Raw genomic sequence first — 72089 nt, 5'->3', positions numbered from 1 at the left:
GAAATTGATGTCATAGATTCGGTATGGACCAGGACATCCATACACCATGTTTACAACATGCCCTCCATGATTGGGCAGCGGATTTGCTTGCACATTTGGATTCAAATTTCTGAAAGAGAGGAGATTTGATCTAACCAACCTCTGAACTTCATGTTTCAAAGTTATGCAATGCTCAAGATCATGGCCAGGTGCTCCTTGATGATAAGGGCATGAGACCTCAGCTTTGGACCACCATGGGAGTTTCTCAGGTACTGGTGGTGGTGTTTTAGTTTGAAAAAGACCTCTTTCAATCAAGGCAGGGTACAACTCTGTGTAGGTCATTGGAATCGGATCAAACTGTGGAGCTCTTTGCACACGATTCTGATTGTTGTTAAACTGTTGAGCCTGTTGTCGAGGCTGTTGTTGTTGAAACTGCGGGGTAAATCCTGGATTCGGTGTTGTATTAACGGCTGGCGCGATAGCAGCTACCTGTTGTTGACGATTGACATTTCCTCTTGGCCTCCCTTGGGATACCATGTCAACACTTTGTTCTTTCTTCTTTGGGAAACCACTTTCGAACTTTTTGGTTCCGCTTGAAGATCCACCTTCTTTAATTAGACGTCCGGTTCGGACTCCTTCTTCTAGACGCATCCCCATGTTTACCATTTTGGTGAAATCACTTGGAGCACTAGCAATCATGCGTTCATAATAAAACGGGCCAAGAGTATTCAAGAAGATCTTTGTCATCTCTTTCTCTTTTAACAGTGGATTAATCTGAGCAGCAGCTTCATGGTCTTTTTGAGCCATGGACCGGAGCTGGTCTCTGTCTGGAGCCATATCCGAGTTGTATTTGTATTGTCGGACAAAGGCCTCACCTAGGTCGTTGAAATTTCGAATGTTAGTGCTATCCAATCCTGTGTACCACTTCAGTGCAGCACCAGTCAAACTGTCTTGAAAGTAGTGGATGAGCAACTGATGATTATCTGCATAAGTAGACATCTTCCTAGCATACATCACGAGATGGCTTTGTGGACAAGAACTACCTTTGTACTTTTCAAAGTCAGGGACCTTGAATGTAGCTGGTATTTGTACACTGGGAACTAAACATAGCTCCTGGGCATTCTTCCCAAACAAATCTTTCCCACGAATAGCTTTGACTTCCAGTTGAATCTTGTTGAACTGTTCTTGGAGATCTTCCACGCGGTTACGCTGATTTGTGCTATCACCTTGATCATGATAAATCTCGTTGTCTCCGTAAGGAACAGTGTGAACCATAGGAGTAGCAACCGTCATAGTGGGTTGAGAGAGTGCCATAGTGATTTGAGAGAAGGTTACCCCCTGATTTGGAGTGAACACTGAACTTTGTGCAGCAGGCGCTTCAGTTGTGGATGTTGGAATCCCAGAGAAATTATGGCGGAAACCTGTACCGAAGCTGAAAGGAGTGCCCCAACCTTATGGCATGGAGAAAGATGGAATGCTGAATGCAACTGTAGAGACTGGAGTAGTGATCTCAGATATCACTGTTGCTTGACTGTTGGGTGGTGGCTGCTGATTCTGCGCGGCCATTAAGGAGTCAACCAGAGTAGTGAGACTTTCCAACTTTTCTTGAAGGGTGGTCACTGTACCACGGAGCTCAATATTCTCTTGTTCAGAGCTTTCCATCACTCTTCTTTTGCTTGAACGAGTATTGTATCTGTGATCTGATTGCGAGCGCGGTCGAGAAACTTTGAGACGCGACAGCTTGACGATCTAATGGAGAAAGATCCAAAAAATGAGACTCTATACAACAGACTCGATATGTAGAATGATGTATGCAAAAAGAAGTTTATGATTTTTCCAAACATTTTAAAGATTATTTCCTTGCAAACATTTGAACACAAACTATTATTTTATTGAAATAATGGGAAAATGTTACAACATTGGAGCATAGCTCCTACAGAAGCAAATGATAAATAAAAGCTAAAAAATCCTAAGCATCCTCATCGGATAAAGAACCAAATGCGTTATGCAGCTTGAGCTTCATGATTTCTTTCCCATAGTAAGCTTTCATCTCGGCCTTCTCGGTCCTCAGCTTGTCAATAACATTCTTCCAATCGTCAGGAGTTGGAGCGTTGCTTATTGAACCTTCAAGCTTTTTCTTGCTTTCTTTGATGTACCTCCTGATTGCAGCGTCTTTACGGCGGATCTTCTCATCTTTACTCATGAGCCATCCATCTTGACAATAGAGGGTTTCTTCGTTATCTTTCACTCGCCTCTTCAACCTTCTGTTTTCCACATCAGTCTTACGAAACTTGTCTTCCCAAGTGTCTTTTTCTAACCTCATCTTGGCTAGAGTCTCCTGGTATTCTTCCGTAGTGTCAATGGGAATGTTGGGTAGTTGAGATACGACAGGGAATATGGTTTTTTCATAATCATAAGGCATTTGAAACTCCCTTGCTCTTTTCTTTACCCAAATAGGTGTAGGCGTCCATGGAAATGCAATTCCTTACCCCACCTTTTTCTTTTCTTCGGATGTCGTACCAAGCTCTCACCATTCTTGTCTTCAACCCTTGAGGATCCTCCCCTTCTTGGTAAAAGTAGCATTCCGCTACGAGACCAACAGGTTTAGTTGAATTTGCATATTCGAGTTGTCGTCGGGCTAGGACCGGATTGTAGTTAATTCCTCCTTGTGTACCAATGAGGGGTACGTTGGCGAATTCTCCACAACTGTTAATGGTTTCTGTACCACAGCGAGCCAAGGTATACCAATGAATATCATTATAAGTCTTCGAGGCCAACGTAAACCTTCTCGGTTTTCCGTGAAAATAGGAGACTTAGGTAAGTGTGAAACAATCCATTTGAACAACAGAGGTGCACAACATACAATGATTCCACCGCCTTGGCGATTCCTATGATGGATAGAGAAATACATGTCACCAAGCAAAGTCGGAACAGGATTTCCAATCAGAAATATTTTTATGGCGTTGATATCAACAAAGTCGTTGACGTTGGGAAATAGAACCAACCCATAGATGAGCAAGGCTAGTATAGCTTCGAAAGCTATCATGCTACCAGTTTCGATGAAATCAAAGGCTTTCTTTATTAGAAACTGCGAAGTCAAACCCGGAAGGTTTCCTTTGGTAGTCCAATTACTCTCTACTTCAGATTTCTTCAAGTGGATACTTGCTGCAATGACTTGTGACTTAGGAATGGCTTCCAAACCATTGAAAGGTATTTTGTCACACATAGGAATACCCAAAAGATTGGCATATTCTTCCAAGGTTGGTACCAACTGATAGTCTGGAAAGGTGAAACATCGGTAGACGGGATCATAGAAATGAACCAGAGTTTTGAGAAGTCCTTCATCAACATAAGTGTTCAAACATTGACAAAATGCTTTTGGAAAAGGTGAAAGGTAACTATAAATTGGTAGTGACTGACCATAACTTCATAATTGATGCGCTTTCACATGAAAAAGTTAATAACCTTCAAGAAACTGCAAAATTAATGGTTGATGCTGGATTTGAGAAAGAGTGCTATGAGGTTTACAAAAGTTTTCGAAAGGAATGGTTGGAAGACTTATTAAAGAATAAGTTATTAAGATTGGGAAAGATGGGATTTCAAGATTACTTAATTGGAAGATGGATTAAAACTTCAAAGGTTGCTCTTACAGTATTGTTTCCCGGTGAGCGCCGACTCTATAGCTGTGTCTTCTCGGATTCAACATTTGCATCCTCTGATCTCTATTTTCAGAGTTATGTCGCGGTGTAACCATTGAGCTTCTGAATTTTGCAGATTCGTTTGCAAATCAAAGCCCTTCAGCGTGGCGTTTGTTTAAAATCCCCGACTTGTTAGAGACTCTGTGTGGTCTAATTCCTGAATTTGAATCATTATTTCATGATTCGTTAGTGAATGAAGCAATAAAAATCAAGAATAGATTGGTTGAAATATGTGGAATCATTTTCATGAAATTTGGGGATATGATATTCCTTACTTTGGATGCGGAGTTTGATTGTTGGGTTGATGGTTGTGTTCATCCAATGACCTGCGCGGCCACTGGCTACATTGTTATGGCTTTTTGGTCAAGAAAGAAGCTGGAGCAAATTTTAAGAGTACACTCCATGGTTGTTACTGATGGAGCGGGAACATCTTTATTCTATTCGCATATGGAGTTGATAATGGAGAAATTTGAGAGAAAACTGGAAACTAAGTCACAGGCTTATGAAGACCCTGCTTTGCGCTATTTTTTCATGATAAATAATCTATGTCATGTTAAGTGCAAATTGGAAACCTTTTGTGATGATAGGTTTTGTATAAACACGGGGAAATAATTTGAACTCTATTGTAGAAGCTCTTAGATAAGGTGGTCTATTTTTTGAATATTGATATAAAAGAATCATTGGAGCCTAATTCTGAAATAAATTCAATGAAAGACAAACTCAATTTGTTCAATCAGAAGTTTAAGGAGATGTGTGGAACTCAATCTACATGGCGTGTTTTTGATGAGCAACTAAGAAAGCAAGTAATAATTTTATAGACAGCATTTTGTTGCCAGCATATGAGAACTTCATTGGTATCTTTCAGAATGTTGTTGGTAAAAATGCGGACGAATATGGAATATCTCACATTCAAGATCAACTCAATCAGTTGTTTTTACTACATGATTTTGATTTTTGTCCAAGGATCGTATGAAAATCAGTTAGTTAGTTGGTAAAGATTTGTTAGTGTTCGTGATAGTTAGTGCTTCATAAATAATGTCGGGCTTGTTGTATTGTAATTAAAATAACAGTGTGTGCTATTTATATTCTATTATCAATTATGGGTAGTTTGGTTAGTTATTTGTTTGTAACTGATGTGTGTAGTTACTAGTTAGTAACACAAGCATTGCAGTAGTTGTGAATAAAATTTATGATCATTTTTTTTCAACACCTAATTTCTAATGTATTAACAATGTTTGTTTTATTAGTGAAATAAGATGAGTGACCTTTTTGTTTTTGATAAGCAATGGAATTTTATTAAACATAAACAAAGTACAAGGGGTACTCGCCCGATTACAGCAGTATCATCCTAACAATGATTCTAAAGGATTTTGGCACCAGAAATAAAAATTAGTTGGGCCCTTCATTTTTGCACCTATAATCTGCCAATGCCACGAAGAAATCTGTATCTGCTCAAAAACCTCTATGGCCATTGCCTCCTCGTTTTTGAAGATTACTGCATTACGCCTAAACCAAATCACCCAAATGGCTGCCAACCACAACTATAGCTTCTTCTTCACCGGAACTTTTCTTTCGACCGAAGCAGAGAAAAAATTCAAATGATCAATAAGCGAGGCTGCTTGAACTGTTTCAATGCCCATCCATGAACACACATGCTGCCATACGGTATTTGCAAAAGGACATAACACAAACAGATGTAGAACCGATTCACTATCACCATTACACAGAGCACACGAGTTTGACATATTATTAGACAGGATTCCCCTTTTATCCAATTGGTCCCTTGTAGCAATTATGTCCTGAATGCATTTCCAACCAAACACTTGCACTTTCGAAGGAACCTGCGTTCTCCATATCTGGTTGGCCGCTTCCAACGCCGCTGCATTTAAAGTTGGTTGGCTAACCACCCGTCTGAGCACTCCATATCCACCACCAGCCGTATACTAGATTTTCCCTTAAGGAAGCCAAATGAATCCATTTTTCCTTTCAGAATTTGGGGCAATAAATCGCAGTATGTTGTTTAGCTTAACCAAATGCTCCTCAGCCTGAACCTCAAGAAAATCCACCTGGACCCCTATGTTCCACACCCACTCTGAATTCACTTCACTCCCCATCTCGTATACCATAGCATCCTGATTCGTCGCTACCTCGAACAGCTTTGAAAAAAGACTGCAAAAAGACTCTCCCCCAATCCATCTTGTCTTCCAGAACAATGCTTTCATCCCATTTCCGAACCTGCAAGAAATAGATTCCGAAAACCAATTTGAATCGGCAGCCACAACAGAACCCACAGTCATTACATCCCTCCACCACAGTGAAGAGTTTCTAATATTTGTTTGATTCAACCCCCCGAATACGCATTTCTTCAACGTCCCGTATCTATGCACTAGTAACCTCCGCCATATAACATCCTCCTCAAAGAGAAACCTCCACTTCCATTTGCATAACAACGATTCGTTGGCTGATAGCAATCACCTTATCCCTAACCCTCCCTCCATCTTACTCTTACATATTTCGTCCCATCCGACCCATACAATCTCGGATCTCTCCTCCCCATTACCCCAAAGGAAGTCCCTCTGTATACGAATAAGATCCTTTAACACACCCTTTGGGATTTTGAAGAATGAAAGATAGAAAATTGGAATGGAATTCAGCATTGAATTTATCAGTGTTACCCTCCCCCCATAGATAAGAACCTAATCTTCCATAGACACAGCCTTGTTTTCATCTTCTTGATCACTAGCGCCTGTCGCGTGAAAATCGGGATGAGACACCGGATGCCTTCTCTGGGCTCGAGTGCTCAAGAAAATGATTTTGTTATTTTGTCACTGTAGCGGGGAAAATCTTATATCAAAGCCATAGGATGACTCAAATCAATATTTCAGTGAAAGTCGCCACCGCGCTTTTATTATTTCCAAAGGAAAAGGGAAAAGAACGAAAAAAACCAAAGTTTGTTTTTTAAAACAAAAGAAGAGATTTTAGGTACGGGTGTTACTTATACAAGGGGAAGGTTTTAAGCACCCCTCATATCTGTGGTACTCCACAGGAACCTTTTTGAAAATCTGTGTCGTGTGTGTGCTAAAAAAGCGTTTGTTTTATTTTTAAAATAAGCTCGGCAAAGCGTTAAGCTTTGGGCCTACATACCTCCTTGGTGCAATGGAGAAGTCAGAGCTAATGTAGTTCCGCTTAAAGGGAAAAAAAGTTTAAAAACGAATAAACACTTTATTGTCGTTAGAGAGAAATACTCAGCCATTGATCTTGAGCATGAGAACAAACGAGTTCTTTGCATCGCTAATGAAAGAAGGGCTCCAACTCGGATAAAATCAACGAGTATGCCACTAGCTCTCTCACGCGGAAAAGATCTCATTTTATCAATCAATTTCAAAATCGTGGGGTATAACCACTCGTTTCGACAATTAACGGTGTCTAAACTTTTGAAGAAAAGCCACTAAGGGCAAAAGATATTTTAAAGAAAAAAAAGTTTTGAAAAGATTGCAAACATAAGAATGTTTTGGAAAAAGGGAGAAGATTTTGAAAATTAAAGAAGGGGAGGAGATGAAGAGGCTATCCTATTGCGTAAAATAAAAGCTAAGGAAAGAAACGGTCTAACCGAAATAAGAAGTCAATACTTGACATTGTGAGTCAAGGTAGATTTCCTTTCCTTTGGAATATCAATACTAAACCAACACATTATCACTTGGGGATCCAGATGAATTTATTATCTTAGCACCATTTTGCATTAAGCACATTGAAAATTCTGACAAAAATCGGGCAGAGTAACGGCTGTTTTCGGGTAAAATCCTTATCTCAATGCCTTGGAATTAACCATCAAGGGCTTTCAAGGAAATACCTGCACATACAAACAGACAACAATCCAATGCCAGACAGACAGAATAACAGCAGAGTAATAACATCATAAGGGTCCAGAGGCACTAGGTCCATAAGTCCGAATCTCCAAAATGCTAGGGATAGTAACCAATAGTCCAAAGAGAGCCTTATGCGTTTTTTAGGTTTTTGTTGTTTATTAGTGTTTTAGCATAAAAGTAAAGTATGGTCCAAGTGGACAAAAAGAAAATAGCGGAAACATAAACATATGTCCAAATGGACAAAGAGAAAATAGCGGAATATAAACGTCCAAATGGACAAAGAGAAAATGGCGGAATGTAAATATGATGAAATGATAAAATAAAGCGATAAAGCGAGAAATATAAAGAGCGGTATAATAAATGGCAGAAATTAAAGTTAGTTGTTAGATGTTAAAGATAACCATCTTGAAACTTGTCAAGTATGTTATCAAAGTTAGTAATGAAGATCGATGGTGAGTGAAGGATGTACTCGGATTTAAGGTCAACGGAAACTTATCAGAAGCTTGATAAAATCATAGCGACTACACGATAAATTTCCATAAGTCATAAATCAACTGCATACAATTCTCTTCCATATTTGATCTTTTATCGAGTCGGGACAAATGTAGGAGAACTCTCCATGTATCAAGATCACCAATCAAAAGAAATAAGAAGGAGAAGAAGAAATGATCTAGTCTTTATCAAGAATCCATAGAATTCTCAAGATATTAAGACTTTCATCGATCAAGAGAAAATAAGATGAAAAAAGATAAGAATGAAAACAAATTGATCTAGTCTTTATCAAGAATCCATAGAATTCTCAAGATATTAAGACTTTCATCGATCAAAAGGAAATAAGATGAAAAGATAAGAATAAAAACAAATTGATCTAGTCTTCATCAAGAATCCATAGAATCCTCAAGATGTCAAGACTTTCATCGATCAAAAGAAAAATAAGATGAAAATAAGAATGAAAACACAAAAGATAATCAACTCACACTATCATTAATATCATTCATCCATTTTGGTGGATTAGGCCATTTCAAACCCATCAACACCCTAGATCCAATGATATTAATGAAGTGTAGGAAGAAGGAAGCCAAAACAAGCACAAAAAAGGCAAAAAAACCACATTCTGCCTGCTGGAAATCGATTTCATGCAGGGGGAAATCGATTTCCATAGTGCAGTTTTCAAAAAAAACAAGTTACGTTCAGCAGGAAATCGATTTCAGCCTTAAGGAAATCGATTTCCTCAGTGTAAATTTCAGCAAAAACAACATTTAAAGGCATGAAACTTGATTTGAACAAATATACAAACACCTTATGATCACACATCAACTAGAGCACGAATTTTCCATCAAATCACTATCAATTAGCACCAATATAGCATCAAAGATGCATCACACACAAGCACAAAAGAATCACATTATGATAGATGAAAAAGGATGATGAAAATTACCAAATCTTGAACAAAACTTAGATCTACTTCAAGAATCACCAACACAAATCTTGATCTCTCAACAATTGAAGAAAAAAGAGTGAAATAGATGGTGGTTTAGCTCAAAGTTTGTGAGGTTCAAGATGTGACTCACAAACTTTATGAAAGAACAAAGAGCTTTGGTGAATTTGGTAGGGATGAGGAGAGAAATTGCAAGGGGTTTTTTGGCTCTCAAAGCTTGAGAAATGAGAGAGTAGTGGGCTCTATTTATAGGATGAGAGCAAGAGTAGTGGTAGTTTGGTCTTTTTGCATTTGGTAATTAGCTTGTGTTTAATTGGTGATTAAAGTGGCATTTAAATGGTAAGAAATGGTAAAATGAGGTTTAAGGGGGTTTAATGAAGGGGTTAATTTTGATGAGGTGGAAAATTGGTAAAATGATCAAAAATAATCAAAGAAAAAGGTGCCAAAATGATGTCAAGCTTCCCTCCTTATATTTTTTTGAATTTCGCCTTAAGGAAATCGATTTCCCCAGGAGGGAAATCGATTTCATGCTGTCCAGAATGTGATTTTGGTGAAGATTGCTGCAGGGAAATCGATTTACCCAGTAGGGAAATCGATTTCATCAGTCAAAAATGTGAAAAATGCCTTGTTTATTGCATGTCTTGGCTTGGTACCTACAAAACAAAAGCCTACAAAGAAATAAAGCAATGTTTTTGGTATTTGGGTTAGTATAACAAATAAAAAGCTAAAAGTGCTTGATGATTCCCCTCAAAGGAAAAATGATACCTCAAGATTGTGATCTTGATTGATGATTGAAATGCAAATGATGTATGATCTTAGGGTCAAAAATTGGGGTATGACAGATGCCCCTATTTAAGTTTCTTCTATCTGGAGATGTGAGGGTTAAAATCCTCAGCTCGACGTAATTGAAGAGACTTAAATATAAAACACACAATTTTTGAACCTTCGGTATAATGCGATGCTAGTGGATGCATCAAGTATGATTATGGAATAGACGGGAATATAATGCCACTGGGGGGAACAAAAGGAATGAGCGATAGACTCGAATGAATGGAGCGGCTACGGAAACAAGATACTACTGGTTATCCGTCAGGGTGACAAGAAATATCCAGCAATACTTGGAAAGGGAGAGATAAAACCCAAGTTAGAAGTGTAGTAAGAACGTCTAAGAGTGGCATTAGACGACGAAAATCAACAGAGATATTCAAAAGTGGCATTGAATGAACTCTGGAACACAAACATATTGGGTAGAAACGTCTAAGAGTGGCATTAGACGACACCAACCATCAGAGACATTCAAGAGTGGCATTGAATGAATCTGAAAAAAAAAAGGGTCCAAACTCTGAGGAAACATCGGAGACATCCAATAGTTGTTTTGGATGGAAGGAGACCAACAAGATTCAACAGTGGCTTTGAATGCAAAAGGAGACCTACAAACCCGAAGATACGGCAGAGACGTTCAACAGTAGCTTTGAACAAAAGGAATCCAATCTCTGGAAAACATCGGGAACAATCCAATAGTAGCTTTAGACAAAAATGGAAACCAAAGAGATTCAATAGTGGCTTTGAATGCAAAATGGAAACCTGAACCCGGAAATACATCAGAGACGTTCAATAGTAGCTTTGAACAAAAGGGAAACCAATTTGGAAATTTGAGCAACCATTCAGGAGTGGCAATGGATGGAAAACAAACTCAATAAACATCCAATAGTGGCATTGGACAAAAAGAATGTTATTCCAGCTCAAAGACATGAACGTCTTTCAATAGTAGCTTTGAAGGAGGTGAGAAACATGTTAATGGGGATTGTGACATCCAATAGTGGCTTTGGATAAAAAGTGAGAAACGACATGTCCAAGAGTAGCATTGGACAGAAAGAAAAGTTTACACATCCAAGAGTAGCATTGGACGGAAATAGAAACAGGCAGACGAACATCTACTTTGGTATGTGCCAAGTAAGTTGGACTTAGATCTCAAGGTAAAATGTTGATAACAACAGGACCTCGGAGAATGTAAATGAGCATGAATTTTGTTTCATTGCATGATGTTGAATTTTTCTATGCATGATATATGATCAATGTAATGCAATTGTTGTTACAACTGAGGGAGACTCTTTTGTGAGGCAAGATTAAAACTCTGATTCCTCAACACGAGAACTCTGCCAACTCTGCTTGGGAAGAAGATTCTTAAACACACTTCTATTACACCGGTAACTGTATCAAAACGATGATCCTTTGAGAAAGGCTGATAAAACTGCTTGGGGATTGCTGAAGAATATTGCCCCTGATTGACTAATTGTTGCAAGTTAACTGATCATGGCTTCAGTTGAAATGTACTGGGGATGAACTGATCATGGCTTCAATTCTTGAAATGCATGTTGGGATGGCTTGCCCCAGTATAAGTCTTGCAAGGATATTCTGATCAACAAATCTTGACTGAACATCTGAACAACAGGATCTTGAAATAACATGCCCCTGATAGGATCACTGATCAAGTTTCTCGACTGTTTGAACTTCCTGAAAGATGAGTGCTTACTTGCAAATAAAATGTTCATTCAAGAATGGTAATTTTAATGTAATGCTCAAAGCATATTTTTGAAATCAAAATCATTTTTGGAAAGATGTTATATATGTAAAGCAAATGGAATCACAGGTCAAAACATAAAGGTTAAGACATTAAAAAGCAAAGATATGGTATCAAAACAAAAGATTGGAAAATCTCATGGGAGTCAGCTTACGCAACCTTGTTGTAGTATGCTTTCAAACAAACCTTGCTTCAATTAGGTCTTTCATAGGTTGTAACGTGGCCAGGTTCACGGTTTCAGAAACAAAGGATATAAGGCTCAAAATTTGATTGTACCCACCCCATCTTCGTGATTATCTCCAGTCCTAAAACTCAGTTAATTCAACTTATGCATTCAGGTTCCAAGAGACTTCTGGAATTGCACCTTTGATAATGATGATAGTTCACAAGCAAAGAGAACTTTTGAGATGGCAGTCACTTCTTCCTTTTGGTAGTCACAACATTGTGTTGTTCAGGAATTTATTGACTTCTCTTTTTTCATCTTTTCTTTTTATATATCCCTAACTTTTGCCTGAACTGTTTATTTTTGTACTTACAGTCAGCGGGATGCCTTAATTTTTGCCTAAGTCGTTTTTGGTTTTGACTTAGCAGGCTTTTCTTTGTATACATTTTTTGATACATTTTTTTTTGAAAGATAGTGACTGCCTTGCTTAATGATTAAGATGAACCATCTTTGGCTTTTGATTGACATCTCCAACATTTCTTCGATGTATGCGGAGGAGCGCTTGTGATTGAAACCTTTGTGGAAAGGTGTACTGAATGATTCTCTTAAAATAGAATGCACAGCCAAATTAACTGAGAACTATCCTGCCCCAGGTTTAAAATGCGGGTTTTTTCGTACAGAAAGAAACTCCTACTTCGAAGGCTCAGAGGGGTTGACAAGGGATTAACTTCCTTATTTCTCCAGTGTTTGGAAATTGAAACAATGCCTGTACATCATCAGCAAAGTTTTATTCGAAAGCATACAGTTCAACAACTTGGGCATTTCGTTGTCATCATTCTCCCTCCAATCTTTGCATAAAACACAAATTTGAAAGAAAAAGCAAATGGAAGAAAAAGTTTTGTAAAAGAAAGCATGAACATAAACAGTGTAGATGAAAATGAATTCAAAATATGCAATGCTCATTTCATTAAAATCACCATTCAGAAACAAACAAAGTCTAAAAGTAAACAGTACAATAAAGGAAAAACAAACAGTACAGAAACAAGGCCTAGTGACTAATCAGCAACAAGGATGAGCTATCCTGTCTGAAACACTTGGCTTTAGGAGACCATCTGGCTTTCACTTGTCTTCAGCCACCTTGATCTGGCAAAGGATTAGTGACAACATTAGGACCCATATCCCTGAAAGATAGCATCTTTGATCTAACCAACTCTTGCACTAAGGCCTTCAAAGCATAGCAGCCTTCTAAATCATGGCCAGCACCACCCTGATGAAATTCACAATGAAGATCAGGCCGAAATCCTCTTGAGGGGGGGTTTCGAGGAGGAGGCATGGCTCTTGTTGTAATCAACCCTTTCTGGACCAAAGCAGGATACAGTTCCGTATAAGTCATGGGAATAGGATCATAAGTTGTCCTACCACGATTCTGATTCTGATTAGCAACCTGAGATTGAGGAACTTGAACTTGCACATGAGCGACAGCGGCTACATAAGGTTGATCACCATTTTGAGGTCTACGACGAGATCCCTTTCTATCATCCGACACAGCATTAGTCTCATTCTCTTTCTTCTTGTGGAAGTTTCCATAAGGTTTCTTTGATCCACCAGAGGATTCAGCAACATTAGCAACTTTCCCATTCTTGATTCCTTCTTCGAGTCTCTGGCCAATAGTAACCAAGTCTGTGAAGTTTGAGGACACACTTCCAATCATTTTCTCCCAGTAGAAAGGGGAGAGAGTATCCATGAACATTCCGGTCAATTCTTTCTCAGCCAGAGGTGGTTCAACTTGAGAAGCTAGCTCTCTCCAGCGTTGAGCGTATTCCTTGAAAGATTCTTTTTCCTTCTGAGCCATGTTTTGCAATTGTCGGCGATCAGGTGCCATGTCCAGATTTTACTTATACTGCTTCATGAAAGCATCAGTCAGATCTTGGAAACAATGAATGTGATTACTCTCAAGTCCCATATACCATTTCAGTGAAGCTCCACTCAAACTATCCTGAAAGCAATGGATAAGCAATTTATCATTCTGGGTATAAGCAGCCATTTTGCGATAGTACATGGTCAAATGGCTTCTTGGGCAAGTGTTCCCCTTATACTTCTCAAACTCAGGAGTCTTGAATTTTGCAGGCATGACAAAGTTGGAAACCAAACACATATTCTCAGCAGCAATTCCAAAGTAATCATTGCCTTCCATGGCTCTTAGGCGCTTTTCTAAAGTATGATACTGCTCTTTGACATCTTCAATGTCTCCAGCATCTCCTTGACTTCCATTCTGGGAACGGGCAGCTTGATATTCAAACAGAGGATTCACATAAGTAGGCTGAGCAACAGTGTGCACAATAGGCTGAGATTCAGTGAAGACAGGTGCATGAAACACTGGATTTGAAGCTTGATCAATCACAAGTTGTGAAGATTGACCAATACCAGGAGTCTTCTCATATGGAGGAGTGTAACCAGGTGGCAAACCAAACTCAGACCATGTAGAAGGTGGTTGTTGAGTAGGTTGAGGGTCAACATCAGCACTTGAGACTTCAACAATGATAGTCTTCTGAGGTGGTTCTCCTCTAGCAATCAAAACTTGCAGCATCTCAGTGAGCTTGGTCATGCCTGATTTCAACTCTTCAATTTCCATTCTGACCTCTACATTGTGTTGCTCTTGGTATTCCATTCTCAATCTGATGTTGGCTCTAGTTCCGTACTTGTGTGGAGGAATCAGCTTGACGGTAGACAGACAAACTCTGAAGATGGAGACAGACAAGGATAAGTTTTCTGGACAACCTGGATGTATGTATGCAAATGATGCGATTGCTGTTTTTGTTTTTTTTTTATTTGATTTTTGAGGAATTCAAGTTATTAATTTGTAAACATCAAAACAAAAAAGGAAATAAATCCTAAATCGGATCAAAGCTTTGATCAAGTTATCATCAAGATCAATCATCCATTTTGGTGGATTAAGGTTTTCACTCTATCGACACCCAAGATCCATTGAGTTTGATGAAACTTATGATGTTTACAAAGAAAGACCTATGAGTTCCTTGGAAATCAAATGAATGCATGGATGCATGGTTTATGCATCAATCACAATCAAGATCACACATGGTCGCATAAACAGAGTTCACAGGTTCGACGTCACGAGCATGGAGTCAAGGTTAAGAACCACCCACAAAGGTATGTACTAGGGAATTTTGTACCTGCCGAACGGGTTCTACAAAGGTTCCCAGAGTTTTCAATCTTCTATCGGATACTACCGGCACGCACAATTGCTCATGGGCGCCAATAATATGCCTAAAAAGACCTCGTCTGAGCGTAGTAACGCATGACAACAAGCTCAAATTGGTACTTGATCTTGTTTCTGCACTACATCCTAAAAAGGCTTAGATGGGTTTAAAGGGTTCTAGGTCATTCAGCTTCTACGGACACTCACTATTGAAAGTAATAGCGTTCTTACGATAGTTCGTAACAACATCTACTACCTTCCATGAGGCCTCCACTGATTGGGGTTCCACCATATGATGCTCATGTTAAGGATTGCTCCTGACATGCAACTATTGGTCTTACCACCTCCTATCTCAAGTTACTCACCAAAGTCCGGGTTAGAACTTTATCTCATCACAGAGGAACCATCGAGCACCAAAAAGAAAAAAAAAAAACAAACAAAGCACACAACAATATATACAGATAAAAACACACAGATAAACAAAAATAGGCTTAACACACTTAAAACTGGATCCCCAGTGAAGTCGCCATTTTTCTGTAGCGGGGAAAATCTGATATCAAAGCCATAGGATGACTCGAATCAATACTTCAGTGAAAGTCGCCACCGCGCTTTTATTATTTCCAAAGGAAAAGGGAAAAGAACGAAAAAAACCAAAGTTTGTTTTTTAAAACAAAAGAAGAGATTTTAGGTACGGGTGTTGCTTATACAAGGGGAAGGTTTTAAGCACCCCTCATATCTGTGGTACTCCACAGGAACCTTTTTGAAAATCTGTGTCGTGTGTGTGTTAAAAAAGGGTTTGTTTTATTTTTAAAATAAGCTCGGCAAAGCGTTAAGCTTTGGGCCTACATACCTCCTTGGTGCGATGGAGAAGTCAGAGCTAATGTAGTTCCGCTTAAAGGGAAAAAATGTTTAAAAACGAATAAACACTTTATTGTCGTTAGAGAGAAATACTCAGCCATTGATCTTGAGCATGAGAACAAACGAGTTCTTTACATCGCTAATGAAAGAAGGGCTCCAACTCGGATAAAATCAACGAGTATGCCACTAGCTCTCTCACGCGGAAAAGATCTCATTTTATCAATCAATTTCAAAATCGTGGGGTATAACCACTCGTTTCGACAATTAACGGTGTCTAAACTTTTGAAGAAAAGCCACTAAGGGCAAAAGATATTTTAAAGAAAAAAAAGTTTTGAAAAGATTGCAAACATAAGAATGTTTTGGAAAAAGGGAGAAGATTTTGAAAATTAAAGAAGGGGAGGAGATGAAGAGGCTATCCTATTGCGTAAAATAAAAGCTAAGGAAAGAAACGGTCTAACCGAAATAAGAAGCCAATACTTGACATTGTGAGTCAAGGTAGATTTCCTTTCCTTTGGAATATCAATACTAAACCAACACATTATCACTTGGGGATCCAGATGAATTTATTATCTTAGCACCATTTTGCATTAAGCACATTGAAAATTCTGACGAAAATCGGGCAGAGTAACGGCTGTTTTCGGGTAAAATCCTTATCTCAATGCCTTGGAATTAACCATCAAGGGCTTTCAAGGAAATACCTGCACATACAAACAGACAACAATCCAATGCCAGACAGACAGAATAACAGCAGAGTAATAACATCATAAGGGTCCAGAGGCACTAGGTCCATAAGTCCGAATCTCCAAAATGCTAGGGATAGTAACCAATAGTCCAAAGAGAGCCTTATGCGTTTTTTAGGTTTTTGTTGTTTATTAGTGTTTTAGCATAAAAGTAAAGTATGGTCCAAGTGGACAAAAAGAAAATAGCGGAAACATAAACATATGTCCAAATGGACAAAGAGAAAATAGCGGAATATAAACGTCCAAATGGACAAAGAGAAAATGGCGGAATGTAAATATGATGAAATGATAAAATAAAGCGATAAAGCGAGAAATATAAAGAGCGGTATAATAAATGGCGGAAATTAAAGTTAGTTGTTAGATGTTAAAGATAACCATCTTGAAACTTGTCAAGTATGTTATCAAAGTTAGTAATGAAGATCGATGGTGAGTGAAGGATGTACTCGGATTTAAGGTCAACGGAAACTTATCAGAAGCTTGATAAAATCATAGCGACTACACGATAAATTTCCATAAGTCATAAATCAACTGCATACAATTCTCTTCCATATTTGATCTTTTATCGAGTCGGGACAAATGTAGGAGAACTCTCCATGTATCAAGATCACCAATCAAAAGAAATAAGAAGGAGAAGAAGAAATGATCTAGTCTTTATCAAGAATCCATAGAATTCTCAAGATATTAAGACTTTCATCGATCAAGAGAAAATAAGATGAAAAAAGATAAGAATGAAAACAAATTGATCTAGTCTTTATCAAGAATCCATAGAATTCTCAAGATATTAAGACTTTCATCAATCAAAAGGAAATAAGATGAAAAGATAAGAATAAAAACAAATTGATCTAGTCTTCATCAAGAATCCATAGAATCCTCAAGATGTCAAGACTTTCATCGATCAAAAGAAAAATAAGATGAAAATAAGAATGAAAACACAAAAGATAATCAACTCACACTATCATTAATATCATTCATCCATTTTGGTGGATTAGGCCATTTCAAACCCATCAACACCCTAGATCCAATGATATTAATGAAGTGTAGGAAGAAGGAAGCCAAAACAAGCACAAAAAAGGCAAAAAACCACATTCTTCCTGCTGGAAATCGATTTCATGCAGGGGGAAATCGATTTCCATAGTGCAGTTTTCAAAAAAAACAAGTTACGTTCAGCAGGAAATCGATTTCAGCCTTAAGGAAATCGATTTCCTCAGTGTAAATTTCAGCAAAAACAGCATTTAAAGGCATGAAACTTGATTTGAACAAATATACAAACACCTTATGATCACACATCAACTAGAGCACGAATTTTCCATCAAATCACTATCAATTAGCACCAATATAGCATCAAAGATGCATCACACACAAGCACAAAAGAATCACATTATGATAGATGAAAAAGGATGATGAAAATTACCAAATCTTGAACAAAACTTAGATCTACTTCAAGAATCACCAACACAAATCTTGATCTCTCAACAATTGAAGAAAAAAGAGTGAAATAGATGGTGGTTTAGCTCAAAGTTTGTGAGGTTCAAGATGTGACTCACAAACTTTATGAAAGAACAAAGAGCTTTGGTGAATTTGGTAGGGATGAGGAGAGAAATTGCAAGGGGTTTTTTTGGCTCTCAAAGCTTGAGAAATGAGAGAGTAGTGGGCTCTATTTATAGGATGAGAGCAAGAGTAGTGGTAGTTTGGTCTTTTTGCATTTGGTAATTAGCTTGTGTTTAATTGGTGATTAAAGTGGCATTTAAATGGTAAGAAATGGTAAAATGAGGTTTAAGGGGGTTTAATGAAGGGGTTAATTTTGATGAGGTGGAAAATTGGTAAAATGATAAAAAATAATCAAAGAAAAAGGTGCCAAAATGATGTCAAGCTTCCCTCCTTATATTTTTTTGAATTTCGCCTTAAGGAAATCGATTTCCCCAGGAGGGAAATCGATTTCATGCTGTCCAGAATGTGATTTTGGTGAAGATTGCTGCAGGGAAATCGATTTACCCAGTAGGGAAATCGATTTCATCAGTCAAAAATGTGAAAAATGCCTTGTTTATTGCATGTCTTGGCTTGGTACCTACAAAACAAAAGCCTACAAAGAAATAAAGCAATATTTTTGGTATTTGGGTTAGTATAACAAATAAAAAGCTAAAAGTGCTTGATGATTCCCCTCAAAGGAAAAATGATACCTCAAGATTGTGATCTTGATTGATGATTGAAATGCAAATGATGTATGATCTTAGGGTCAAAAATTGGGGTATGACAGTCACGACCAAACTTTTTATTATTTCCAAAGTAGGAAAAGGAAAAAAGTTGCAATAACCTTAAAAGATATGCAAAGCAAATAACACAAAATTAAAAGCAATGCAAAAGTGAGGGAGAGATTTCGGGTAAGAGGGTTGGTTATACGAAGGGAAGATATCAGCACCCAACGTATCTATAGTACTCTATAGGTTTCTTTGTTATGTTTGTCTGTATATTTCATTCTATGCTATTGGGGAGGTTCTTTTGTGAGATAGGTGGGACCTAAGGTGTTTGTTTGATTATGCTCGCAAAGATCATCGCAATCTTCTGCATACATATCCTTTAGAGGGAATCAGAGCATCTGTAGCTCGGGGTCTACGGGTGCTAAGGTTTGAGTGGTTTGAGGGAGATAGAAGTTTTGCTCGCCAAGGATACGACCTTGTGCCTACGTATTCTCAAAGGGATGTTGAGAAAGTCAGAGCAATCGTAGTTCCCACTTTTGCTAGTGGAAGCAAAGGATAAGAGACAAATGTCATCTAAATGCTCGATGTATCTAATCTATATCATCACATACATCTGTTTGTTTTTTTTTTTGAAATCTTTTCATTATAAGCCCTGGGCTGTGCCACTTATGGTGCTTAGAATGATAAAGATGTTTTTGTTTAGCCAGCCTTGTGGCAAAAACAAGTTTGATTAGCCAGCCTTGTGGCAAAAACTTTTGATAAGTCAGCCTTGTGACAAAAAGTTTTGATTAATCAGCCAGCCTTGTTGCAAAAGTTTTGATAAGCCAGCCTTGTGGCAAAAACATTGATTAATCAGCCAGCCTTGTGGCAAAAGGTTTGATTGATTAGCCAGCCTTGTGGCAAAAAAAGAAATTTGATTAATTGATTGTGATGATATAGAAGAGATACTCCTATCATAGAGATGATAAATGTCTAATCTCCTAGGGTATTTGATTTGGATTATGGGGATGCTTATAAGAAGCCCGTGGGTCCTTGTACGAAGCCCAAGAGAAGGCTATCCGAGGGTCCTTGCATTGTAAGCCCAAGAGGAGGCTATGGGAGGGACAATCGAGGGTCCTTGCATTGTAAGCCCAAGAGGAGGCTATGGGAGGGACAAGTCATTTGTATGAAGCCCAAGAGGAGGCATGGTATAGTTGGTTTGAGCTCTTAGAGCGATTTCACCGAGAAACCATACTCTATGTCCTAACCTGAACTAGGGAGATTCTTTGCACGAAGCCCAATAGGAGGCTATGGGGAACCTAGTGTTATACTAAGTTGAACAAGGATATATAACATGATCACAAATATGAACAAGTACGAACAAATATGAACAAGTACATGAACAAATATGAACAAGTATGAACAGTTATATATGACAAGATGTGTGTGTACAATGGAGTTTATGAAGGAAATATACCTGTAAGGATGATCCGTTTATGTACACGGGGCTCGGGACTTATACTCGGGGAGAGGCCCATCATGGCTATGTAAATATATATTTACAAAAAGGCTTGGGACTTATACCTTAAAGGAGGCCCACGAAGATTTTGAAGAAAACCCTAATTTTTTATTTTGTTATTCGAGGGTTTAAATCAAATTGATCGCGGTATAAAAAGATAGGTGTATATACAATGAAAAACCTAATTTTATACAAAGGAATGGGACTTATACCATAAGGGATGCCCATGTTTTATTTTATAAAACATGGTTGATTAATTTGTTAAAAAATGCGAGGTTTCGTCGTTTGAAAAACTTTGATCGTTTTATTGAAAAACAGTTTGAATTTTGACAAAAATCAACTTAATTAAGATAAAACAAATTTTATGCTTAATTAAGACCTAAGAGATTAGGGTTTGATCGCAAAAATAATTACAACTGATTAAGTTTGAAAATCAAGTGAAAAACAATATTTAAAGTATTAAAAAACACTTAAAAATATGTCACTTTAAACCTAATAAAAATGTATTAAATAAATATTATTTTTGTGATTTTTTTGGATATTCATAAAATATGTATATTAAATAAAGAGTGTACAAAAAATGAAGTGAAAATGAAGTAATTTGATTGGTTAATTAAATGATTGAAGTTGTAAAGAAAAATGAAGAAAAATAGTGGTTAAAAAAAGGTTTTGGTCCCTAAGGGTGTTGAACCCACGACCTGGAAGTCACCACTCAAAACAAAAGCCAACTGAGCCACGCTTGTGGCTTGTAACATACACGCGTTGAATTAATTATATTTAAAATCAAGAATTTGAATTTTTCAAACCAAATCTGGCGCCAAGAACACAACCCTAACTGATTTTTGAAAATCTTTGAAACTGGATTATTTTGATCAAGTGAAGGGTCTATCTCACTCGTTTTTTCACAAGGATCATGATGGTACCATTTAATTTCATTTATTTTCACTCTAAGATCATCAATTTTCTGGAAATCGTGAAGAACCCTAATTCTATGATTCAATCTGAAATTGTGTATGATTGCTGAATTATGAAATTGATTGAGGGCTAATGATCAGTGATAGTGCATAAACAATATGGCAAAGCATTATTTCATTTATGATGCATGGTTCATGGAGTTTGAAGTTCAAGAGCACTTACCTTAAAAATGGCAAAACTGAGAATCAAATTCTGCAAATGAGAAGTTCCAGTTGTTGTTTCTTGATCTGGACAGCTTCAATGATGATTATGGAACATGTTTGAATGCTTTGAATGAACTGAATTCATCTGGATCACTCCATGGAACCCGATCTGCAGTAGGGCCAAGTATGAATCGAGCTTGATGATTCTGAGGTTACAGACCATATGTGATGGATTGGATAGTTCATATGTGATATATGGATGATGTTTGAAGTGTTAGTTTGGACATAAATGAGCTTGAATGAAATTTGGCATGATAAGGCTCAATTTTGGTTCATGTGGAAGTGAGGTAGTGATTTTGATATTTGGGTGTTTTTGGGGTGTATGAGTGGATCAAACACATCTCATATGATGTTTATGAGTTGTTGGAACCACCATCTTGGCCAGAACTTCAATGGTTTGGAGGTTGGGTTTTCTACCTCTTTGAAAACTATGAAACTTGCAATTCAAGAAAAGAAAGAGAAAACCTATTTTTTAGAGGTTTTGGTGTGATTTTGAATGGAGTTTGGACCTTTATTTATAGGCCAAAAGTTCTGAATGCAAGACTATACAAGTTGATCTTTCTTTGGTGACTTGGCTTAAGAGATAAAATGGAATCTTTCACATTAAATGCAAATGGTTAAAATGACTAACCATGGTTAAAATCTTCTATGCTTCTTATCTCTTTCCAATCTGATCATAAACCAGAAATATCTCCCAATTATTGCTTGTTTATGTCATTGCTTGCATCATAAGGTAAAATAGTTCATAACTTTGTGAAAAATGACTTGAAATTTTAAGTGAAATGATCACTAATGGCAAAATTCAAAACCATAGCTATGCTCCATATTTTTTCATGCTCTTGGACATTTTGGAAAGATCTTGTTATGTACTTCAAAACCCTAGTTGAAAGTTTCTTCAAGACCTTTAAGGAAATGGGTGGAAAAGATCCATGAACTTTGAAGAAAATGAGGTTTTAAGTGAATTTTTCAAAAGATACCAACTTTGAAGCTCCATATCTCTTAAATGGTTGATCTTATGGAAAAAAATTATATGTGACAAAGTTGTTCATTGGATCAAAATCTACAACTTTCATGTTGGAAGTTTTTTTCAGTTTGTAGGTGAAATTTTGAGATATTCCCTTCCAAAGTTTGGAAAAAACCATTGAAAACACTTAGAAATTTTTCTAAGTATGAAAAGTCAAACTTTTGACTTTTTGATTCTTGATTGTTTTTCTTGACTTTCCTTGATCAAATGACTTCAACATATCATATATTGATGATTTAAAACTTCAAAAGTCATGGTTGACCAAAATTTCCAAAAAGTCAATGGTGATCTTGGACAGTTGACTTTTTCGGACGAATCGCGTTTCTGGAGATTTCAAATGAACCAAGCTATCCTCACCAAATGAATGGTATGAATGGATCACATTGAGTTATTGGAGGACCTTGAGCCATGGTTTAAGTTGTGGCACCATGTCCTGATTAAAAAGTCAGTTGTTCAGATGAATTAGGTCAAAACCCTAATTATCGATCAGATGAAATTGATGACTGTGGATCTTGAATTGAGATACAATTTCCATTGGACATTGTCATAGGGATTATTTGAAGATGATTGAACACTTTGATTGATGCCCTGGAGCCTTTTAGGGTTTCCCAAATGTGATCCCTGATTTCAGTCCCTGATAGTTCAAAACCCTAGTCTGATGACTTGAAATTTCATTGTTGATCAATCCTTGTGTGAGAGATGTCTTGAGCCAATAGATTAGGTCAAGATGATGCACTTGGGGTCTTGAGGTCATGTCCCAAGACATTAGATCAAATCCTAAGCAAAAGTTAGGAGTATGTTGTCTTCAGTTAAAACCCTAATTTGGTTGATTCAAAGCCTTTGAGCTTGTTGAAATGAATCTTTGAGGACCAAATGTTGATTGTTGATGAAGATAGTTCATTTGAGATGAAGGGAGAATAAAACCCTAATTGGTTGTTGCATGTACTGATGAGTGATTTCTTGATTAAACCCTGCTGAGCACAAGTAACAAACACAAGCTATGCAATTTGTTAGAGATGCAAATGATGCATATGCAGATGATATGAGGTGGTATCTTAGGTCAAAAATTGGGGTATGACAGCGCCCAAACTGCCTTTGTACGATGCTTTTCCCCCACCGGAATACCTAAAAAATTGAAAGGTATGCTTCCCCTTTCACAGCAAAGAAAAGACGATGCCTCGAAAAGAAACTCTTCCTCCAAATGAATCCCATACAAACTTCTTTTACCAAGATTAATAAACAGCCCCGAGACCAATTCGAAACCCCTCAGCACAGCTTTGATACTTCTAATGTTGCTCCAAGATCCTTCACCCAACACGACCGTGTCGTCTGCAAACTGTAGAAGGTGATACCTTGCTCATTATTTACTCTGAAGCCTTGGAAATGTCCCATTTGCACCGCCTGGTCCATCATTTTAGCCAAACCCTCTGCCACCAAAGTAAAGAGAAATGGTGACAAAGGGTCACCTTGTCTGAGCCCTTTACCCGTTGAAAACTCCGATGTTGGGCTGCCATTTACCAAGACGGATATAGAACTATGACAAATACTAGCATTGATCCATTTAATCCACCTTTCTCCGAAGCCATTCCTCCTCATAACATAGTTTAGAAAATCCCAAGATACGTTGTCATACGCCTTCGCAAAATCTACCTTTAGAATAAGACACTCTTGACCTGATCTTGTCGCTAAATCCATTATCTCGTTAGGACCAATACCCCATCCTGAATCTGCCTGCCCGGAACAAAAGCCGTCTGTACACTGGAAATAAGAGCCCCTATACACTTCTTTAACATGTTTTCCAGAACTTTAGCCAGAATTTTGTACAAACTTGTCACCAGACTAATCGGAAGATACTCATCTAGCCTCTGAGGATTTTATATCTTTGGTATCAAAGCCGTGAAAGACGCAGATATCGCTTTTGGGAGATTAGCTCTGCTATGAAACTCGTTGATGAACTCAAACACATCCGTCTCTATGATGCCCCAACATTTCCTCAGAAAATTGAAATTTAAACCATCAGGACCTGGACATTTCTCACCATCACAATCCAACACCACACCCTTCACTTCCTCCACTAAAAATGGAGCTTCCAACTGCTGAACCGCCGTAACAGATAGGGTTGGGAATTCTAAACCTTCTAGTCGAGGACGCCTAAAGCTAGTCTCAATATATTTCTCCTCGAAAAAGCTTCGGACCTCCTGTTTCACCCCTTCAACCGATTCCACCCTTCATTCCGAACCATTTACACCCACCATAGTGTTCCTCCTCCTTCTAATTTTCAAAGAGTTATGGAAGAATCTTGTATTCTGATCTCCCTCTTTAATCCACCTAACCCTTGATTTTTGCTTCAGGATGCTCTCGCATCGCTGTAAATTGTTCCAGAAATCCTTGCTTGCCTTTGCTCTATCTTTAATTACTTGTTCATCCAAACGTTCCACCGCTTCCACCACCAAATCATCACATCCATTTATCTCTGTTACCGCCTTCTCTATGCTGAGATCCACCCACCCAAAAACCATTTTGTTCCACCACCGTAGCCTCTCCCTCAACATTTTGAATTTCTCCTTAATAACATAAGCCCGCGAACCTGAAACCACCATTTTACTCCATTCATCAGTCATAAAATTTACAAACTCCGGGTGCTCCTACCAGCAATCTAGGGAACGAAACGGTTTTGGACCCCAATTTGTTTTATTGCATTTCAGCCATACTGGACTATGGTCTGAAATATCCTTTTCGCCAATTTCCTGAGACACAGCTGAAATTAGATCTATGAATCCTTCTGATAGCAAAAACCTATCTATTCTGCTCATCACTCTCATCCCCCCCTGACACTAAGAAAATTTCCTTTCTCCTGTAGGCAAATCCTCCACCTCCATCAATTCAATAAAATCTTTGAATTTTGATGCTTCCTGAGACCTAAAGGACGAACCAGATCCAATTCTTTCTGATGCACAGCGAATTGAATTAAAATCCCTACCTACACACCATTCCCCATCCAACCATCTTCCTCTAAATACCAATAATTCCTCCCACATCTTTCTCTTCAATGCAATATTAAAGGATGAGTACACATTAACAAAGTAGCAGTTCACACCTTTGAATGTAGCGCAAATACCTAAGAAACCTTCACCTTTAAAGCTGAAGTTAACATCTATCACCTCCTTGTTCCACAGCACTAATATACCCCCTGAGAAACCCTGCGAGTTTTTTGCCGACCAGCCCAGCCACCCCAGATCGACCCAACTAGATTTTCATTCATATCTTGAATTTTTGTCTCCTGAATGAAACAAATATCTGTTGCACCTTTCTTCAGACACTCCTGAATTCTCTTTCTTTTTAACGAATTTCCACCACCCCTAATGTTGTAAGAAACTATATTCATCGAACCTTGTTTGAATTTATCCCCAACTGTGATTGATGTTCCTTGCGGTCTCTATCTTCCATGGCTCTGATTTCTTCTACATAAACCCTATCTTCCTCCTCTCCCACAACCCCCAGCTCCACGATTTGACTCCACACCTTACTCGCTGCCTCTCGAACCAAGTCGTCTTCTTTATCCACCTCAACACTTGCATTGACACTCGAGTTTTTGCCTCCATTTGGATTTGATTGATTTGAATGATTCGAAAAATTGGGAGAAATATTAATTAGGGATTTCATCCTCCGGCATTGAGGTATGGAGGACACTGTGGCCTCGCTGGATCTCATTGAGCTAGAAATATTGGGTTGGGTCAGCGAATTATTTCTCACTTTTGGCCCACCAAGAAATGATTTATTTTTATGGCCCATCCACAAATTACCCTTCAGTGGTCTTTTAGCCCTATACGCCAAACATCCTTTTGATCTTCTTCTGCTTTTACAATGTTTTACCTTATCCACTTTTTTCCACGTATCACCTACGCCCTCTTTTGACTGAGTATCCTCCTCCTTCGTGCTTGACACATGTGCCTCTGCATTTAATGTTTGACCTTTCCCAACATCCTTTTTATTGGGTATTGACAACTGATGCGATATTTCCAACCCTTCTCTTTGTACTCCTCCTTTCACCGCCGCCCCTACTGTGCTACTAGCTTTATCTTTGCGTACAAAATTCACCTTTTCCCCAATATCCATATGCGCTTTTCTGCCCCAAAATCTTCGACAACCATATTTTATTTTTCTCCCCCCGCCCCGCCATCTTCACCACCCACGACTGAAACCGTCATCAGCGCTAAAGGACGACTCTGCTACCATCGCCCCTTTCGGCTTTGGATCTTTCTTTGGCATGACAATCCTCAACGGACCTTGAGAATCCTCTACTATCTTTATTGAGAATGCTTCTCCATTAACCCCTATGTTGAAAGTTTCATTAAGAACTATATTGTACTTGGTTCTTAACAATATTCTAGCCACATCAAATTTCTCCTGATTCTATGTTTCGTCATCTGAACAAAGATATGTTCCCACCGGAAAAACCAAGAACTGAAAGAACTCCGGACACCGCACATGACAAGGAATACCGTAGCAACGAAGCCACGTGACTCTCTCATTATCCACATCACTTGACCTCCATTTTCTTATTTCCTTGAACCACTGGCTTAGCCAATCCTTTGCTTCTCTGACTAGATACTCCAACTCCCCTCTACCTTCTCTTCCAACAAACATTTGTTTGCCCCGATTGGTGTAATCTTAACCGAAAAATACCCCTCCATATTGAAATATTCTTGAAGATTATACGTCATTCCTGGTGACACAACAATTCCCACGTACGCCTTCTCAAACCTGGCCATATGCTCTTCACCCCTATCGAACTCCATGTGAGTGAAAGATGGCTTCCTCCCTTTATTCTCCACTATTTGTGCATAAGATCGATGAAGACCCGGTGCATACCACCCATCTGTATTATGGTTTTTCCAGTGAGGAATCTGCTCCCTCCTAATTTGCTTTTCCCCCGTCGTTGGGCCCAGCCCCTCCCCTCCAACATTGCTTCCATTTTGTTTTCTCTTTACATCTCCCGTTCTCGTAAACTTCGGTATGTTAGCATGCAACTTTCTCCCTTCAATAAAAATGTTATCCAGTTTTATTACCATACGTTCTGCCTCCCCGACGTTGAAAAACCTTACAAAACCGTATCTCTTTCCTCTAACGTCCAGCTTCGGTGGTATCACTACCTCATCAACTTCTCCAAAATCTCTGAAGATATCATACAACTCCTTTGCACCATGACTAGCTGGGAACTCCGTGATGAAGAAAGAAACACTCCTGAATTCTTTAGGTTGACCTCCATCCCTAATCCCCCGTTCCTTCCTAGCGCCTTTAGAGTCCCATTTTGGCTTCAACGATCTTCTTCTTCTTGCTACCCTCGTCCACTCCATAATTTCCTTTGTGTATTTGCAAGCTCTTAGATGATGAAAGTTTAGAGAGAAGTAGGAGTTTCTCTCTCTAGATACATTTTTGTTAAGATGAGTGACCTTATCCCATGTAGGGTAGAAACACTGAAACCAACACTGATGCAGAACAAATTAACAATTATTTCATATACAACCATTTAGTGATACTGACTACAAGAAGATATCAATTAGTTGAATGGTTTTTAGTTAACGGAAACAGCATTTCATTAAAGAAAATTTCTTTAGCCACCTCCCTATGGGGGTCACCCCCAGCGAAAATCCCAAAATACCCCTGCTTCGGAAGTTCATTTCCGAAAGCGTCTTTTTTTTGAAAAAATTGACTTATTTCGGAAGTTCATTTCTGAAAACATTATTTCGGAAGTTCACTTCCGAAATACTGCGATTTCTGCAGATTTATCAAAACACTCCCCCTCCCCCAATCATTTACCCTAAATCAAAACAAAAAGTGGCAAAGGCGAAAATTTGTGCAAACAGAATTCCAAAGCTGCATCAAGGCTCCAATCACACTGCTAAACAACATTCAAAAGCCCTCAATCCTAACACTTTGTAAGTTTTGAAATTTTTAGATCTATTATTCAAATGCATGTTATTTAGGGTTTTAATTGCATAAATGATATATGGTTAGGTTGTTAGTAGTATTTAGGTTGTTTAGAAGCATTTTGATTTGGTTTGAAGTTTGGTTTAGGGGTCTGCCATGGAAGTTGCAGAAAACTCCATCGCAGGGGTGTTTCGGAAGTTCATTTCCGAAAACACCTCCATCCCAGTTTTCGGAAATGAACTTCCGAAATGTATCAGAAGTTCAAATTTTTTTGTTTTTTATTTTGTCTTGCATATTAATCGATTTCAATTGTTTACAGGAACATGTCAGACAATCAACCAGCACGCAGGATTGCGTCTTCTAGAGAGGGTAGGGAGTGTCCGTTTTAATTTGCAAGTACTTTATTTTTAACGCCTTTGTTTATTGTGCCTGTTTCTTTGAAGTTTGTGTCCCTTTCTTCTTTTATAAAAGGAGGTCTCATGGACCTTTCTTTCTTCATTTTTACGCAGGAATGGGTGGCGCTAAGGGAAGAAAGGGTTCTTCAAAGAAGGAGGTGAAAGAGGTGAAGGAGGTGAAGGAGGTGAAGGAGAAGAAGAAGGTTTTGACTGGTTCTGCTTCTCGTCCCCTGGGGGTCCATGGCTCGGACGTGCAGACTCAGTCTTCAGGCGTGATCAACGCTGATGGTTCTGATACTGAGTGGGATGAGGATTGGTATAATTATCTTCATTCGGAGGAGTTCGCTCGTCGGGAAGAATAATGTGTTTTTATTTTGTTTGATGTGTATTTTGTAACGCTCGTCGGACAGAATAACGTGTTTTTGTTTTGTTTGACGTGTTTTGCTTGACGTGTTTTGTTTTGTTTTGTTCTGATTTCGGATTGTATCGCATAGTGTTTTTGTATTGGATTTATCATCTTAGTTTTTGGATTGTTCTGATTTCAATATGTAGATTCTTGGATTTCATCGCCGCGAACACTATCCATCTTCTGGATTATAAACATAGAACTTTGACTTTCCCAGCGAACCCCTTTGTTTGATTTTTTTGTAATGACGTCCCCTGATCAGGTAAGAAATGTGGACACATGTGCCTACGTAAGCCTTCTAAGACGGTTACCTTCTAAGAAATGTGGTAACACTTTCCTACTTAAAAGCCTACGTAACAAAAATTGGGAAGCTCCACAGCCACGCCCTATTTAAAAGAATAAAAAACCTTTTGAAATTTCGAAGTTCCCTTTTCCTTCTCCCCACCACTCTCAGACGGTTAACTTCTAAAACACTTTCCTATTTAAAAGCTTCTCACCCATTTTTCTTTCAAAATATCCCAAATCATTTTCGATCCTAAGTCTTCTTCTTTGCTTTAACGTTTTCTATCTCTTATTACTGCTTTCATCACAATGTCTCGTCGCGGTGGAGGAAATCATCCCGAAAATCGCCGGAGTCAACCATCTCCTGCACATTCTCAACAATCATCCATCAATGCTGCAGGATCAAGCCGTGGTGGTGGTGGCCGTGGCTCTCGCGGTGGACGTACCTCCAATCCTTCTTCCTCCGGACATCCACCTCCTCCGTCATATGCTCCGGCCCCGGTTACCTCTCCTCCGTCTGTTGTTGCAGCTCCAATTATTCGTCCATCTGTTTCAGCGCCGTTTGTTCCATCTGTCGCAGCGCCGGTTGCTTCCTTGAATTCGGCTCTGATCTCCATCGAGAGCCTGACTGCCGAAGTTAAACAGAAGGCTACTCTAGAGTCGGCTCCGTCGTCTCAGAAGGAAAATTGGGAAGGAAAATTCAAGTTCGTGCTAATCATTTTCAGTTGTGAGTGGCTGATAAGGATCTACACCACTATGATGTAAGTATAGTTTGCTCATAAGTTTTTTGTTGTTGTTTATTATGTTGGTAAGTTACAATGTGGTATGGATTTCTAGAGGATCAGGACTTTCTAACCTGTTGCAGCGTCTCCTCCATCGTCTTCATCCGATTAAATAAAGCGAATCGTTCTTGTTTGTTATTTTTCTTCTGTCCAGACCTTTTTTCGGAAGTGCATTTCCGAATTCCTCCAAGGGGGGTGAGTTCGGAGATGAACTTCCGAAACACCACATTTTCTAAAAATGTAACTTTATTTCGGAGATGCATCTCCGAAATCAATATTTTATATTAAAAAAAACACGTTTTCGGAAGTTCATTTCCGAAAACACCTTTTTTTCAAAAAAAAAGTACCTTTTCAGAAATGAACTTCCGAAACAAGGGGTAGTGTTGTAAATTCACCAGGGATGAGCAAGAAGGTTAGGAGGTGGGTGAAGAAATTCTCTTCATTAAATGATATCATGGTGCTCGTAAAAGTAGGAATGCTTTATCATTTTTTTTTTTAATGAGTAGAGAAATGGTTCCCTAAATATAAATAAAACTTTTGTATTAAAAATATATGGACACGTGTCAGGTAGGTACTTTGTTGAGATTAGCTGAATCAGAACATGCAATTAATCACTTGCCAGTTATAACAACCATAATTTATCAGTACCCGAACACTTCCGCCGTGGCCATGGCGTCGTCGTCGTGGTGCTTCTCTCCCGTCACCGTAACCACCACCGCCACTACCCGCCGCTACTCTTTAACCTCTCAAACTCCTAAATTTCTCATCAACCAACTCCCTTCTTCTTCTCGCTTTTCCACCACTCCATCTTCCCTTCGATTTAGGGTTCCATGCTCCAACAAAACCGATAAATCAACGGAATCCACCGAACTTGATGTTCTAGATTGCGTGGAAACAGGGCAAGACGTGGAGTGCTTATTAACTGAAGAAGAAGAAAATGGAAAAGTAGAGAAAAAAGATGAATCATCAAAGAAGATGCTTTGTCTAGCGGAAGGGTTATGGGAAGGTGCTGTTTTAATATCGCCGTTTTTCTTCTGGGGGACTGCCATGGTGGCGATGAAGGAAGTGCTTCCTAAATATGGTCCTTTCTTCGTTTCGTCTTTTCGTCTCATTCCAGCTGGGTTCCTTCTCGTTGCTTTCGCTGCTTCCAGAGGAAGACCTTTCCCCTCTGGCCTCAATGCATGGCTTTCCATTTCGCTCTTCGCCATTATTGATGCTGCTTGCTTTCAGGTTTACTTTTCAACTCAATTTACCTTTCTTTACTCATTTTCAATCATGTAATTGCTGATTTATTGATTGATTGATTGATTTGCCTTTGCTGTATATGAACCAGGGTTTTCTCGCAGAAGGGTTGCAGAAGACTTCAGCTGGTTTGGGAAGTGTATGTTTGCACTTAATTTCTTAGTCAATTTTACTGTTACTAGTTTACTGCTACTATTACTAAATGAGGCATATATTTATGAACAGATTGTATTGTTGTTTCTGTTTTGTTTAGGTGTTTATGTCTAGTTCATGTATCTTTGTTAGAGATTAAAGTGTAGCCATATTTAGTGCACATTGAATGGCTGAATTGTATGTTGAAACGAGTGAAATTAGTTTGTAAAGTGCTGTATCTGTATGTGTCATATTGGTAGAATTGGATTACAGGAAGGAAAATTTTATTTGACTTCACTTTGTGTTGATTTGGATTTTAGATTGCAGTGAGAGAATGGGTTGTTGCTTGTTTTGACTATCTAGCTTGGATATATGGCAGGTTATTATTGATTCACAACCTTTGACAGTGGCTGTACTTGCAGCTTTGTTATTTGGCGAGTCCATAGGAATTATCGGAGCTGCTGGGCTTGTACTTGGTGTCGTAGGACTTGTGTTACTAGAGGTATTTTTAATTTTGATTTTAACCAAAAGGAAGTGTCTTAACTCTCAAACCCTTTAAGCACAACCCAAAGCAAGCTATCAAAATCTTTTGCATATAATGTGGATTGTGGAAGGATATTATATTAAGCATATATTTTGCTGTAGTTAGTGCTGTCCATGAAATACAATTACCTAGTTGATTTGTAATTTTGAATATACAATTTCTCTTGGAACATCCATTACCTTCTATGTAATATGTAGTAAAGCAAACACTATTGGTTTTATTGCAGTTACCTGCCCTATCATTTGATGGGACTGGGAGCAACTTCTCACTGTGGGGAAGTGGGGAGTTATGGATGCTTCTTGCAGCTCAGAGCATGGCAGTTGGCACTGTTATGGTTCGTTGGGTCTCCAAGTACTCTGATCCTATCATGGCAACTGGATGGGTGCGCTTCAAATCTCATTTTAACTCGATTTTTTTGTTGACAATTTTATGTTATGAAACTTAATTTAATTATTACTATTCCTATTTTCCAATTCAAAAGTAACATGCATTTATCAAGATATACAGTATTTATTGCTATTTTTTCGTTATATTTATTTTTGTGCTGTTTTGACATGTCATCAAGCCTCTTTGTATTACAGTTCCAAATCAGAAAATATATCAAATTAACATAAGTGTGAATTTGGATATGTTAGACTCTTTTTTTAGATCCTGTTTATAGTTGCAGAATATTTATTTCAGCAGATGTGTTAACAATAAGTTTGTATACTGAAAGTAGTGAAATGGTGATTATATAGGGTATTATATTCATATATTTAGTTTTTTTCAAAAAAAAAACTATTTGTTTATGAAAAGAGGAAAGGGCGTGTGAAAGGTATATCGTTGTTTAAGAACTCTCTAGAAGCTTGGTTAAAAACTTCACTATCCTGTTTCTTTTGCAGCATATGGTTATTGGCGGTCTCCCCCTTGTGGCATTCGCAATTCTTAATAATGAGCCTGCTGTAAGTGGGATTCTTGAAGAGTACAGTTCAAGTGATATATTGTCACTCCTCTACACATCCATTTTTGGAAGCGCTGTTAGCTATGGTGTGTTCTTTTACAGTGCAACTAAAGGTCTGTATATCTTGATTACTATCTCTCTCTTTTCCTCTCAGTGATTTTTCTTTAATAATCATTAAAATATTTGAGTTTAAGCATCAATGTGAAACCAAAATGGTTCATATCCATCATCTTCTTCTTCTTCCACATTGTAATCACTTTGTGATTGTTGCATCTTTAGCCAATTTTTACACTTGCAAATTTCAAGTTTATTTTGTTTTTCAAATTCCATATCAACCAATGAAGAATATTAATATCGACATTGTGTTTGTGACATGCACTGCAGGTAGCTTGACCAAGCTCAGTTCTCTTACATTTCTAACCCCAATGTTTGCCTCAATTTTCGGGTAAGACTGCCTAATAATGGAAAAGAGTAGCTGGAGTTTGAAGTTCTGTTTTTGAAATTACTCCCTCCGGAATGAATTAGTATAAGAAAATCAACTCATGTTTTCGAATGAAATTTAAGTGGTATCAAAATTTATCTTCTATTTAATTGATATTATCGCTAAAATACACCTTCATTTAATTTAATTATGGAGGATAACTTAGGCAGTTGATACAACTTTTTATTGAGATTGCACATATTAAATGTGATGAACTACATTTCTTAATACATGTAATTTAACTCATTTTGTTTATATTTTATTTGGGAAGGAGTATGTAGTAGTGAGAATATATAACAACTGATGGTGATATATCACTTCTTTACTTGTAAGATCACTAATAAGTAGAAAAAAAGTGGCCATCTTTTACAACTAAGATTGTAGCAATGAGAATAAAAAACATAAATAACAACTGATGGTGATATAGCACTTCTTTATCATAAGGTCATTAATAAGTAGAAAAATGTGACCATCTTTTACAACTAAGAATGTTTTGAACAGTATAACATCCCAGTGCCATTCTTCACAATATATTCAAGTATTGTGCCAGCAAGACCATAATTTTTTTTTTGCACCTTTTGCCGCCAGTACTTCCTCTAGCATTTCACATGTTTTCTGTTAATTTTCTGGTTTATGCATCATTATTTTATTTTTTGTACGTATCAAGTTTATGCATCTGTGAGCATTATCCACATTTTCTTTGATATTTCAGGTTTCTGTATCTTGGTGAGACCTTCTCACCTGTACAGCTTATTGGGGCCAGTGTAACTGTAGCTGCAATATACATGGTTAACTTCAGAAACTCCTTAGAATGAATTATATAGTCAGATTTCTACTGGTTCTTTCACCTAACCCAAAGGAAAAATTTCCACAAACAAATTGGGAATGCTAGTGCTTTTGGACATGAAGGGGAGAGAAGTTTGAGCGACATGTGGTCTTGAGCACTTGCTATCATTCTTTAAAGTGTAAATACAATTTTTATTAGTTGTTAATATAGGCCTCCAGCCTCTTCCTACACAATACATAGCAGAATATTGTAAGTTATTAGAGGTGAATACAAGCCTTATTATATACAAGGGAAATATTGTTTCCATAGATTACTGTTGCACTAGGACTGAATAAGAATGTATATATTATGACTTTTGTATGGCAAGTTTTGTATAAGATGAACTGTAGATCACACGAATGAAATATAAATCTCGGGTTAGAGCTGAATTTGTGATGTATGATGGATTTGTTTCTTAATCCAAAACACGATTTCTTAAGCAAATTCCTAAGCAAAATAATCCCATCTTGGATAAGTACATGTTCGTGGACTCTCTTCAGCAGGTGTGTATGAAATATCACATGTTGGAAGAGGCCGCCGGTCACTTAAATGGATATTTGTATCTCGAGAGATTAATTGGTTTTTGGCTGGGAGGGATACCTAGGAAATTAAAAAATATATGTATGCATACCAATTGCAAATTATTTGATCAATCGAGGCATAAACTGTTTCAGCATCGGATTCCAATCTGTAATTAGCTGAATTTTCCTCTTGCCCAATACAATTTCTTAATTTATGTTGCCTTTTTCATGGAGTTCGGATAGGCTTCAAGAAGAGTAATGGCCAGTATAAGGTAGTATGATACCATACTGTTTTGTTATTTTTCCATTCCCTTCCTCCTCTTATGTGTGAGTTAATTATATGTCGAACTGAAAATAACTGATACTCTATGCATATCTGATGTCACTAGTAAAACTGGAACAAAAACTGTTTATGTGGATGGATGTAGCTGCCAGTGACAACAGGTTTTCATGCGAAGAACAATATTGAAACCAAGCCTGCCACGCCCCATCTCACTGTCATGCTGATGATCACATTCTCTCCTTCAGGCAGAAAAATAAGACTGAAGTGTGAAGGGGCGTGGCTTTTAGCTAAATTCTTAGAACAACAAATACCTCTTGTAGTGGACACAATATCACCCTAGGAAATTGCACATGTAGTACATATCATCCTACAAGAGACAAATGAGAGTGTTGAGCATAGATTGTATGTTAGCAATGTTATTGGGTTCATTCTTTATTTCCACTTCATTTTAAACATTGGTGGCTTGGCCTGTGCTGCTCTTACTTTGCTGCAGCTATGTCTTCTGCGACAGAGGATTGAGATGCACTTCATGCGAAAGTTGCTTGAGATTGTGCACCTGCAGAACTAGCAAGTGCAGCAGGCGCTGATGCCTTCGGAAAGGGGAAAGGAGATCCAAGGGAAAACACAGCATTGTCAAACTGATTATTATATATATTTGTCTGGCCCATCAAAGTCTTGAAAGCTTGTTCCATTGCATATATGTGAATGAATATTAAAACACAAATATTGAAATTGTATAAAAGGGTAAAAAAAATTCCCAAGTTAGTTCTTGCAGTTTCTACAAAGAATCCACAAAAGATAAGGTTTGACAGAACATTCATTCCAACTTCATTTAAAATTTAAAAGTGAAAAGACTTGCTCCTCTCACTAACAAAAAAACCATTCCTCTAACATGATACGCTCCCAATATCTTACAGTAGAACTCAAATGATAAACCAGTTTACACCCATGCCTTGCAGTGGAACTCATCTTCAATCTTTGTAGCTACCTACACACACAAAAAAACCTTAATATCTTGAAGATGTGGAGAGAAAAAAACTCAACTTCAGTATATGTAAAACCGAGTTTTGATTATGGTTCTGGCTTCTCAGCAATGAAAATAGGGCAGAAATCCCAACACCGGCACCAACCCAAAAGAGCGGTGACCCTATAGAAATAAAGGGAACAAATAAATTAGAATGAGAATATATAAGCAAAATTAATAAACAAAATCAAATAAATAAAAATCTATTTAAAACTCTCTTCCTACCAAGTGGTTAACAATCACATAACCCAGTATAAAATATCTACACAGTCAAAGGTAGAGGTGGTGATAATTGGGAGCTACCTCCAACTGATGTTTCTTGACTATTTTTGAAGGCGAAATGCTAGCAACACGATGCACTGTCAGCTTCCTCTGTACTGTATTCCCAGCATGTATTACTTATGCCTATTCAGAAATGCGTGTAATAAAACATTGAAATACATATTATTTGAACGGAAATGTTCATTAATCATCAAAATAAGAAAAGGGGGAATGATATACATATTACATGACAAATAGCTTTAGGAAAAATACATACAAATAATGCATTTTAAACTCAAAATGAAATCAGCTTCAAGCAAACTTGTTCGGAAATTCACAATACACCTCTATAGTCTTGACAGTGACACTACATACTAGCTGAATTGTATTATTGTACAACTAATAGCAAAAATGTTATCATGATTCATGAAAACTAGTCAAAAGATGATAAAATATCATGGCTTTGCATGTTATCCCCTTGCTCAACCTCGTTGCTACTGCTTTTGTCCTGCAACTTGGAATTAACAGCAGGTAAACCCCGACGTTCTAAAGCAACAAGATCAAGTAGCCTTCTCCTTGCATCATAAACAGGATTTGGCTGTCTCAAACACCCTCGTTCATAAGCTTCCCTCAGGAAAACAGTGTGCCTTTTACCTTTAGTCGACAAATAAAAGATTCCCGGGTGATCCAAGAACAGATCCCTTATATTTAAATCAATCCCAAACCATTTTCTAAATTGACTTATCTTCTCAACTTCCACCATCTTCTCCACTGTCAAACTCAGAAACTCATGAACAATGGACACCGCTCGTTTCTCCATCGCCATCATTCCAGCCTTTGAAGACTTCTTCTTCTCACAAACCATTTCATAAGGCCCCATATAAGGCAAACTCTGCCATTCCTTCACTTTGGCTCTGAAGTTCTTGCTCAACCTCATCCCTGGAGGATATCCTTGTTTGAAACTATACCGCATTTCCATACTATTAACACTGCACTCCTCTTTACAACACTCAAAAACCCTCCAATCTTCAACAGAAGCTCTAAAACCATTGCTGGGAACATCACCAACCAGCTTCAACAAATGAGTATTTAGTTCATCTGCATCACAAAGCTGAAAAACACCAGGATTCCTAGCGATAACCGAGTCCTCAAAATCATCAGGAAGGCCAAGCTCCCTCCAAACCTTGAAAACAGCTCTAAGAGGAACCGTTCTAGAAGCAGACATGGACAATATCCGAACAAGTCTTTCAACAACAAGAGGCAAAGAAGCATTAATAGCCTCAGCTTCCATGCGCGAGACATCAAGAGCAGCGTCAGTTAACCTGCAAAACGGCTGCAACTTGGAAGGTTCATAGTAAATATGGAAGATATGAGGAAACTTGCGGAGGAAGGCAGTGGCGCCGCGGTTGAGGTGGAGCTTCTGGGAGAGATTGGAGAGGAAATCAACAGAGACGGATTGGTTTTTGGGGTTTGCAAGGATAAGGTCTTGAACGGCAATGACTTTGAGAAGGTTCTTATACTTGTCCATGAATTTCTCAAAAGTGGGGTCTCTATATCGGGATTCTACATATTGGATAGATGTTGTTTTTGATCGAATGGAAATGGATGCACAGAGTGATTTTTGTTGGTTTTGTTTGGTTAGGAAGTTGACAAGGTGAGTGCCTGTTAGAGTCAGCAACCCCTTTTTCATGAAAACTCGGTTTGACATTTCGTCGAACACCTAAGGGTCGGTTGTTATTGGTAGAATGAAACAGCAGTGTGTAGTGGTGAAGGCAAGTTTAGAAAACCAATTCCTTCAATAAATTTGTTGCAGCGGCGCCAATTTAAAAGAAACAATTGAGCGAAAACATTCTGCATGAAAAAGTTTAAGGGGAATTCTCAATCTCCCTTGTTTATTTCTCAAAAATCTCGAAATAAGTCTTTCAAATAGAATTTTTCCTACCAGTATTGTATATAATCAAATTTTTAAATGTTTTTCAACTTTATATTTTTTTTGTTGAAATTCTCACCAAAATATTTAATTGTTTGGTTAGCAACTTGTTTTTCTACACTATTGATTTATTTAAATTTATCCAATTATTCTTTAAGCAAACACTGAAGGCTTGAAAAAAAAAATTGATGGATTTCTAAAAGAGATGGGATTTGATAAATGTGTATCTAAATATGGTGTGTATCTGAAGGAGGATATAAGCAAATGAGTGATCATCATATACCTCTACGTTGATGATTTATTGATTATGGGCGGCAATGAAAGTTACATTACCAAATTCAATGGTGAATTAATGAAGGAGTTTGAAATGATTGACTTTGTTCTCATGACATATTTTTTTAACATTGAGTTTTACAAGTTCGAAAAGGGACTACTCATATATTAAAAGAGGTATTCTCTTTAAATATTGAATAAATTTGAAATGGAGCATTGTAATGTGGCAATTACCCCCTGCAGGGTAAAGATTGTAGTTGTCAAAGAATAAAGATAAGCAAGATATAAATCCAACACAATTCAGGAGGTTGATTGGATTGTTGCGGTACTTATGAAATGCAAGACTGAACTTGGCATTTAGTGTGGGCATAGCGAGCAGATTCATGAGGAAGGCAAAGGTATCGTGTAACACCTGAGGTCGAGGAGGGCGGAGAGTGGTTATCGGTGTATGAGGCATGACAATGAGACACTCGCGAGGGGGAAGAGGGCGAGGAGTGGTCGCTGAATTCACATCGGAATGAGAGGGATCCTGAAACTGTGTGGGTCTGAGACTGCATGATTGATGGAATACTTATAAGGATTCATTGGTACTATCTATACCAATAAGATATGTCTTCTTTTTGGTAGCCTAACAGATAAGAACTCCACAGTTAAACGTGCTTGACTTGGAGTAGTACTTGGATGTGTGACCTTCTGGGAAGTTTCCTAGAATGCGTGTGTATTTCCCGCAACAGATAAAAGTAGAAGTTGCAAATTGCTCGGTTATACTAACTCAAACTAGCATGGAGATAAAGATAAAAACTCGTCGCTCGATATATCTTTACGTATTAGGAAACACCAATCTCTTGGTCTTCTAAGAATGAATCAGTTGTGACGTTATCTTCTTGCGAGATTGAGTACATTGCAGAGTCTAAGTGTGCATGTCAAGTTGTATGGTTAATGAGTTTAATGAAGGAGTTGTGCAGTGAATATTATGAGGTTGTAACTTTGATGATAGACAATGTTTCCGCTATAAGCCTTGCTAAAAATTCTATTGCACATAGGAGAAACAAACATATAGAGATGTTATTTCACTACTTGAAAGAGTTTGTAAATGAAGGAAAATTGAAGTTGGGATATTGCAAAAGTGAATGCCAAGTGGTTGTTTTGCTAATCAAATGAGCAACTATTGAGGTATTCAAAAGTTTGAAGAAGCACGTAAATATGGAGAACTTGAATCAAGGTGATGTGTTAAGAAAATAAAGTAATTCAAGTTGGTGTGATTGATTATCACCCCTTCAATAAAGTTCATAATGAAATAGAGATATAGTGTAACCAATTACACCAAATGTGTAATCGGTTACACATCTCCAGTTTTCACTTTTTTGAGACAGAGATTTAGTGTAACTATTTACACCAAATGTGTAATCGATTCCGTGTCTGAGAAGTTTATTTTTCTCATTAGTTGGTTAACTATATTGTTTTGTATGATTGTTTAAATATCCATGTTGGGTCATTAGTGAAGTAAATATTTCCATCCTAATTCTTTCAAGGTATGTTTGAATTGGTAGTATGAGATGAAATAAAATGGATCAGAGAGGTAATTAATGAGATTTTATTGTTTAGATTTATAAATAATGGATGAAATAAAATGAAACACCATGAAATTCATTTTATCTCATTCTTTTCAATTCTCCATATTTCATATCTTCGTTATATTTAATTTGAAATCTATACGAAGGAATGAGACATTTTTAATAAAATAATTTTACAATGGTGTTGAGAATCAAGTGCGAGGAAGAAGTCTCACATTGGTTTGAAAAGTGAAGAATGAACACTTTATAAGTGAGAGAATCCACCTTAAGATTTTAGATGAACAAATAGTGTGTTTCTCACAAAGGCGTGTTACAAGTGTAAATGCTCTCTCGTTAACCCAAAGGTGTGTCTTAAATATAAATGCCCCCTCGTTGACCATTTCGAAGTGCCTCAAACAAATGATCCACAAATTTTATAAAATAATTTATGTAAACTAGTTTTTGTTTCCACCTCTAAGAAGTGAGATATATATTTTATTTTCCTGTACTCCAGTCCGCTCGAGGTTATATTTCATCAATTCAAATACAATTATATTTTCTGGTACACTTCTATTAGAAAATTTATTCAAAATAATATAACTTCTTTCATCTATTCAAATATAGTCTAATAATTGAGATGGGTTTTTATCCAACATTAATCTATAATAAATTTGAAATAACATAGTATTATTTTGAATAAATTTTCAAAAAAAAAAGATTTAATATTATTTTTCTTAAAAAATCTGTAACAGTCAATAACCATCACAACTATTCTCTGGTATCAGTAGCCACTCACCTCCGCCGTGGCCATGGCGTCGTCGTGGTTATCCTCTACTCCCTTCACCGTCGTCACCACCACCACCACTACCCTCCGCAACCATTTCACCCCTAACAATGCCCCTGCTATAACTAGTAGTCTTAAAAAGTACAATTCAACTGATATATTATCACTTCTCTACCCATCCATTTCAGCCAAAAAGAACACCGATAACAAGAAACTCAAGAAATTAACAAAATGGGAAACCCAAAAAAGAAAAAGCAACACTTTCTCTTACCCACAAACCAAACCAACTCCACTTATAATCCACCAACAACCCTATCCTCAAACCAAATTTCAAGCACTTGAACAAGTCCTCAATGACCTTGAAGATTCAATTGAGAAAGGCATCCAAATTGGCCCTGAAATTTATGCTTCTTTGCTAGAAACTTGTTACCGTTTTCAAGCTATTCATCACGGTATTCGACTTCACCGCCTTATCCCACTAACCCTTTTGCATGGAAACGTTGGTATATCATCTAAGCTTGTTAGGTTGTATGCTTCATTTGGGTATATGGATGAGGCACATGACCTGTTTGACCAAATGACTGATAAAGATATGTATGCATTTCCATGGAATTCACTTATATCTGGATATGCTCAATTGGGTCTTTATGATGATGCTATTGCACTTTATTTTCAAATGGTGGAAGAGGGTGTTGAGCCGGACTTGTTTACCTTTCCTCAGGTTCTTAAAGTTTGTGGTGGAATTGGGTTGGTTCGAGTTGGGGAAGAGGTGCATCGTCATGTAGTGCGATCTGGGTTTGGCGATGATGGGTTTGTTCTTAATGCACTTGTTGATATGTATTCTAAGTGTGGTGACATTGTGAAGGCAAGGAAGGTCTTTAACAAGATACCTTTTAGAGACTCGGTTTCATGGAACTCAATGCTTACAGCTTATGTTCGTCATGGTCTTGAGGTTGAGGCCATCAACATTTTTCGCCAACTGCTTTTGGATGGGGAAAAACCTGACTATTTTTCTATATCTGCAATTCTTACTGGCGTCTCATCACTGAATGTTGGGGTCCAAATTCATGGATGGGTAATCCGACAAGGTGTTGAATGGAGTTTGTCCGTTGCTAATTCATTGATTGTTGTGTATTCCAACCATGGAAGGTTGGATAAGGCGCGTTCAATATTCAATCAAATGCCAGAAAAGGATATTGTTTCGTGGAACTCCATAATATCGGCTCATTGTAAACACCCGGAAGCCATTGCTTATTTTGCAAAAATGGAGGAAGCCGGTGAAAATCCTGATAAAATAACATTTGTTTCATTGATATCAGCTTGCGCCCATTTAGGTTTGGTGAATGATGGAGAGAGATTGTTTGCTTTGATGTGTGAAAAGTATAAAATAAAACCAATTATGGAGCATTATGGTTGTATGGTTAACCTATATGGTAGAGCAGGGCTAATCGAAAAGGCTTATAGTATCATAGTTGACGGGATGGGCTCTGAGGCTGCTGGTCCAACTCTGTGGGGAGCTTTATTATACGCATGTTTTTTGCATCGAAATGTAACTATAGGAGAGATTTCTGCAAACAAGCTTTTTGAATTAGAGCCAGACAATGAACATAATTTTGTACTTCTTATGAAGATCTATGAAAATACAGGCAAACTAGAGGATATGGAGAGAATTAGAAAGATGTTGGCTGATAGAGGGTTGGATCACTAGACAGCTCTATACATCCAATGGCCTCAATGTTACAGGTACAATTCTTGCGGGTGTTTCTTTAACAACCACCATTCGATTCAAATCTCATTTTGACTCAAGTATTTGATAATTTCATGTTACGAAACTTAACTGAGTGATTACTATTCTTTTTTCAATTCAAAAAATAACATGCATTTATTCAAATGTACAAACTATAGCTATTTTTCATTATATTTATTTTTATTCTGTTTTGATGGGTCATCACACCTCTTCGCATAGTAGTTTTAAACCAGACTCGATTTTTTGGGTCCTGAATATAGTTGCAAAAATATTTATTTCAACAGATGTCATTACATTCATATATTATTATTATTATTATTTTAAAAAAAAAAATTAACTGTTCAAGGAAAGAGGAAAGGGTGTGTGAATGGTATATCGTGGTTTAAGAACCTCCTAGAAGCTTCGTTCAAAATTTTAGCATTCTGTTTCTGTTCCAGCATATGGTTATTGACTTTTTGTTTATGATGCACTGCAGTTGCAGATAGTTTGACCATCCTCAGTTCCTGCTTCTGTATCTTGGTGAGACCTTCTCACCTGCTCAGGTTCTTGGAGTCGCTGTTACTGTTGCTGCAATATACATGGTTAACTTCAGAGCAGAGTTATATGGTCAGTTTTCTACTGGCTATTTCAATGTAACCCCAATGAAAAAATTGCTGGGAATGCTAGTGCTTTTGGACATGGAGAGAAGTTTGATTCATATGTGATCTTGAGCACTTGCTATCAGGCTTTACAATGTAAATACAATTTTGATTAGTTAGATTAGTTAGTTCAGGCTCTAAGCCTCTCCCTACACAATATATGGCAGAAAATTGTAAGTTACCAGAGTTGAACACAAGCCTTATACAAGGAAATATTGTTTCCATGGAAATTTTCTTCTTTGTACTAGATGACTTTAGTGTACCACTACCAAAAAAAAAGATGACTTTACTGTTACACTAGCTAGGACTGAATAAGATTGTATAGATAACGACTTGTTTATGAAAAGTTTTGTACATGGTGAATTGTTGAGCCCACAAATGAAATATACATCTCGGGTTAGTGTTGAGTTTGTGATATATAATGAATATGTTTATGAATCCCAAAGACAATTTCTTTTATGATTATTATTGGGTTCGGAGGAACAAATATGTGTAAATAGTATTCGCACTTAGGGTGCTACACAGCCATTGTTATATGTTTGATCATTTTCCATTTAGGATATGGTAGAACAGTCAAAACTTAATTCTTGGAATTATCTTCACTCAAAATTACCTATTTTTGATTATTCAATTGCACTTGGAGTGTTTGGGTTTTGTAAGGAATGGGTGACTATTGTCTATTTTTGTGCCTAACATGGGGAGTTTTCTGTTATAGTTTGTTTGTTTGAGTGACAGTTTTTAATATATAGGGAGAAGAAGGAGCTTGTTACTAACTTGGTTTCTGTGGGGTGTTACCAGGGCATCTGATTTGAAGGCTGGGGTTGTTTTAACTAATTGGAGCAGATATTCCCTAGACTTGTTGTGAGAGTAAATACTTGTATACTCTCATCGATCTAGTAGTATGGGTGGGAGGTGTTTTCGCGGCTACGTCATGGCGATTCTTTGGAGTTGGTTTTGTGATTTTGGCTATATTGTCTTTGGGTGGGAGCACTCTATGAACCTGCAATATTTTGCAGGCCAAAGTGGTTTGAAACTAAGAGGGGTTGTTTGATCTTGTTGGTGAGTTGCCAGGTTTTTGTTTGGCTTGGTGCTATAGTGAAGTTTTATGGATCCTCTGTGGTGGCTGAACGGTCCAGCTCAATCTCAACCACTTGTTTTAAACTAATACATGAAATTAGCAACATTAATAAATATATGGATGGTTAAGATCGGAGCAGAATGAGAAACATGAGAGAGGGAGCAGGAAATGATTTGTCTTCGTAGTTTTGGTGTTTTTTGTTATGCGGCAAAAAATTCAGTTTAAGAAGTTAAGTACATCATTTGCAAAGTACAAGATAAATTAGGAGATGGATTTTTTTCCCACTTATTCTTCCAACCTGTAATTAGCTGAATTTACCCCTTGCCCAAAACAGTTTCTTCCTATTTCTTATTACCTTCATTGGTTCCTGAAAGAACATCAGAAATAAACGAGTAATCACCACCAGTATAGGAAATACCTGTAGTCAGGTACCATACCGTTTAGCTTTCTTTCTACTCCCTCCCTCCTCTTAAGTGTCTGAGTTAATTACAAATGAAAGTGAAAATAACTGATCCTTTTTAAGAATTTTTTTATTTGAAGAAATAAAGAAACATAATGTTATTACAACTGAAATAGGAACATTATTCACATGGACCTTAATTAAATGATAACTGTTTGCAGAGTGTGCAATTCCAAACAGAAGGAATATCAAACTCATGGGAATATTAATGACAAAAGATGAAGGTGAATTCATTTATGTGGATGCAGCTGCTGTGACAACTGGTTTCATGTGAAGAAAATTAATGGCACCAAGCCTGCCATGCCCCGTCTCATTGTCCTGCTGGTAATCACACTCTCTCGTTTTACTGTTCACTTTCTTATTTGCTCTCTATCCACGTTCGCTCGTCCTGCTACAGAAGACACACTTCCTTCCAAACCTAATGAGGTTTTCTGATCCTTGTCAATGCAATTGTTCAATCTAGCAGTCCAGCAATCTTTTGAATCAGCAGAACTAGGTTCCCAAGAAGAAGAAGAAATGCCTCGCCGATGTTTCGCACTACTGACACTTAAGCTGCTGCTTCCTGAAGATTCTTGCTTCTCCATGTTCGGACTATCCGTATTCATTGTCTCAAACTTATGCAAACTTGGTTCAACCATTTCATCATAAACAATTAACTCAGACTCTACAATTGGATCTTTGGTATCTGTCACTCTCTTCCCATAACTAGCGCTAGTACCTGATGGAATACTGTACTGATTCCTACTGGACTGAAAACCTGATGGACTTCTCCTGTCCTCTACACCAGATAAATTTGAGCTGGTATTGGAGTTGAGATTAGCAACAGCTTCAAGGATAGAGCAAGCTCTAGCGACACAATCTGGAAGAGAAACGGGTGGTGGGGGTGTTGTGTTCTTTTGATGGAAATTCTGGATATCTTCAAGCAGTAGTGAGGTGTATGACTTTGGAGGAATCAAAAGATCTTCAGGGTTGAGCTCTAACTCTAAGTCTCGCGAACGCCTCGAAGATCTGCTTCTTGTTAATGTCCGGGGTTTTAGGTTTTCAACCACCAGTGGCACCACTGTCTTGACAACAACATTATCAGTCATTGAAGACATCACTTTAACACCTTCATCTTGTTTTATCTTTGCCTTGCAATTCGCATCAACGCCGTCCAATGCAATTCTGCTGGCATTTGAATTCTGCACTAGCTAGGAGAAAACATTAGAAACTCCATGGCATCAATCACATACATAAATAGGACAAATTACTAAATCTCTTTGGTAAAAATTGATTTTGAACGAATTGACTAGCAAAATTGATTTATGTTGGTATGCATTTATGTAAATAATGGATTAGATGATAAATTTGAAGCTAAAATGATGTTATGAGGCAAAAACTTGAAACCCAGGCTTCAACTTAAGATTTCAAAAGTAAAAGCTACTTGATAATACAAAGAACATGTCAAAATCAGTTTCATGTGTTCAGAGGCCTCTCAAATAAGTGAATACAGTCAATCATGCACAAAGTGAATACCTGTTTAGCTTCTGCTTCAACTTCGATATTGGATCTGCTATGCATCCTGCTGTTGTTATAATTGGTTGTTGAATGTGTAATACCAATGGAATTAGATTCAAGCTCACTCAGAGGATTTCTTCTGTATGGTGATTCATCTTTTTTCCTCGACGAATTGCGACTAAGTGTTAGTTGCTGCTGCTGATTTGCTGCATTCCCATTTGCTTTTGCAGGAGATTGAGAACGTGGAGAAGCCGCACCAACATTTCTCCTAACTGTAATCCTCTTTATACCAATTGTATCTGCTGCAGATTCTCCACAACCATTATTATTACTTTTATCCATTACAAGGGATGTAACAGTAGCAGGGACAGACACCATTTTTGCAGGCTTAGAGCTAGAACTGATGTTGTTTCTTACATTGTGCGATGCGCTGGTATCTGAAGATCTTCTTGCAGGTGATATACTAAATCTCCTCTCCATGCCGCTCGAACATTGTTGCTGCTCTCTTTCTCTGCTCGGCGTTCTTCTTCTTCTTCTTCTACTTCTATTTCCATCCTGTGAAAGTGACCTCGGAGATTGAAACTGCAGTTTCTCTGCAGGCTCCCTCCAATCATCCTCATGCAAATCACTAATCTTTTGGTCCTTTTCAGAGAAAATTGTATCATTGTCATCAAAATCATTACTTCTGTTCGAACCCGAGAATCTCCTCCTTTGCTCCTTAAAAGAAGAAGCTTTACCTGAAGAGTTTCTGCTGAGTCTCCCACAATGTACAAGAATTGCATCCACATCTTCTTCAGCTGCTTCATCATGGCTCTTCCTGTGTTTGATGATAAAAATCTCTTTTTTCACTTGCCCTTTATCATCATGTTTCTGTAGAACTCTCTTATCATTCTCCTTCTTGAGTTTCAGTTCTGGCTGTGTTTCCACTTTTGGGTTGGAAACTGTGATACCATTCCGAGAAGAATTCTTCTTCCACTCAAACTCAACAGATGTTGTTGTGGTTGTTGACTTGGTTTCAGCAAGAGAGGTGGTGGTAGTTGAAGAGCCTTTTTTCTTACTCAAACAAGTACCCATGAAATGATGTGGTTTGGTTTGGTCTATTGAATAGAAGTAGAGAAAGGAAGGGTCATAGTATTGAGGAGAAAGAAAGAAGAAGAGATTTGAATCTCAACAAGGGGTCTCCTACAATGGTACCAAGAACTTTGTTTTAGGAAAAAGATTGAAACTTTGTGATTTGAGGAGAGAGAAAGAACATTCAAATTTTGAGAGAAGGGATAGGGCGGGCAAGAAAGAAAACACGGATCTTTTGAGAAGGGTCATGTTGTTTTTGTCTCATCCAGCCGACCCCCACTGACTTCAATTCTGAAACAAGTTTGGTTTAAAATAAAATAAATAAACAAAAACATTTCATTTGGTTAAAGGGAAAAGCTAAGCTTACACTGCTTTTCAACACTTACACCGTAAGTGTATGCATAAAACATACTAATTTTATATTTTAATAATTTATTCTACTTTGGGTTGTGTACAATACTCTTTTTCCTTTGTTATTAAATACGGTGTACGAGTACGGTGTAAAAAAAGGTGTACAAATAGCACACCTCTTGGTTAAAATATTACAATATTTCAATGCACTTCATAGATCTCTTACACATCGCTCGAAATTCTATTTTTGTCCCCTGCTTCTGTATATGTATTTCTGAAAGCAACCTATTTTTTTGAAAAATTTAGTTTGTTTTTGTAGATGCATCTACGGAAGCGTTAAAACATAGTGAAATTTAGGATTTTTCCAATTAATTGGAAAAATCCGAATGTTCCGTAGATACATCTACGGAACACTCTCTTTTCAAACTCTTCTGTAGATGTAGTTATGGAAGATTTCATGAACTTAATTAATTTGAGATTATTTTCGCAAATTAATTTGTCAATTCTTTGGGAAAATCTCAAATTAATTAATTCTGAAAATCGCAAATTAATTTGTCAATTAATTGTAAAAATCCCACATTTCACTATGTTTTAACTATTTCTTACATGCATCTAAGGAAAAAAAACTATTTTTTTTTAAAAAGAGGTGCTTTCAGAAGTGCATCTACAAAAACACGAGGACATTTTGATCAATTTGATGGTGCATAAGAGACTCATGGGTTGGAATGAGAAATTGTCAAAATAATGTTTTAGTTTAAGTTTTTTATTTTGTAGATAATAAAACAGAAATACTCAATAAATTTAATTTTTGAATTCACTCATATGCTCAAATTTGTTGAAATGTATTAAAAAAATTAAATTTTAAAAAATAAGTCTCGAACTGTCTGTAAGATCCAGAATACAAAGACCTAATAGCGAAACAATAAGTATTAGTCAAGTGGACTATTTTCTCCCACTACATAGGTAATCTCTTACGCAAGTACCATGTAAACCATCCAAATCAATATGATGATCGACTGTAATCCAGTCTTATCACATGCATTCAGTTATCAATCATTTTTCATATTTAAGGAAAAAGTGTGCCACTTCACTAGTATTTCAATCCTCTTTCATTCAAACGTCAATTTTTACTCTCACATTGACTTGAGTATTAGAATACCAACTTTACAGGTCAGCCACATCTCCATAACATCGGAAGTTCATAATCACTTTACAAGTCAGCCACATCTCCACAACATCGGAAGTTCATAATCACTTTACAGATCAGCCACATCTCCATAACATCGGATGTTCAGAATCACTGCATCAAACTTTAAATCCTTGATTTACGATCAACTCTAGTTCGACCATGGAACATTGACGTCGTTTATGAGAACTAACTTCTGATTTCTAAGATTATCCAAACATATTATAGTATTTCTGCTCACTCTTCACCAATTTATATTTGAAATTTGTTCTGTGGAGATATGTGTAAATCGAAGGGACTTGAGCTTCAATTTGGTGGAGTATACTTTCGGTAATGTGGAACGGGAATGGACCAACAAGGTTAATTCTCTAATACTCAAGTTAATAAAAGAGAGAAAAAACAGTTTAAGTGTGTGAATGAGAGAATACCTGAAATGTTGCGTATTGCGCTTTATATAAGACATAAGAGAAAGATGTTGGAGGCCTAAATCACATGCCCTCAAGTAGTGGGGTGAAGTCTTTGTACGCCTTTTTGTGCCATGCTTGCTATTGGACCTTTCTTCGTGGGCCTTGTGAATGGTCCTGAACAGAATTGGAAGTAACAACTCATGTCTCGTTCACATAATCAACCATCAAATATAGGTTAAATTACGTAACTTCAAACTCATAAGCCATAGTTTTTCCCTTGTTTAGGATTCCTAATTATTTGATTATCATAGTACATTTAGTTTTTAGTGATTGATTATTATCGATTAGAGAAGGGACATTGAAAATTTTGTTTAACGCGGATAAGTAAATAATTTATCAGAAGTTGTCATTGTTGTGGAAAAAAAGATGAAAAAGTTTTAGTTTTAAAAAATTATTAAAAAAATAGAGTACTTTAATAGATTGAGACCAATTTAATGAAAAAGAGAAGAAAAGATATAGTGCGTTGTAATTCAAAAGCAAAGAAGAAAAATAGTTGAATTTTATATTTCACTTTATTATGGGGATTCAATATTTTAGATATGGGCATCCAACAAATCATATATATATATATATATATATATATATATATATATATATATATATATATATATATATATATATATATTTCTAGACTAGCCTAATTATCTTAATTGGCCCAATCTGCCCATAAATGAGAAGCAGACCAAATAAGCATTGGCTCAATCCATTGAGCAAGCAGGGGGCAAATCTTCCCTTCGATCGATCACGGCTAATCAGTAGGTCCCCATAGCATAGAACTATCCGAGCACGCTAGGCTTTTGTCCCCGCCAATGGTTAGTTCTCCTTATTCGGCTAACCAAGACCTATTCCACTGTTTCCTATATTCTGGGCCCTGAAATTACGCGGAAACCCACAAAAATAGGACGATCTAGTCCACCACCAAAGAGAACAATATAAATATCCCTCTACACCTAGAGGGCAAGGTAATCCAAACTTTGCCCAAAACTTCATACTTTCTATTGTACCATTTTTATCTTTCTTACTTTGGCATTGGAGTATCTTGCAAGTATAACCCTTTTTTTTCCTTAACCATCACCGAAGATTAAGTCGTCGTTGCTGGCCAACTGTTCCGACTCATCCCCAAATGCTCAGGATGTGGGTTACTGGCTTTAACTTGGAAGGAAGTTAGGTGGCGGAAATTATTCAGAGTACTGCTGTCAGTTGGATCGATATAATCGAATTTTCATTTCATATTCTGACATTTTGTTTTCGTCTTGCTATCTCTGCATAGATTGGTCTATTTTAAGGTCGAGACTATGTGGATTATGTCTCATTGATTTGACGGTGTTTCTGCTTATCTAGAATGTTGTTTGCAAAATGCGGTTTTGTTTCATGTATTATGTCGAGGCACTGATATTGGTGTATGGCAAACATTTTCAGGTTTTTCTCTTCCTGGTACTGGTTTCTGTTTGAGTTTTGGACTGCTGTTGTAAGCTTTTAGCAGTGATCTTTATCTACTGATTTGCAAGCAAATGTGTTTATTCATTTGGACTTTGATGTAATTGGTTCAGTGGCATCCCTTATGCATTATGATTACTAAAAGTGTTTCCTTTGACCTTGAAAAAAAAAATTGTAAGAATCGATTGTAATATTTGGATATAACAAATGGTTTATAAATGAGTATTTATTGGTTTTATGGCTAATCCATCCATAAGCAAAACCTACTACATGAGTAAGGAAATGTCTACAGAAATTCATAAATGATTAATCAACTTTAGCGACATGCAAAATTTGAGCAAATCTTGCATGCGCACAAAAACATTAAGATACACAAAATTAGAAGTGATAGTTTAATCAAATCATTTAACCATTTTGTCTTTTAATTTTGTTTTACTTGTATGTACATTCACAAACATTCTTTATTTAGGGTTGTATCCAAATAAGTATTTACCCTTGCATTGTCTTTGGTCACTTGTAGGAGTAACTTTTACCAACTAAACACAATGCATGAAACAATGCAAATTCAAACTTTAAAGTTAGAGTTAACCAAAATACTGTGATCATCATTGTCCAACGAATAGCCCTTGATAATTTTTCATCACTTATAGCACAGTAGTTCAAACTCATGCAGCATAAGCTTTGTGAAAGATTATGTGAAGTGTTTACTTTCGTTTATTCAGGTACCTTAAGGCTATGTTTCGGAATTTGGAGGGGAAGGGATGGGGGGCTTTGGAAAATAGGAAGAATTAGGTGAAAAGGATAAAAAGATTTTGGGTATGAGGGTTTTGGAGAGTTTGAGTTTATTCATAACACCAAAAACCCCATAAAATGGGGGAACTCAAAAATTATATTGAAGGAGGGTTTTGGAGGGTTTCGAAAGGCTTACATAAATTTTGAAAATATCTTTTAGGTTGTTATACTATTTTGAAAATTAAAAATTTTGTAATGATAATGAGTCTTTTATCATTCTAAACAAAATCATTTTTTCAAAAAATGTCAAATATTTTTCTATATTTTTTTAAAAATTCGTTTTCGGAAGTCTTCCCCTCCCCTCCCCTCCAAACTCCCAAACATAGCCTAGCTGAAGCTCAAATTAGCCAAGTCAAGTCTAGAAACTCGCCAGAAGTAGAGAAGAAAATCACACTACAGATGCAATTACTCAATAGTAAAAATTCAAAATACCAATATACAATCTCAACTATTTTAGCAACACAAAAATTCAACTATGGCAACAATTTAGACCAAGCCATAGTCATTATTATCTGTCACACATTGGAGCTGTAGCCATGAGCCTGCAGTATACAATCATGAGCACAAGTTCCTTATGGTGAGACACAGCTAGCTAATATAAATCCTCATCAGGAAAGGCGTGAATAACTTCGCAAATCTCTATCTTAACCAACAAACAAATTGAAATCAAGGGGGGCCTGAAACCCCAGGAAAGAGTTCAGATATTTTATTGAAGACATCCATGACCTGAAATGTCAAGAGAGACAGAAATGTCAGATTCAATATACAAGAGGCTAAACATGCTTCCAAGAAAGACAAATTGAAGTCAAATGAGTATCATCATACCTCCTTATCATTTTGATATTTAGCAATACTCATTGGATTCTGTGAACACTGCAACAAAACAAGAAGCATTCAGAGATTTGATATGAAATATTAATTAAGTGGTACTTAAATTAGAACTTACATCCATGATAGCTGCTTGAACTCTAGGATTTTGAAATGCCATCGCAACATCAGGATTGGCCATAATCTTTGAAATGACTTCTTCTGGTGAAAGCCCAATTTGATCTGATGAAAGTGATAATATAAAATGTTAGAAAATAGGAAAGGGGAATGTGGAAAGATTAATACTTAAAAAATTAACAAATTGATCCATCTTTCAAAATAGACATGTGTTGTAAAATGTGAGACATACCAAATTGTTGTTTAACATCAGGACTATTAAGGTCGAAATTCTTTAAGGTGTCCATCATTCGACTGTCCCATTCAGTTCCTCCACCCATGTTGTTTCTGAAACCAAATATATAGGAGAAAGAGAAAGGATGTATGAATCTCTAGTAGCCAGAGAATACTGTTTACTAATATATTACTGGAAAATGCATTAATTTATATAACTGCAACACATAGAATGACACTTGAGAGAGAAATAACAAATAAGATTTGCATTTTTCTGCAACTTTAGGCCTAAAATCAGTACAATGACAAGGAATCCAGTCATAAGTAAACTCAAACACTTGAGTCCTTATCATAAGGAATATGAATCCTAGACACAGCAGAAAATAGAGTAATCTATATAAAGAACATAAAGCAAAAGGAGTACTCAAAGAAACTTAAAACAGCAAAGTCCGAAGGATTAGATGGAAGGTTATTCCCCCTCTCTTAAGTTATAGATTAGACGGAAGGTTATTGTACAAAAGCAGAAGGATGGTCATTTTCTCCAGGATTAGCATTTATCCTAATTCCAAATGTGAGGTTCTGATCAGTAAAGAATAAAGGGAATCAGAGCTAATAGCAAGTTGTACTTTGGCGACAGCCAGTTGTACTTTAGTGAGACAAATGAAAGAAAATGATGACTTCTGATAGAAGAAAACTATCTTACCTTAGAGAATTTTTCCATTCACCGGAAAACTAGTTTTGGTATAATTATCAGACAAAGCAATGTAAGTAACCGCTTCGCCAAAAGCTTAGGGCCTTTTCATTTTATTTTATTTTTGCATAAGTGGGCCTTTTGATGTTATTTTCACTTTTATTTACCCAACCGAAGTACTATCTTTTCACTTCATTTTGTGTTTTCAAAGGTTTGCATATGAAACAGTGAAAGTTCTATTGTTTTCACTCCTTCCTATACGAATCTTTGAAAATAGAAAACAGAGGTAAGACAAGACAACATTTTTGTAATTAAGAGTGAATACAAAAAGTGTTTCTTAAAAGCAAAGAAACCCTTATTTTTACAACTAATAACACCCGGATCCATGGAGCATGAAAATATCGGTGGACCAAAAAAGGCTCGGTAGATACAATATAAAGAACTTACAGCATTTGTTCAAGTTGTTGACGGTACTCAGGATTCTGCAGCATCCCTGTTAAAAGCAGCAATAGTACATCAACCATCCATCAACCAAACTTATTAACATGTTGTGCGGAAATTATCATCTAGCAGTTGAAAGTGAAAAACATGATTGTTGAGTTTTGAACAGCAGACTTAATTTAAACAACATAAATAGTGCTTCCATTATAACATAAGATACTAGTAATGAATGAATCAATGAAAAAACATCCAGATAAATGTGTCGTATATAAAAAAGCATTGTATATGTAAGTAACAATGAGTATGCTCAAATGTGGTTGTGCGTTGTTATTTCAACGAAGGCACTAAACTAAGAAAATTATAGTGTGCACATTATAATCAATCTTAAAACATTGATTGACATTGCATAGAACAAGAAGCAAGAAAACAGTTAAGAGAATTACATTTGAAGGTAGAAGGGTTCCTCATCTCCTCAGGTAAATAGCTGCAACAGTGCCCAAAAATTATGAGCCTTCTTTTGGATAAAAAGGAGAACAAATTGAATAATATAAACATTAAACAAGCATGCAAATATAGGAATGGGGGGGGGGGGGGGGGGGGGGGGGGGGGGGGGGGGGGGGGGGGAGCAGCAGCAAACCTAATACACGGTCTTTTGGAGATAAATGAAGTTAATTGGAAAGGGAAGAATTTAAACAGAAGCATTGGTTTTTGCAGAAAACTCCTGAGGCAAAAACATTCAATAGAATGTGGGAAAGAACCAATCAAAGGCTCTGGTAGATCTTAAGGCACGTCACAAATTCCAAAGTAGTTCGATATAAAAATACAGAATGGAACTACTTCTAAGTCCAATGCAAAGTATCATAGATTCATAGGTACTGTTGGTACTACTACTGTCATAAGCATTTCTGAGATTAGACAAAACAAAACACTTAAAAAATTTCTGTAACCTTTTTGATATATTCAAAATCTAGGATTTACTTGAAGTTTCAAACTCATTTGTCTTCAGTAGAAATGGAAAATAATCATTATTAAAAGTTAAAAGGAGCTAATATTACGGATAAACCATCTTCTGCACTGTTGGGTCCTCCATCATTTTCTCTAAAGCATCCACCGATAAGACTGATTTTTCTATCCAAAAACAAACAAGGTCACATTAAGAACATCTGGTTAATTCATACAGGCACAGCACATTTATGACAACTTTGAAAGAACAAATATTACAAACACAATGTGTTACATGATAACAAAAAAAAGGTATAAATCAGTTACATCCTATAATGTCAATCTGAGAAGAAAACAATGCGATTAGTAATTACTCGTGTGTGGTTTATGACGCTGTTTCAACCCATGGACTGAAAATCTGTAATCAGGGTGTTAGAAACCCAAGAATTGAGATCCAAAGAAAAAACACTTCTTTTATTAAAAAATATGATATAATAGGAGAGATTCTCCGAACTTAGATTCTACCACAGGGTCGAAATCGAAAGAAAATGATATTGACAAGAAAGGCTTTTATATAAAAGATCAAATCATACAAGGACAATGGTAAGTTTACATAATCCTACGTAAACTCTATAATTACAGAAATATAAAATCAATATACACGACTGTAATTACATGAACAGTCATCTATTTAACAGGCCCGGTCTACATCGAGCCATTACATTTCCTTGAAATTAAGCTTCAATAAATGTATCACACGACACAGGGTTTTCAGCAATAAAGCAGATATGTAAATATTTTCAATGTCAACTGACTCCTTACTTACTTTCAGATTGAGAACCGGGTGAATCGCCAAAACCTTGGTTAAAGAGAGCTCCATTTTGAGATGCCTTCAATAATGTCCATTGTTATTATACGTTAAGAGCAAGACAAATCACTAAACATCTTTAGAAAAAACTAGAATCTTAAACTCACGTTAGCTGGAGCCTGGGTTTCCTTGAATGAACTTGATTCATCAACATCTTTAAATCTTTCAAAAGCATTCTTCTGCACAGTTTCTTCTGGAGACACATCTACAAAAGCTGCAATAAATAAATATTTATCAGGAAAATTTTAATTTCCAGAAAATTTATATGAGCGCACTTCACAATTTATTATAATTCATAACAGTATGTTGCCATTATAAGTGGCTAAAAAACTGCAGACCCGTTAACAAACATGATAGCATGTAAGCAAGGTTGAGAAAATATTACGTTTGCACGAACTCATGAATAATCCTAACTGATACAGAGTAAAATGGAAGACAAATTCACATGACGACTAGTTAGTGACACATTCAACGGAAAACTAAAACAGCTGATGTCTATTTAGGGAGCACCCTCTAGTATGTCAGAGGATACTTGCATGCAAGCAAAGCTTAAAAATAATGCAGTGGCATATGCTCACTCAAGCTTATTATAAGTTTATAACAAAAAGAAAGCTGCAAGATGGTATACATGGAAAGACTAGTAATGCGTCCAATGGTCGGCCGAACCAATCGACAACAGTCATTTGGACCCCTAGACAAACAAATTACGCGATTTTCACCTGAAGCTCGGCATAAGAACCAATTGTATTTAATTTTGTCTAACACGAAAAGAAATAACAACTGTACTAAATCAAATAACCAGGCATAAAAGCAAAACTGAAGAGTGAGGGGGCACAGCTTTAACCTAATTTCTTAAAGCCACAAATACATCTCATAGACTCATAGTGGAAACAATCACACAACTTATAAATTGCAAATATACTACATGTCATCCAACAAGAAGAAGAATGGGAGTCCTAAACAGAGATTGTATGTTACCAGATTTTTTTGGTTCATTCTTTACTTCCACTTCATCTTTAACACTGATACCTGGGCCCGGGGATGCTGCTTCTACTTTGGTTTCAGGTATGTCTACTGTGACAGTAGATTGAGAGGCAGTTCGTGCAGAAGTTGCTTGAGATTGATTACCAGCAAACCCGGCAGGTGTAGCAGGCCCTGAAGCTGGAGGCATTGGAAACGGGAAGGGAGATCCAGAGGAAAAGGTACTACTGTCAAATGGATTATTTTGTGTATTCATCTGGCCCATCATGGTCTTGAAAGCTTGTTGCATTGCATATTTCTGAAAGAAGAACAAAACACAAATGTTGAAATTGTATAAAAAGGGTACCAAAGGTTTACAAGGTTAGTTATTGCAGTTTCACAAAGAAACCACAAAAGATAAGGTTTGATGGAACATTTGTTGCAACTTCGTGTAAAATTTGAAGGTGAAAAGACTTGCTCCTTTCACTCGGCCAATAAATCATTTGTCTGACTTGATATTCCATATGCTCCCAATATCCTACGGTAGAACTCAAATGAAGGACTAGTTTAAACCCAATCCTTGCAGTAAAGTGTAACTCACCTTTAATCTTGAAGCTACCTGCCAAAAAGAAATGGCCCTTAATATATTGAACATAAATAAAAAAAGAAGAAAAATTGACATCAGTATCTGTAAAACTGAGTTTTGACTATGGTTCTCACCACTGAAAATAGTGCAGAAAACCCAACACCAACGCCAATCCAAAAGAGTGGCGACCCTCTAGAAATATTGTGAACAAATAAATCCAAATTAGAATATATAAGAAAAACTAATAAACAAAATCAAATAAGTATATCTATTTAAAATCATCTCCCTTCCAAAGAAAGACTAGTGTGATTACACGGTCGAAGGTGGAGATGGCGATAACTGGGGGCTAACTCCAACTGAGGTTGTTTCTTGACTACTCGAAGAAGAAATGCTAGCAAAAGTATGCTTAGTCACCTTCCCCTGCACTGAATTCACAGCATGTATTACTTAAGCATGCCACTTGAGAAATAAGTGTAAAACATTGAAATACATTCAATTTGTATGGAAATTTTCATTATAACTATGTCAATTCAACTTCAATTTCAATAGAATTACATACATTTCATTCAAGTACATCATAACCTAATAACCCTATTTCTGCTAAGCAAAAATCTATTCATAACAGTAAAAAAAATTACCAGATTTTAGATTTTGGTGAGATTCAGAAGCAGCCCTGGTAACATGAGACGATGAAGAGTTAGCAGAAACGCGAAACGTCCCAAAAGCGAAAGGCTTTCTTCTTGCGAAGACGTTTGTTGAGGAGGAATGTCCCAAAAGCAGGGGTTTAGGGGAAGAAACAAGGGCTAAGTTAAGATTCTCCATTTCGAAGCTATGAAAACCGAAAATTGATGAAAAGGGGAAATTAGCGGTGGTTGTGAGTGATGAAGCGAAAGAGGTTTGAGAATTTGGGGAAATTGAAGAGAGGTGAGAAGTGTCTGTGGCGGAGTGTGAGAGTCTGGGTTTTGGGTTCGTTGTTTGCGGTAGGGATAAGTGAAAAACCGCAATTTATGATTAACTTGGATCGCTAGAGAATATACTAGCAAATATAAAATGCAAGGTAAAAAAGTTTTTATAAATGGGAAAATGAAAAATAACTATATACTCCATTTTAGTTTTACTTAGGGTCCATTTGGTTCAACTGATGGAAGGGGAGGGGTTTTAATAAAGGGGAAGGGAGGGGAGGGGAGGGGAGGGGAGGAGAGGTATTTTAATTAAAAGTATGTTTGGTTCAAAAGAGAGGGAGGGAAGGGGAGAGAGTATTTTTAATCAGAAATATGTTTCGTTCAGGAGGGGAGGGGAAGGATTTAAAAATTAATTTACTTTTTAACCCTTAAAATATTATAACACTCATGCTAAATTAAATTAAAACAATGTGATATTTAAAAAAAATTGTCAATTCACAAACATAGATAATCTAACACAAAATATTTAATATTTGAAATACTTTAAAATATATTAAATTATAAATAAAATATTGATAAATTTCATAAAATAATAATAATATGTGAATTATTTTATCATTTTGATGATCCATCTAATCCATAAAATATTTATAAAATTAGATTATAGATAATATATATATAGCTCATATACTATAATTATATATAGATATATAATACAACACATAAATTATAAAACAATTAAGTTCTTAAAAACAAAATAATAAATAAAAATGAATACAATAAAACACGTGAAAAAATAAAGAAAGTTAAGTTAGCATATTAATAAAAAATAAAAATAATAAAGAAAAAATAATAGAGTTGTCGTAAAAAATGGAGAAATTTTAATAAGGCGACAAAAATTAACGTATAATATATATCAAAAATAATTTAGAATTTTAATTAAAAAGTGAGGATAATTTTGTCAATATAACAAAAATAAATTTTATAATAACTCCTCTCCCTCCCCTCCCCTCCAAATCCCTCCAATTTGGAGGAAACACAAAATTGCTCTAGGAGGGAATCTGATTACCTCCAATCCCCTCCCCTCCCCTCATAAAAAATTGAACCAAACATAATTAACTTTAAATATTCCCTCCTCTCCCCTCCCCTCCCCTCCAAAATCCCCCAACCAAACGGACCCTAAGCGAAAATGATGTGTTTCTAAAACTCGTCTCCAAGTATGACTATATCATATCATCTTCAAATAAAAACTTGCATCTCGATGCTAAATCTTAAATGTATGTCGTTAGTACATATAAGATTAAGGTAAAAAGGCAGAGACTTAAAGTTGAACCTTGGTGCAAACCTATTATAATAGAAAAATCGTTTTTCTCTTGAGCCTATGTATTTTTTTTAATAGAAAATACATAGTAATTAATGTTAAAAATGGTTATCAAACTCGCTAGTCAACATTGTCAGGTCACTGGTCAGAAGTTGAGTCTAGTATATTGAAAAGATATTAAAAAATTTGTTTGGCTTAATCAGGGGCGGACCTACATTGTGGCAGGGTGTGGCTATAGCCACACCAGTTTTCAATTTTTTTTTCTTTCTATTATATATACACATTTAGTTAATTAAATTAAACAAACCAACATACAACTTAATGAAACAACTATTATTGAATATATGTTGTATAATTTATATTATTTTATTTAGAATAAAAAAACCTACAATCTAAAAGACTAGAACTCTTGACCTCCTTTTTAAAAACTAACTAATATATTCAGTAACTATATTATATAATTGATAATTGGGTTAAATATGTTTTTGATACTATAAATATTTTAATTTTGGCTTTTAATACCTATAAAAAATATATTGACTTTTAGTCCTTATAAAATTAGTTTTGCACTCATTTTCTGGTCCCTCTACGGGGACTAAAACTGAGTACAAAAGCAATTTTATAGATATTTAAAATCAATATTTTTTTTATAGGGACTAAAAGTCATTTTAGATAATTTTATAGGACTAAAAACATATTTCCCTTCATAATTTATTATAATATATATTAGGTGAAATCTAAGGTGAGAGTTTAATTGAGTCATACCGTTAGATTTAATCAATGATTAAATTTGTTTAAAAATAAAATTAAAATACTTATACATTTCCATATTGAATCTCGTCTCTCTCTCTCCTCCTCCTCTGAGTCTTCTTCCCTTCATGAAAATTTGCAAAAATATTATTGAATGATAAATAAAAAAAACTGTGCACAAATTCTTTTGGTCCACAATTTATACATATAACACACACCTACACTTTTTTAGATCAAAGTAGTAAACATCCGTACCAATTAAAATTTCCCATGCAGCTTAGAATAATTCACATAAATGTAATTATAATATTTGCTGTTTCCTCTAATATTTTTGACAAGATCCGTTATTAGTAAATATAATTTATTAAACTATATTATTATTTTTTTGAATATAATATAATTTATATTTTCTTTATGTTTAGCCACACTAATATATATTGTCTGGATCCGCCCCTGGGCTTAATGATTTTTATATGCGTTTAGGGGGGGTCCATTTAGTAGTTGTAGTTACCATTTGTATCTAGCGGTGAAACGCTTGGGTCCTGAGAGTGTGCTCCTCTTAAGGTCTCAGGTTCGAAATCCGTTAGATACAAATTGCTTTTTAAAAGTTACCATTTGTATGAAAGATATCATGTTCTATTATTTTTTTAAAATGACATATTGTCCATAATCTTTACATTAATTTTAATTATTTAAGTGAAATGTTGAGAAAGAAAAGTGTATGAAATTTTTAAAGCAAAAATTTATGTTTCCATTTCTTTTGCAGTGGTATATATGAACTAGTTTTGGTATAATTTTTTTAAGGGCAGTTTTACTACAAATTATATTTAATACCGAGTAATTCCATCTTTAAAGATCTATATGAATTCAAATGAGTTGATCCTAAATATATAAATGATGTCATTATTATTTAAGCTCGTTTAACATGGTATCATAGTCAAGTTAAAGATTGCAATGTGATAATCGAACTCAGATTCGTACTAGACGTGAGGGTGAGCGTTGAAGTTATATTTGTGTTGTAAAAATTGTATTGATGTCATTATTAATGTTTTCAAGCCACAGATCAAAATTTTAAAAAACAATTGGGAGTGATGCACATTAAGTCAGATAATCAACAGCGTATTTAAGATGTTAGACATTATTCCTTCAAGCCCCTCATCACATATTTAATGATCCATATGGGTCTGCAACCACACCATACAACAAATTTTCTTCATGTTACCTAAAAATGCCTTCATCTCCATCCCTTTATTCTTTGGTATCACGTATTTGACCTGAATAACATGTATGCATTACTTGTTTGCTTGATACCTGTGCATGTTTGACATGTATGTTAGCTTTGCTCTATCTTTGCTTGCATGTTTGACCTGAATAACATGTACGCATTGCTTATCTTTGCTATGTATGTTTGACCTTAATAACATGCTTAGCTTGTACATGTTTAACCTGAATAACATGTATGCATTTTTTTATCCTTGCTATGTGTGTTTGACCTGAATAACATGCTTAACTTTTACATGTTTGACCTTAATAACATGTATGTTCGCATCAATTTTTTGGTATCACATGTTTAACCTGAATAACATGTATGCATTACTTATTTTCTTGATACTTGTGCATGTTTGACCTGAATGACATGTATGTTAGCTTTGCTCTATCTTTGCTTGCATGTTTGACCTGAATAACATGTACGCATTGCTTATCTTTGCTATGTATGTTTGACCTGAATAACATGCTTAGCCTTTTCATGTTTGACCTGAATAATATGTATGTTTGCATTACTTCCCTTGGTATCACATGTTTGGCCTAAATAACATGTATGTATTACTAGTTTGCTTGATACTTGTGCATGTTTGACCTGAATGACATGTATATTAGCTTTGCTTTACCTTTGCTTGCATGTTTGACCTGAATAACATGTATGCATTGCCTATCCTCGCTATGTATGTTTGACCTGAATAATATGCTTAGCTTTTACATGTTTGACCTGAATAACATGTATGTTTGCATCGCTTTCTTTGGTATCACGTGTTTGACCTAAATAACATGTATGCATTACTTGTTTGCTTGGTACCTGTGCATGTTTGACTTCAATAACATGTATGCCAACTTTGCATTACCTTAGCTTGCATGTTTGACCTGAATAACATGTATGCATTGTTTTATCGTCTCACATGTTTTACCTGAATAACATGTTTTGTTTGTGATTCTTGTTCGCTTGTTCTTACTTGTGATTCATGTTCACTGTGATTCTTGTTCATACATTGGCACATGTTTGACCTGAATAACATGTTGTGTTTGTGATGTATGTTCGTATGCCATGCCTGGTGTTTGCTAGGATCTTTGTGACGTTACTTGTTCGTTGCATGCTCCCTTAGGGTGCTCGGTTCCGTTTCTCTAGGAGACGCGAATCGAGATAGAAATATAAACTTTTTAGCTGAACTACGGCGCTCTGATTTCTCCATTGCATGTTGGAGGTACGTAGGCACAAGGTACGAACGCCCTAGCGAGCAGACATTTTTTTTCTTATTTTGTTCGACTTTTCTTTCAATCTTGCTTATTCTGCATTGCATGTTTCCCATAGCACATCGCATGATACACACATACACACCCTTAGATTAGAAACTAGCAAGAATGGATCCTGCGAAGTACCACAGACGTGAGGGGTGCTAATACATTCCCCTTGCGTAACCGACACCCTTACCCTTTCTCTGTGACCATTGCTTATTTATTTAGTATAAATATATGTTCGATGGCGACTTCATTGTTTATTTCATGAGTTTTCCAGTTGCTTCAAAGATCTGAAATCAAAACGAAGGTTGAAGAAGAGAGAAATTCGTTTGCAAGGGTTTTTAACTTTTCAAAAGTGAGAGGTAGTTAATTTCACAAAAAATCACAAAATGATTATGAGATTCACACATGAAAAATGTTGAAAAAATGATTTTATACGTGTTTGAGATTAAGCAAAAAATGAGTTGAAAAAGTAAGTTAGATTAGAATCAAGAACATTTAATGGTCTGAGTCAAATGAACAAGTGAAGTGGAATAAGAAGGAAAAATGTTTTTGACCCATCTCATGCTTGATTCAAATCAAGAACAAATTTTGATTCGAATAAAGGACCCCGTGATTATAATCAAGTTCAAATCCTGATTCAAATCAACTCCAACAGGGCCAAATAGATAAAGCTGAAAAAAGTTGTTTGATTCAAATCAAGTGGTAAGTCTGATTCGAATTAAATCAAGTAGAGGTGACCAAAAGGAGCTTGATTCAAATTAAGTGTAAACTCTGATTTGAATCAAAGTGTTAAAAAAATCCTGGTTTTCCTCTGTCCAATTTGATTTGAATCAGAATGTGTGTTTGATTTGAATGATTCAAATCAAACACATAAAATCCCAATTTTTTATAGTTTTAAAAGTACTTGAAGATTTTTCTCTGCACCTAACTTGAATAAAAAACACATTTGTTTCTTATTCCACTGACTCATGCAACTGACTAAAAGCATCATGATCAAGTTCAAATATAACCATTGATTTATGCATGCTAAAATTAATAACAAATCAATTCAACCATGATTCAGAGATGTGCAATCATGAGGGAGACTCAATAAACGATAATAAAAAAGCAATAAGATAAGCACCAAAATAACAATATTAGGGGTGCTCCCCTTGCATGTGTTATGGACATGTAACACTCTCCCACTAGAGATATGCATTTTCATTTTGCAAAGGTGAGAGGCCTCCTCCCCAACCACTGATGAGATTGAAAGGTAAAGATTTAGGAGAGATACCATATGGAGACATCGACATGATTGTCATTTTTTTCTTTATTACTGCTTAGTTACTCTATTGACAACTTTATAGGGGGTATTGCATCGCTACCGATTATAAAGAACAAACTATTTTATGGGTGCACTTGTTTTCCTTTGCACTTTTGCATAAGGCGAAGGTTTTTAATGAGGCACCTCGTTTTTTTATTATTTTAGAGTTCTTATGTTTGGCTATTCTTTTCTTTGCAGGAAACTTAAAATTTCAAGTGAAGATCTCCCATAGAGGCAATCAAATTCTTGGATCCTCGAGTGAGATCCTTGTCACCCATAGAGGCGATTAATTTGCTGGATCTTTAAGTGGGATCTTTGCCGCCCATAGAAGCGATCAATTTGCTGGATGCTTAAGTGGGATCCTAGCCACCAATAGAGACAATCAATTTGTTGGATCCTTAAGTGGGATCCTTTTTTCCATAAAGGCGATCAATTCGTTGGATCCTTAAGTAGGATCCTTGTCGTCCATATAGGTGAATCATAATGTTGGATCCTTGAGTGGGATCCTTGTCGCCCATAGAGGTGATTAATTTGCTGGATCCTTAAGCGGGATCTTTATCACCCATAGAGGCGATCAATTTTCTATATCCTTAAGTGGGATCCTTGCTGCCCATAGATGCGATCAACTCGCTGGATCCTTAAGCGGGATCCTTGCTGTCTATAAAGGCAATCAATTCATTGGATCTTTAAGGGGGATCCATGTCGACCGTATGGGCGATAAATTCACTAGATCCTTAAGTGGTATATTTTCTGCCCATAGGGGTGATGAACTCGTTGAATCCTTAAGTGGGATCCTTGTCGTCAATTGACGTGATCGGGTAACAAGGTCTTTAAGAAGAGACCTCTTCTTCCTTAGAGACAACCCAAACGCCAAATTCCTAAAGCAAGAACCTTGTCAAGTCTCCTTTCAAGCAAAATAAATTATTGCAAAAATGGATGACGATAATAGGCGCCCTTGGGACTGTTTGGGAGTTTAGAGGGAAATGGATGGGAGGGTTTTGGAAGAAAATAAGGATTGAGTGGAAATAATTAAATAATTTTGATTGGGAGGGTTTTAGAAGGTTTGCTTTTATTCATAACACCAAAAACCCTTATTTCGGGGACCTCAAAATTTGTATTGAAGGAGGAGGGTTTACATAACTTTCCTAAATATCTTTTATGTTGTTAAAGTATTCTGAAAAATAAAAATACAGCAATGATAAACACTCTTTTATCATTCTATACAAATAATTTTTAAAAAAAATTTCAAAAATCTTTCTATATTTTTTTTTAAATTCATTTTTGGAGGTCTTACCTTCCCCACCAAAAATCCCAAATAAAGCCTTAGACAAACGCTAAAGGGTTACAATCATGTAAATAATTACAGAAGTTAGTAAACAATCTAGTTAACATAAAAGACGCCCTCAAGGGGGCATCGTTGTTTAATACAATTACAAGAGCCCCTAAAGGGGTAAAGAAGCACAACTAAAAAACCCCAAAGGGGCAAAGAAATACAAGGGCCACTAAGGCCAAGAAAAAACCAAACCATCATTATTCCTCCTAGAACACAACCTCCTCAAAAACATTCCTTGGCTGAGAGACTTCAGAATCACCACAATCCATTGCCCCGTCCTAGCCATGAGCGTCCTCGATATGAGAAGGACCTTTAGGGGAGGCCACACCAGTTCCCCACTGATAAGTGTCAAAGATAGGGATATTTATCACATTGAAAAAGGCATTTATCTTACTTGGCTTGTAAGTTTCTAACATGGAAACCTTAATTGTTGAAAAGAATTGATCTTGTACATGTTTAATCTTGTTTTTCTTGTATTTGGGTAGATTGTAGTACTTAAACAAAGTATTGAAAGCAAAGCTTCTGAAGGCATCCTCAAAGTTTTTTAAGCAAGACATAGTGAGCACAAAGCCCAAAATTCGGCTCTCTCACTAAGCGAGCTCTAGCGAGTTTCCAGCGAGGCTTAACAAAAAAGTTTTACAAATCCAAAAAATCAGCACTTCGCTAAGCGAGGTGTAGCGAGGTTCAAGCGGAGAGAAATATAATGTTTTCAGAACCAGAATTCATCACATTTGCTTAGCGACAAGAAAGTGAGAAGCATTGCTTAGCGAGCCACATCTCGCTAAACAAAATAGGGTAGTTTGGCCAATGCGGTTTTAGAAGACTTTGTGATGATGAAAAGTTAGCTCGCTTAGCGAGCCCATCTTCACTAAGTGAACATAACAAGTTTTAGAATCTTATAAATAGACATCATCATAACCAGGAGAGGATATACTTGGATGGAGAGAATCTGGGAGAGAGAAACACATCAAACAATAGGAAAGGGTAAATCTTGAAGATTAGAAACTGAATACGCATCAATTATCGGGAAATAAACATTGATGCCATTTCATCTCTTTTCTTCTCGTTTGTACCAAGCTACCATGAGTAGCTAAATTTCTTTCTTGTTGGAATTGGATGTAGTTCCCTGTAACTATACAATCTATTTCGATGTTATCTTTATTTTACTGTTTAACTTCATGGACTTGAATTGATATTGAGAAATACAGTTTAAATCTTGACCTAAGATAATCGTTTGCCAATATCTAAATGCTAGACATGGATTTAGGTTTAACATTTATCGGAAGTATCAATTCTTAATGTTGTCATATTGTTTAATAAGCTGAGAGATCATCAATTGAAACAATAAGGTAGAAACTTCATCAGAAGCTTAAACATAAACTCTATTTATGAGTGGTATGTGATGATATTGATGAATGTTTAGGTTTTTTATAGCTGATTGGTAAATTTCATATTTAGTCGGTCGATAAATTCAATCCTAGCAAGTCTTATCTCTCTAAAACTCTCTTTATCAATTATGCGTTTTACATTTTATAATAAGTCAGATATCTTGCAAAAATTCGTCTTAAAATCATAGAAATTGTTGAACGACGTTGATATTACACCAATCCTTGTGGATACGATAAAACAAATACATACTCTTGATTACTGAACATTAAAACGACATTGTTTCCATGGAACGACGTTTAGATATTAAAAGCATTGCAATAGTTTCTATCTTTTTAAGCTTTGTGAATTTCTATATATACTGCATATATTTGTTTTCCATCATGTTTGTTCAAGTGTTTGGTTAGGGTGTATGCTTTATGTTTATGCTTCGAAGCAAAACACCGGAAGATCAATTGCTTTTTGATCTAGAAATCGAAAGAACTTCCCGGAAAAACAACAACAAAATCAGAAAATGCAACCAACTAGCCAAACAAAGGAATAAACAAAAAGACACTTCTACTTCAACATCTCCAAACTACTAGAAGTCACGGCTAAACCAACTCCTATTGCTGAACCAACTAGAATGTCGTGCCATAATAGTCCAAGACGTTTGGCTTATATAGGTATAACTCTGACCAATGCTTGGCAAACAGAGATGCCGATATGATTACTTCAGATTATTTATGTGAATCCTTTCGCCAGTCTTGATCATAAAGATCCATACACTTCTCTCACCAAATTCTATGAGATGGATGGTACACTGGGAGCTTCTGAGACAGAAAAAGAAGCTAAATTTTTTAGACGCTTTCCTCATTCTTTGATCGGTAAAGCAAAGGATTGGTATTTGAACCAAATGATGTTGATCATGAACAACTGGAATACTCGTGAAGAAAATTTTCTTAATAGGTTCTTCCCACATAACAGATTCATGGATGCTAAAACTGCAATCACTGCGTTTTCTCAAAATTGAACTGAAACGCTTTGTGAAGCATGGGAATGATACAAATCCATGTTATAGAAATGTCCAAATAATGTTTTTGAAGATCTCATACAAATTCACATTTTCGTAATAGATTGCAACCATAACCAAAACTTTTGTTAGCTACAACTGCATGTGGTTTATTGATGTCTAAAATTGCAGAAGAAGCAATATCGATCATTGACCGAATGACACTTAACGACCACCAAGTTCAATATAACAGGAGTTCAGCACAAAGGAAACCTGGAATTCTGGAATTAGGAACAAGTGATGCAATTTTTGCTCAAAATAAGTTGCTTACTCAAACAGTAGAGGAACTCACCAAGCAACTTTTAAAACTTCCAAAACAACTCAAGCGGATGCAGGAAGCACCTAATAAACCTCAACATGTAGTTTTTTGAGCTATGCACAAGTACTCATCCTACTAGTTTTTGTCCTCCATCTAATGAAGAAGTTAACTATTTGGGAAACCAACAAAGGTAAGCACCATATCAAGGTAGTCAAGGTTATCAACATGGAAACAATACAAACTACGGTCAAGGGTGGAGGCAAGATGCAGGGACATCCAATAAATAAAATCCATATCAAAACGTCAATGAGAATCCTCATCAACCAGATAAATCCTCAAAGTTGGAGGATACTTTGACATAATTTATGCAAATGTCTATGGCTAATTAGAGAAATACGAATACATTAATAAAAAACCTTGAAACACAATTTGGTTAAATATATAAACAACCGGTAGATCAACAACAAGAGACATTTACATCAAATACTCAAACCAATCCAAAGGAACATTGCAACATGTAACACCCCAATTTTTGCTATTTAATGATTTAGTGTTATTTTGATATTTTGTTTATTTATTGGATGAATTTTCTTTGATGTTATATGATGATTGTGGTATCAGAGGGTATGTATCCTTAGAATAGAGGGTAGTGCCTTTGAATTAAAAGTGTGGAATTAAATAAATATAATTAGTTATAATTATTCATTTGATTTAATTTATTAGAAAATTAGATGATTTAATATGATTGGAATAAGAATTATTATTGAGGTTCAATAATAATAATAATAATAATAATAATAATAATAATAATAATAATAATAAGAGAGTAAATGAGTAAATAGCTAGTGGGCCTATGTTGTGCTGGCATTAGGAATAGTTGGGTGTATTTATTAAGCCCATTAGTGAAGTTAAAAGTTAGTAAGGAGTTAAATAAAAATAAGAAAGAAAATAGAATAGAAAATAGAGACTTTGGAGAGAACGTGAAAAGAGAAGGTCTTCGTGAAAGAGGAGAAGAGGCACAAAGAGGCTAGGGCAAGGATGCCATTGAAAGAGTAGAGAACCTTCAATCCAAGGTAAGGGTGGGGTTTTAACTCTATAAGATTGGGTATGATGATTTGTATGTAGGAATGAGTTTTGGGGTTTTATTGATAACTTAGGTTTTGAAGGAGAATTATATGAAATTAATAAAATCGAGGCATGTTGATAATAATTCTTGTTGCTATGTGATGATGTATGGATATTGTATAGCTTATATTGTATGAATTTTGATGTTGTTGTTGTGTTTCGTAAAAATTCGTATTTTGACCGTAAAACGAAGAATTCTATGAAATTGATGTATGTTAGTGATGATTCTTGATATATGTTTTATATGTATTGTAGAACTTATATTGCATGAATTTTGATGTTGTTGTCGTGTTCCGTAAAACTTCGTATTTTAACTGTAAAACAAAGAATTCTATGAAATTGATGTATGTTAGTGATGATTCTTGTTGATATAAGTTGTATATGCGTTGTAGAACTTATACTGCTTGAATATTGATGTTGTTGTTGTGTTTCGTAAAAATTCGTATTTTGACCGTAAAACGAAGAATTATATGAAATTGATGTATGTTAGTGATGATTCTTGTTGATATATGTTGTATATGTGTTGTAGAACTTATATTGCATGAATTTTGATGTTGTTGTTGTGTTTCATAAAAATTCGTATTTTAACCGTAAAACAAAGAATTCTATGAAATTGATGAAATTGATGTATGTTAGTGACGATTCTTGTTGATATGTGTTGTACATGTGTTGTAGAACTTATATTGCATGAATTTTGATGTTGTTGTTGTGTATGTTTGTATGATGATGTTTTGCAATGACGAAGAAGTGATGGCATTTATTGGCGTTTGATGAAGGCTTGTGCCTTATGGTTGCATAATTATTGTCGTTGATGTTTAGTTGATGTTGTTGCATTTTATAGTGTCGCATTATTGGGTCGCATACATTGCATTTTTACGATGGCCTGGATTAGCAAACATGTTGGCCTGGATTGGCAAAAACACGTTGGCCTAGATTGGCAAAAGCACGTTGGCCTGGATTGGCAAAACTATGATGGCCTCAATCCCATTGTGTGGATTGAGTGCAAATTGTGATGAAGGTGTATGCCTTGTTGATGCCTATATTTATTGTCAATTTTGTGATGAGGGTGTATGCCCTATTGGTACAACATGCATTCGCATAGTCATTGGTCTAGTTTTATTTTACATAATGATGAATGATGATGAGTTGTTTGATGATGAATGATGATGAGATGTTTGGTGATGAATACTTGTATAATCGACGATGTGATGATGGATTAGATGTTGTAAAATAATTGTATACTACTTGTTAATAAATGACGTGGAGGTGTTGTGAAGTGGTGAATCGTGTATGACTCTATTCTCATATACTTGTTATCATACACTTTCTTATATTGTTATGATATCTCACCCCTTCTGTTTGAATGCTACCCCCTATGTTGGTAACGCGCAGGTAATCTTAAGTAGCTTGAGATTGAGGTTAATCGAGGAGATTGTCTCATAATGAGTAGAACAAGTCGGTGTCAGCTCTGATATGTAACACTAAGGTTAATTGCGCCTGTTTTGTTATGTTGGGAGTAAAACCCTTGTAGAACTCCACTTTATTGTATTTATTTGACGATGTTTGTTGAATATTGAATTATGATGATTATAAATTATGTTGAAGAGTTAAGAGTAAATATTATTGATGTTTTTCCGCTGCGAGTAAATGAAATGAAGTTTAGATATGATGAATATATAATTATGTGTTGCGTATCTTGTTATATGAGCATATGCGATGAATGAAGGTGACCTCCTAATTGTCTAATTGTTTAGTTTCTTCTATTTATTTTATAAAATTATCATTTGGGAATTAGGGTGTTACACAACACAATCACTACAAGGAGAAGAAAAGTATTATACAAGAACACCAGTGAAGACTTATAAGAAGAAAGGTTCGTTGCTGAAACGAGAAAGAATCAAGAAGAAGAAAAGGAAAAGAGTGAGAAGGAGGATAAAGAACATAAAGAAGATCCTGGGAGAGTTACATTACCAGTTACCATAGGAAATGTCAACTTTGATAAAGCTCTAATTGACATAGGATGAAGCATCAACCTTTTAGATTTATCTATTGTTAGGAGGATTGGTGATCTTTATTTGAAACCTACAAAGATGACTTTGCAGCTGGCAGATAAATCTATCACACAACCATCTGAAGTAGTGAAATATATGGTGGTTAAAATTAAAAATTTCTATTCCCAATGGATTTTGTTGTGATGGACATTGAAGAAGGTGAATATGTTCCTCTAATTTTAGGTAGCGACTTAATGAAAACAACTAGAATGATGATTGACATTGGTGAAGGAATGATGAAAGTCTGAGTCCAAAAGGAGGAGATTAATTTCAACTTGTTCTAAATAAAATAATGCCGCATTTGAAAGACAAAAAAATTTGTTTCAAATTAAATGAGTATGATGAAGCAAGCATGGTTTTTAAAACACTAAATAAAAAAACAAAGCCACATCTCTATAAAAGTGGATGGATCCTGATAAGAAAACCACCTTGGTTTTAATTAAATAGGCGTCAAGCTAATAACGTTAAACAAACGCTTTTTGGGAGGCAACCCAACCTTTTAAATATTTATAGTTTTTTTTTTTGCATATCAGGTCCAACAAGTAAGAAGAAAATAGCATGAAAGAAGCACAATATAATTCTGGAGTAAACTATATTATTCTAAGTTCGCTAAGCAAACTCGTTCTCTCTAAGCGATATTTTTGTTCAAAGTTCGCTAAGTGATCCCTATTCTTGCTAAGCTAAAGTATCATAATCAAC

General features: G+C 36.3%; 4 protein-coding genes and 2 pseudogenes across 4 annotated transcripts; 3 read left to right on the top strand and 3 right to left on the bottom strand.

The window, feature by feature from the left end:
* Positions 1–3465: 3465 nt before the first annotated feature.
* LOC131658590 (exocyst complex component EXO70B1-like) lies at positions 3466–4622 on the top strand (annotated as a pseudogene).
* Positions 4623–30829: 26207 nt separating this feature from the next.
* On the top strand, positions 30830–34785 carry LOC131662182 (WAT1-related protein At3g02690, chloroplastic). Its single transcript, XM_058931892.1, has 7 exons — positions 30830–31461; positions 31565–31612; positions 31985–32107; positions 32376–32531; positions 33031–33202; positions 33474–33534; positions 34283–34785. The coding sequence occupies exons 1-7, from the start codon at positions 30901–30903 to the stop codon at positions 34383–34385; spliced, it is 1224 nt and encodes a 407-aa protein (XP_058787875.1). The 5' UTR covers positions 30830–30900; the 3' UTR covers positions 34386–34785.
* Positions 34786–36791: 2006 nt separating this feature from the next.
* LOC131662181 (protein ROOT PRIMORDIUM DEFECTIVE 1) lies at positions 36792–38417 on the bottom strand. Its single transcript, XM_058931891.1, has one exon. The coding sequence runs from the start codon at positions 38191–38193 to the stop codon at positions 36919–36921; it is 1275 nt and encodes a 424-aa protein (XP_058787874.1). The 5' UTR covers positions 38194–38417; the 3' UTR covers positions 36792–36918.
* Positions 38418–40969: 2552 nt separating this feature from the next.
* Positions 40970–44387, top strand: LOC131662180 (pentatricopeptide repeat-containing protein At4g25270, chloroplastic). The gene is made up of 2 exons (XM_058931890.1): positions 40970–42768; positions 43248–44387. The coding sequence occupies exon 1, from the start codon at positions 41051–41053 to the stop codon at positions 42731–42733; it is 1683 nt and encodes a 560-aa protein (XP_058787873.1). The 5' UTR covers positions 40970–41050; the 3' UTR covers positions 42734–42768; positions 43248–44387.
* A 664-nt stretch (positions 44388–45051) lies between these two features.
* Positions 45052–47832, bottom strand: LOC131662179 (uncharacterized protein At1g65710-like; annotated as a pseudogene).
* Positions 47833–52162: 4330 nt separating this feature from the next.
* On the bottom strand, positions 52163–58423 carry LOC131662178 (protein TIC 40, chloroplastic). The gene is made up of 14 exons (XM_058931889.1): positions 58034–58423; positions 57709–57820; positions 57530–57587; positions 57411–57428; positions 56828–57128; positions 55957–56063; positions 55808–55871; positions 55095–55167; positions 54483–54523; positions 54046–54091; positions 52927–53021; positions 52696–52799; positions 52575–52622; positions 52163–52475 (listed from the first exon to the last, which is right to left on the bottom strand). The coding sequence occupies exons 1-14, from the start codon at positions 58215–58217 to the stop codon at positions 52416–52418; spliced, it is 1311 nt and encodes a 436-aa protein (XP_058787872.1). The 5' UTR covers positions 58218–58423; the 3' UTR covers positions 52163–52415.
* Positions 58424–72089: the final 13666 nt, after the last annotated feature.

Source organism: Vicia villosa, linkage group LG3 (genome assembly GCF_029867415.1).
Source record: "Vicia villosa cultivar HV-30 ecotype Madison, WI linkage group LG3, Vvil1.0, whole genome shotgun sequence".
Taxonomy (NCBI): domain Eukaryota; kingdom Viridiplantae; phylum Streptophyta; class Magnoliopsida; order Fabales; family Fabaceae; genus Vicia; species Vicia villosa.
The sequence above is the reverse complement of the archived record's forward strand: the minus strand, read 5'-3'. Positions and strand labels throughout refer to the sequence as shown.

Coding starts and splice junctions, on each gene's coding strand:
- LOC131662182 (XM_058931892.1), top strand. CDS start 30,901: ATGGCGTCGTCGTCGTGGTGCTTCTCTCCCGTCACCGTAACCACCACC. Junction 31,613..31,984: donor CTTCAGCTGGTTTGGGAAGT/GTATGTTTGCAC, acceptor GATATATGGCAG/GTTATTATTGATTCACAACC. Junction 33,203..33,473: donor CTTTTACAGTGCAACTAAAG/GTCTGTATATCT, acceptor CATGCACTGCAG/GTAGCTTGACCAAGCTCAGT.
- LOC131662181 (XM_058931891.1), bottom strand. CDS start 38,193: ATGTCAAACCGAGTTTTCATGAAAAAGGGGTTGCTGACTCTAACAGGC.
- LOC131662180 (XM_058931890.1), top strand. CDS start 41,051: ATGGCGTCGTCGTGGTTATCCTCTACTCCCTTCACCGTCGTCACCACC.
- LOC131662178 (XM_058931889.1), bottom strand. CDS start 58,217: ATGGAGAATCTTAACTTAGCCCTTGTTTCTTCCCCTAAACCCCTGCTT. Junction 55,168..55,807: donor ACCCGGTTCTCAATCTGAAA/GTAAGTAAGGAG, acceptor GTTTTTGGATAG/AAAAATCAGTCTTATCGGTG. Junction 54,092..54,482: donor GAACCCTTCTACCTTCAAAT/GTAATTCTCTTA, acceptor TGCTTTTAACAG/GGATGCTGCAGAATCCTGAG.